Source organism: Hyperolius riggenbachi, chromosome 8 (assembly GCF_040937935.1).
Source record: "Hyperolius riggenbachi isolate aHypRig1 chromosome 8, aHypRig1.pri, whole genome shotgun sequence".
Classification (NCBI taxonomy): Eukaryota; Metazoa; Chordata; class Amphibia; order Anura; family Hyperoliidae; genus Hyperolius; species Hyperolius riggenbachi.
Window position 1 is genome coordinate 121,017,770 of NC_090653.1, and position 72,089 is coordinate 121,089,858.

The 72,089-nt window shown below is 41.2% G+C and overlaps 1 long non-coding RNA gene across 1 annotated transcript; it reads right to left on the reverse strand.

Moving 5' to 3' along the window:
* Nucleotides 1-5,501: 5,501 nt before the first annotated feature.
* LOC137528303 (uncharacterized) lies at nt 5,502-48,411 on the reverse strand. The gene is made up of 4 exons (XR_011023355.1): nt 48,298-48,411; nt 44,216-44,346; nt 8,498-8,726; nt 5,502-5,576 (listed from the first exon to the last, which is right to left on the reverse strand). It is a non-coding gene; the product is annotated as an uncharacterized lncRNA (long non-coding RNA).
* Between the last annotated feature and the right edge of the window lie 23,678 nt (nt 48,412-72,089).

The window sequence follows — 72,089 nt, forward strand, 5'->3', positions numbered from 1 at the left end:
ACTCACAAGTCAGGGTAATCCAAAAGTATAAGATTAGATTAAATGAGCTTAAAAACCAACTTAAATGGCAAAATTGAAGGAGGAAGTGGTGGTCTTACCTCCCTTAAGCAGACACGACAACGACTGCGATTTAGACAGTCAAACACATTTATTAGGAACTCCAAAAAGAAATGCAACGCGTTTCGCAGGTTCAACCCAGCTTCATCAGGCAATATAGGGAGGAGTATCAAACAATCTGCACAAGGATTCAAGTTCAAGACAGAGGCGCTTAACTTGAATTCTTGTGCAGATTGTTTGATACTCCTCCCTATATTGCCTGATGAAGCGGGATTGAACCTGTGAAACGCGTTGCATTTCTTTTTGGAGTTCCTAATAAATGTGTTTGACTGTCTGAATCACAGTCGTTGTCGTGTCTGCTTGAGGGAGGTAAGACCACCACTTCCTCCTTCAATTTTGCCATTTAAGCTGTTTTTTAAGCTCATTTAATCTAATCTTATACTTTTGGCGCCCCTGTTCATTATATACAACTCTACATACACCTGTTTATCTCATAATGTCACATTGTCTCAGGTACACTTAGTTGGTTGATGTCAAATAATTTATTTATAAAATACTTGGTCAGGAGCTCAGACCATAGCCAACATGTATGAAGGGAGAATTTACAAGTTGTGAAATATAACCATAATGCAGAGGGACATTTAAAAAAGCATAGAAGTTACATAGAAACAAATTATTTACAGTAATAAACTACAGACTGCCAAGTTCAAATATTCCATAAATTACCAGCTTGTTATCTGTAGTTAGGTGATATATTAGGAACTGTCCAGAGTGCTGAAATGTAACAATGTAATAAACATACTGCACATGTATTACTAACACGTATTTTAGGGGCATTCAGAGCAGAGTGCAATGGCAAAGTGAAATAATCCATAGCAGCTTATCACAAATCATATCAAAAATGTTTAAATGTATTAACCAGAAAACTGATTGTTGGTTTACTGCAATGAATATACTGTCTATAGTGTTATTGCTCTTTTGCCCTGTATAATTGAATAAGCCCAACAATCCCAAAAAAACATACAGATACGTTAATTGGCTTCCCCCTAGAATTGGCTCTAGACCATGATACTTACACTACATGATACAAACATAGACATATGACTCTGGTAAGGTTTAGACTGTGAGCTCTTCTAAGGGACAGTTAGTGACTATATGTACCGTGTAAAATGCTGCGGAAGATGTTGGCACTATATACAGTAAATACTAAATAATAATGATGATTTTACGTGTATACTAAACATGGGGGTATATTAACAAATATTCAAAGATTTTAGCTCTTGTTGCAACTTTTATAATTCTTTTTTCCTAAACTTACATAAGGTATGTTAACCGTTTGCTAAAATGGCCTGATAATGATGGTTTCAGCCAATTATCATTATGTGTGTACAGCTGCCACTGATCGATCCTGCTCTGGCATTGGGTGGGGTTACAGATCCTGAGGATAACCAATCACAATGCTATTTTCAACCTCCCTATCAGTTTGAAGCCACTTCAACGTCTGCTGATCGTTGTCTCTCCACCTTCCTCCATAGCAATAGCACACATCACTAGCCTCAAGGTTATGGATGAGTCTGTACAGCATCTTTCCCAGAATTATCGCCCGAGGGATCATTTCCCGATCCCTGATGGGGAACAATTATGAGGCGTTTGCACTTGAGCAATATTGATTGACTTATAAAATAATAATACATTTACTGACTAGCTCAATAGATTGAAAAAGCAAACATACCACATTTAACACACACACAGCGTCACATGATTAGCATGTGACGCTTAGTGTAATGGAGCGCACACACAGCTCAGGGGAGGCAGAAGAATCAGCGTGCTTCTGAGCCGATCGTTATGCTCCGGCCAGAAGTGAAGAGGGGATGACATACTGCGCGCACAGGGCGCAGTATGTCCGGGTGGGGGGTCAAAAGAGTTGGCAGACACCGTGAGAAATATTAGAGGAATGGCGGCACACGGAGGGGTGCAGGAGGAGCTGAAGGTAATTACTTGTACTCCCTCACACACTGCAGCAATCTTCGTTTCAGTTGTGGTATCCTTTAAAGAAAACCTGAACTGAAAATTAAAAGTCAAAATAAGCATACACAAGTCATACTTACCTTCCATGTAGTCTACTCCTCAGTGTCTTTCCCCTGTCCCACATCCTGTTTGTTCACTGTGATCAAGGGAATTTTCCGTCCTCCATTTTGAAAATGGCCATTACCCATAACAGCTTTCTGGTCAGCACACAGTTAAACTGTAACATCACCCACTTGAGCCATAGGGAAACATGGACATTACCTGGTACATCAGTTTTCCTCTCAGCTATAACTGACAGCAACTGATATTTTACTGACAGCAACTGATATATTTCAGATCTCACAAATTATTGTCAGAACTGGAAGGGATTATTGTCAGAGGAAAATGGTGAGCTCCTGAGAGGAACTGATGGCAAGGTAACTATTTAATGTTCATTTGAAGTTACCTCATGTGTTTATTTTAAATATTTTTACTCAGTACAGGTTCTCTTTAACCCCCTGTAATGATCGCTGCTGCAGCAGCTATTACTGGAAGTAGTAGTGCTGCAGCTCAGGCAGTTCTGATCTATTTCCATGCAAGCTGCATAGATTTGTCTGTCTTTCCCTGCTGTCAGCTTGTGACTGATTATCATTCACCTGTGTGGGAATCTGCATGTCTGCTCCCATTGGATGACCTCAGTATAAAGATCTGCTTCCTGCAGGGTTTCCTTGGGTTTTCATAGCTTCAGCTTAAGCCTGCATTGCTGTCGCTTTAGCCCCCGATCGTGTTTCTTGTTATAAAGATACTTTGCTGGTCTTTGCATCATATATTGGTTCATTGCCAATATATATGCATACCAGCACGTTTATTATTTTCCTTGTATTTGTGTTACGTTAATACATCAGTGTCGCTGATGTATACGTACACGAACTGTTTATATCCTGTGTGCAGTTAGTCAGCTTTCCAGCACGTTTTGGTAGGTTGCGCGTACCGTGACCACCCGTGCTGAGGTAGTTACCCTGCTCCTGGTTCTGTTTGTGGATTGCGTTCATCTCTGCGAAGAGATAACGAATCCTTCTGAATCCTGTTCTGTTACTGGTTGTGGATTGCGTTCATCTCTGCGAAGAGATAACGAATCCTTCTAAATCCTGTTCTGTTACCGTTTGTGGATTGCGTTCATCTCTGCGAAGAGATAGCGAATCCTTCTGAGTCCTGTCCCCTGTATTACTCCAGTCCTAGTCAGCGTTCCTGCTTATGTCATATATCGGTTCATTGCCGATATATACATATGTTAGTCAGAAGTTACAAATAGTTTCATTGATAGCTGTAATTGTAATACGCTAGGAAAACATACTTATTGTATATTTATCTGTGTTACGTTCATCTATCTTAATCCTGCTATTTTCTGACTATCCTGTCCTGTCTTTGTGAGGCACGCCATCGCCGCAGCGCATTGGCTGCCTCATTCCAGTCTGTCTGGTTTTGGACGCTTGCTGTCGCTAAGTGCCGCTAGCTAGCAAGCGTTCATTCTGTCTACCTGTCCTGATCTCCTCAGTTCTGGTTTATGCGCTCAGCGCTACTTTGCGCTGAGACGTTATAACGAAAGCATTGTTTGTGGCTGTCAGATCTGCACTGGCTCTGTGCGCCACAATCTCCTATTGGAGTCAGTCCTCCCCTCCACTATACTAGGGATAGCCTGTTTCCTGGTGCTAGTGTGTGTACCTCCTCCACGCCAGCTCATGCGTTGCATGCTGACTGTGGAGAATACACCACCAAGCCTTACACCCCCAGTGTATATTTCCCATCTTTTTAAGATAAGAAGCAGGGACACTTTAAGACATACCCCAATCACACCCCCACCACACCCATAGTCACTGACACTAGAATGAATTAAAAAGCAAAATATAAGGTTTTAAAATTCAGACCATACTGGTGGCCTCTATCATCATTAGTTTATCATTTTATCATTTAAAAATAAAGTACAATCAGAAAGCCGGCACCATCCAGGTAAGCTCTTTTATTGGTTTTGGTACAGCATAACCAGCGATGTTTCGGAGGACATCTCCTTTCTCAAGCCATGCTGCACTTCCTATCATTTAAAAATAAGACATGAATTTCAATTAATTTACATTATATTAAACAATTTTTTTTCAGTAGAAAAATACAGATATTCACATAGAACTGTACACAAGTCCTGAAAGAGGGGCAAATGGGGAAGAAAAAGGAACAGAGGGATTTTGTTCCCAAAGAGGACTGTCCTGCAGAAAAAGAGACAGTTGCCTGCTATGCCGGTGCCTAACCTTAAAGTCAATGGGAATCGCTGTATAAAAAAAATGAAGCAGACACTTACCTAAGGAGAGGGAAGGTTCTGGGTCCTATAGAGCCTTCCTTCTCCCGGGGGTCCTCGTTGCACCGGAAGCTCCCCAGTTTGAATCCCCCGCCGCAGGGGACTTCGGTAGTCTTTGGGAACCGAGTCCTCCCAAAGACAGGTGGCTCCATACTGTGAACACGCAAGTTTGCGAGAGAGGACGCTCTCGCAGTATGGATCAGCACATCTTGTGAAGTCCCCTGCGGTGGGAGATTCAAGCAGTATTTGACCAAATTGGTTGAATAGATACTGCTACCGGGGAGCCAGTGTTGGAATGGAGACCGAGAGAGGAGAGGGAAGGCTCTGTAGGACCCAGAGCCTTCCCTCTCCTTAGGTAAGTATCTGCTTCATTTTTTAAAAACAGTGCCTATTGACTTTAAACCTTAATTGGTAAGTAGCAGCAATAAGCAGCCAAATAGTGGCTATAACTCACTAAAATGGTATATAGCAGCTATAAACCTCAATTACTGTTTATAGCCGCTAATTTTACCGTTTATAGCTGCATATCGGTTTTATCAGGGCTCCTCTGGTGCCCTTTTTACCTGCTTGGTGCCGTGCTTTTCAGCAATCCATTACACCTAATGTTAGAAAGTGGTAAGTGCAAATTAATAGTAATTTCAGATCATCAAAAGTACCTATTTGTGGCTGATTTTCTTAAAAAATTGTTAAAAACCAGAAGAAGGAATACAGATGCGAGCGTAAGTGAATGAAATGTAATTCACAAGGGGGTTATAGCAGTGCAATGTGTCTCCGGCTCAGTCTGTCTCATGCAAAGCACAAATGGCTAGTTTTCCTAATACACTATTTTAAAATGAAGAAGGTCCTACTTCTCATTTGCAGCAGGCACTGTTACCATGGAGATCAACCAGACTACCCCTGACAGCTGAGCATAACAATGTGTTCTGACAGGTGGAAAACTCATTTAAAAGAAAGCAGCCTCTCTAAAATGTGAACATTATAATAAAAATTTACACTATCTTGCAACTTTATTTCAAGTGCATTACAAAAACTGTCAGTTTAGTGCTTTACAAAGCTTATTATGATCGAAAGAAGTAGAGATACATTTTGATAAAGCCAGGGTCCATTAGTAGTAAAATGATAATCCAGGGATTTTTTGTTTGTCTTATTAGATAGATCCATCCATCTGTAATTTAAAAAAAAAACTTCATATATTTTACAGCATATTTATTATATACTAAACTATGCTAAGGTCAAACAAATATTTGCGAGAATATGCTGTAAATGTTATGTGAATAATGCATTTGTTTTAATTCCACTCTTAGTAGAATGAAAAGACAACAATACAGTAATATAAAAATAGAAATGTAAATGTAAGAATTCACAGAACTGACTTAGCTATAATACACAGTAAAGCATATTTTTTCTAAGCTTCTGAGAGTGCATGATTGTGTGATAAAACAAAGAACACAGAGAAATTTAAACAACAAGAGCATTGGCTGTTTAACCTCTTGGGGACCGGCAGCCTAACCCCCCTTAAAGTGGAACTTCAGTCTAAACAAACTTACTGTCATTAAGTTACATTAGTTATGTTAATTAAAATAGATAGGTAATATAATCTCTTACCCACCCTGTTTTAAAAGAACAGACAAATGTTTGATTTCATGAGAGCAGCCATCTTTTTGGTTAAAAGGAGGTGACAGGGAGCATGAGTTACAGTTCCAACTGTCCTGTGTGCTGATCACCCCTCCCAGTTGCTAGGCAACATGAATAACAACATAGGAAATCCCATCATGCTTTGCACAGCATCAGGGAAAAAAAGCCCGGGCAGTTTTCTTTGATGGGTGGAGCTTAGCTAAAAATGCAGCTAAAAATGATGCTTTGGTAAGAAAAACAAAGCTCTGATGCTGTGAAACTGTTAAAGAAACACCAAGCCTTTTCAGTTCTGCTTAGTAGATTTTTAGTCCACTTTAAGGACCAGGGCATTTTACCTGCTGTGGAGGAGTCGCGTTTGGGGGGGTCAGGCAGCCGGATCCCCAGTTTAAATAGCTAGGCTTTTGTGCCCCTAGTGTAGCCATGTGTCCCCAGTACAGCCAGCAGCCTTTACTCACCTCCCTGGGTCCTGCGATGAGCAGCTCTAGTCCCCTCCACTCTGGCCGGCATCCCTGCTCGCATTGACTCTCTGTTCCAGGTCACGGCTTGATGACGTCATCAAGCCAGGACCCGACATTAGAGTCAGAGCGAGCAGAGATGCCAGCCAGAGCAGAGGGGAGCGACGATTGTCAGGGGTATGCCAGGAAGGTGAGTGGATCCTCTTCTTCCCCGGCTACTGCAGTTGCTCTGTAGTGATCATCACTACGATCCGCCAGCAACGTAGTGATCATGTGATCAGCAGCCAATCACAATGGCTCCTGATCACTGAGTGGCGATGCCAGCTGTCATATGACAGCTTAATGTCCCCTCTCGGGTGCTCACGATAGTGGCGGGATGAAGCGCTAATGAATTGTTTACCAGGACGTTTAATCTATGTCCAATCAGAGCGGCAGCACCACCTGCTGGACGTAGATTCATACTGCGTCGGTATGTATCTGTTTAATATTGCTCTACACACCCAGGTTCCTGAGGGAGGGATCACTACACACCCAGGTTCCTGAGGGAGGGATCACATCACACTTGTGTCTTCCGGAGCCAAAGACAATGCATGCATTTTTTTTTTATTTTTTTTTTACAGTAGTCAGTGAATCTCAATCAGGGGTCATTTGCGTTGTGTGGAAAAGTAGAGCAGGTGGTATTTAAAAAAAAATGCTATACGGAATTGCAGATGGCTCCTGAAAATGCAGCAGCTCCAAAGGAAAGCATTACTTGCATTTTTCGCAAATGAAAAAACAACTCCAATTCCAACAAGTGCGACCCCGCCTCAATGTAATGAGGAGGCCAGGTAGGTGATGTTTTCAGGCTTGAGATAGACAACTAAGTCAAATGAACTCCTGCACACTCATGCAAATCCTCATGTGAATCCATTCACAAAAATCATGCAGCAATCAATGCTGTCCCTACAGCTAAGTTAAAAGCTGGTATTTTTGTTACAAGAATAAAGTCTCTTGCGTAGTCACATATACTGCATAGAGGTATACCAGTGTCGTATGTGTCCTAACTCTGGCCCTGTAACATGCATAGCACGAACATGCACACATTCAGTGCATCAAAACCTATCTAAGGAATAGGAGCACATATCCTTACCATCATCCCTGGGAAAGATAGTGCATCTAACTAATCCTGCAAGGGAGCTGCTAGTACCTACATATGTACCATGCGAACACACCAGCAAGCTGTGTGTGCTAAGATCCCTAATAGGGGAAGAAGGAGAGCACTAGATGAAATCCTAGCCACAAGGATCAAAAAAACACAAAATCCAGGCTCCTCACGTCACACTAGGACATTTAAACACTTGCAGATGTAATAGGGAGGTGCTGGAAGGGGTGTGGCAAACAAAACAGCAAAGTCAAAATTAACTTCCGCACACTCATGCAAATCCTCATGCGAATCCATTTACAAAAATCATGCAGCAATCAATGCTGTCCCTACAGCTAAGTTAAAAGCTGGGATCTTCGTTACAAGAATAAAGTCCCTTGCATAGTCACATACACCACGTAGAGATAGCCCAGTGTCGTATGTGTCCTAACTCTGACCCTGTAACGTGCATAGCATGAACATGCATGCATTCAGCACATCAAAACCTATCTAAGGAATAGGAGCACATATCCTTACCGTCCTCCTTGCTACAGGAGCTGCTAGTACCTACATATGTACCATGCAAACACACCGGCAAGCTGTGTGTGCTAAGATCACTAATAGGGGAAGTGACCCAAAGAAGGTGTGGTGCCAAAACACATAGTGATGTCAGACGGCTCGCCGTGATGAGACTCAGCCGCCGCCGGGTATCCCATCAGATCGTTCCATGATCGCAGACGGCCCCTGTTAGCCCTGGCCAGGCTCAGGAGCTAGAGAGGACTCGCTTGCGGCCTCCTACACGTGCTTTACTTGCACGGACATTGTAAATGCAACTCTTATTGCGTGTTTTGAAAATTAAAAAGAAGTTTAACGCACCATTGGAGCACTCTCTTCTCCCTTTGTGTCCTCTACATACAGTAAACAGCTTGCAGACTCCTCCTGGATTCTGAAACACTGGTTCCTGGTAGTAAGACTATCCATGCCATGGGAAGGGAGTGGGCAGACCTGGCTGCAATCTCTGCTACATCTCCTCCTATTGACTGATAGTATTTCCATTGGTTGTTGGGAGGTGTTGCTTCACACTCAGCCCCTGAGTCACACCAACCTATCAAAAGGAAGAAAAGGGCACCTACATTTCTACAGTGAAAGCAGTGATATGTCAGATTCATCAAAGAGGAATTGCATTACCTTTGATTATCATGTTGCTAGAAAATAATTGAGAAATGCAGACAGTTACGTGCAACAAGGCAATTGATCCTATCAAAATGGTAATCTGACTATATACCTAACTTTATTCAACTGAAAAAAAAAACTGACCAAACATGACCAATTATAATTTGCAAATTGAATCATGCATTAAAAGAAGAATGACTCTCTTCTCTCAGGGTAATACTCAACTTAAAGATCACCCGAGGTGAAAATAAACTGATGAAATAAACAATTGTATCCATCTTCCTTGACCTAAAAATGACTTTTTAAGATATTCCATAATCTTATTTTATGTTTAAATCTACTTTTTTATGTTTTAATTTTTTTTGCTTAATGACACATTCAATGAAGTATGCCAGAGCTAAATCCTATGAACAATTGACCCTTTTTATCTTTTTCCTGCTCTTAGAAGCCATTTTCTGCTAGGAAAGTGTTTTATAGTTGGAATTTCTTATTAGTGAGGGTCGCTTCCTGTCAGGACTGAGTCAGCCACTTACATACCTGATATTTAACTCTTTCAGGCAGAGAAAGAAAAAAAGAAACACAGCATAGTTATTTGTGTGCTAAGCACTGTACGTACATGTCTATCTCATCATGTCACATGTCACCTCGGGTATCCTTTAAGATTGACTGGAATTACATTGATAAGTCACTCTCCAACATCCCTCCCTCCTCACTGATAACCACAAGCCCTACCTCCCCAATTTTTTTTCTCCCATTAATTTGGTAAACTTGTTAATTATTCCCAATGTAAGCCTCAAGGATCAGAGCAGGCTGAAAACAGTGGCTTATATAATTTATAATAAAGCTGTCTGTAGAGCTTGTTCACTAACTTTGAGCGGAATACAGAAACGCCAAAATAGAATGAAATAATTAATAACCGTTTAAAAATGGGGGTAATTACAGTTATTATTTTATTCTATTTTGTTACCTATGTATTCTTCTAAAAATTGTGATCCACCTTGGTGGATGGGTGGAAACTGCTCTTTTTCCCTATTCCTATGGAGAGTGACTTCTTAACCTGAACGGGGACAGGTTCATTTTCCCCATATGCATCTGCAGTGGTTGTTATTACTGGTTGGTAACACTTTTGATTTTTTTTCATGTTAAATTTTTTAATTTTAAGAAGAATTATTGAAACAAAAAAAAAACAATCTTCACCCAAACCATTTTTTATTTTCAATGCGTATATACAAAGAACATTGCCTGAACTGGGGCTTTAAGGTGGGGGCACACTTGTCTTTTAGTTTCCTGCACGTCTTTTTCTGGGTGTGTTTTCTGCACACCATGTGTATTTGTGGGAAGAAATACACGTGTGTTTTTTGAAAGCAGCTAATTTAACTGTTAGAGAAAACTGAAGAAATGTGCAGAATTATCTTGCAGTATGTCAGGTTTTTTTTTCTGCGAGTGAAAAATGCATTAAGTGTGAACTAGCCCATTGATTAACATGAGTTCTCAGTTTTTCTGTTCAGAAAATGCGCACAAAAACAGTCAAGTGTGTTCCCTGCCTAAATGATTATTTTACTTACAAAGATTGAGAGAGTGAGAGAGATATTCCCTAAACCTTCCCTTCTGGAATATTGACAGTCACCCAATCTACAACAAGTGATTGTCAGGACAGAAGTTCTTTGAATAGGCCAGAGCATAATGGAACATCTCCCTGCCAGCAGAGAAGGTGTGAACTACTCTACAAACAAAAGTGCAGTTATCCATCTACCCCTAGAGTCCTGTGTAAATGTCAGTAGCCTTTCTCACCAATGTGCTTCCAGAACCAAAGCAGTCTAGTCCCCCTAGTGTACAATGTCACTTGCTATCTCTGTGGCCACACACTATACAATAAAATGATCCGATTTTGCCTCAATTCGATAAAAATTATAATTTCTGCAGAAAAATCAAACCTTTTTTGAGTGTAAATTAATCACTTAAGCCCAACTGGATGAACATTCTCGTCCAGTTGTGCTGCGCGTGCTCCCGCCAGTGGGATTATAGACCCCATTCATTGATCGAAGGCCCCCCCCCCACCCCCTCCTCAGAAAAAACTACAGCCTCTTAACTGAGGCTTCTGTTTTTCTGATTCACAAAAAGTTTCCTGTCCTCCTAATGCATCCTGGAAAGCTGATTGTACGCTTCCAAGACTTTTTGACTGTGGCCATCTTGTGGCCAAATAGTAAAACTACACCCACATCTATTTTTTATTAAACAAATGCATTATTTTACATTTAAAATTAGCTGTTTACCGCCCATACCACAAATTACCCAAATCAAATTTTTAATAAAAAAACAAAAAACAAATTACAATTATAAAAACAAACAAATAAATAGTTACCTAAGGGTCTGAAGTTTTTAAATAAGCATGTCAAAGGAGTATATTAATATCATTTTTTAAATTATGGGCTTGTAAATAGTGAAAGACGCAAATTGAAAAAATGCACCTTTATTTCCAAATAAAATATTGGCATCGTACATTCTGATAGGGACATAATTTAAATGGTGTAGTAAGCGGGACAAATGGGCAAATAAAATACATGAGTTTTAATTACGGTAGCATGTATTAATTTCAAACTATAATGGACAAAAACTAAGAAATAATTATTTTTTTTTCCATTTATTTCTTAATATTCCTGTTAAAATTGATTTAGAATAAAATAATTCTTAGCAAAATGTATCACCCAAAGAAAGCCTAATTGGTGTCAGAAAAAACAAGATATAGACCAATTCATTGTGATGAGTAGTGATAAAGTTATTGGCAAATAAATGGGAGGTGAACGTTGCTCAGACGCAAAAAATAAACAACCCTTCGGTCTTAAGTGGTTAAAGGGACACTTAAGCCAGGAATAAAAAATCAGTTTAGCTTTACAGGGGCTTGTACCAGCCCCCTCCAGCTGTCCCGTGCCCTCGCAGTCACTCATGGAGCCTCCGGTTGCTTGCCACCAGCTAATTTTGTTTTCGCTGACAAGCCCGACAGGCCTGGTCACAAGTATTTTTCATCGCATTCCTGTCTGCAATAGCGTCCTGTGCAGGATGCTATTGAGGACGGGAACATGAAAAAGGATACACGTGGCCAGGCCTGTGCATGCACTGAAAGCCCACAGACTCCCTGTCAGGGCCTGTCAGCAAAAACAAAACTAGCTGGCGGCGGGGGACCGGAGGCTCCGTGAGTGTCTGTGAGGGCATGGGTCGGCTGAAGGGGGCTGGTAGAAGCCCCAGGCAAGTAAAACTGATTTTTTTATTCCTGACTTAAGTGTGCTTTTAAGATCGCAATTCCCATTTTTTTTTCTCCATCTTCTGATAATTTTTTTTGCAATATTGTATTGTGTGTGATAGATTGACAATTGCCTACTGTAGAGAATTAAGACTTTTTTTCAGAGTTTTCAATCATTTTTTTCTCATAATTGGGGTGGTACATTGGTAAGATTTTTCAAATGTTTCAATCAATCAGAAAAAAAATTGAAAATTGAAATTGTTAATCTTGAATTGGAAAGAAATGTAAAAAAAATTGTATGGCGTGTGGCCACCTTAAGCAAATCAAATACCGGTAATTAAGCTGGTAAGGGTTTCCTTATGTTCCAGTGTACGGTTGTCCTTTATTGTATAATATTTCATAATTGACTGATTAAATGCGGAATACACTATACATTCCATTTCAAGTTTTTATTTGTTTATCCGCCCCCAGGTTTTAACATTAGAGAGAAGGATCAGAGCTGACTCAGTGACAGTTCCCTAGCTATTACCATCTAAGGCAATTTCATTTATCATCTGTGTTTATCTTCAAGAAAAAGATTGTTTTAAAATAATCAACTTTGTTTTCAACTTTAGCATTTTGCAGCACATCATGCTCTATGAAAGCAAGCGTCCACTGAGTCTCATACGCAACCCGTGCTAAATATACATTCACATATTAAATATGGAAACTCTGTATATGGCCTAATGATGATGTATGTGTAAATGCGTGGCCCTGGTTATATGGCACAGGTTGCACTGATGATCCATTAATCATGAACTGATGCTCAGTGGGAACTACTGGAGTTTGTAATGGAATCCCTAGAATTCTATATTTACTGTAAAGTACTATTGGAATACATTAGAATTTTTTATGCGTGACGGCATGCAGGAGTCAAGAAGACTTTCAATAATTATCCAGACTGGAGCCCAGCAGCTGAGAAAAGCATCTTTCATGTTTCTTATGATTATCATAACATGAACCTGTAACAAATCTTGGCAGAAAAACTGAGCATATGATGAAAAAAAAATACACAATCAGATGCCACCATTAGTGAAAACTGCCAGTCAAACAATCTGTAGTTCTAGATATATACAGTAGGCTGTTGAATTAATATGCAGAATACAACCTTTTCCTGTAAAGATTAAACGTGACATCACCCCGTCCTCTTCTCTGGCCTCTTCATTGGTGTTATAATGTGATGGAAGACTTTATTAACCCTTAGGCAGGTTCAAGGGCTCAACTAACCTCACCTTGCCTACTTTACCTTAGGCCTTTTATTTTACTTAACGTGGGATAAAACTCTGACATAATATTCAAAAAAAGTGTTTTCTACTTGTTATCACCCATACAGTTATCAAACAGACTTTACTTTTGTGCACAAGTAATATTGTCTGTTTACAAATTACAAGTTCCCAAAGTACAGTTTATCTGCTCTGAAAGCTTCTATTGCATTTTATTTTATGTCTGCTGTATTTATGTATTAAAATATATCTAGTGATCACTTCTCAGCTGCACAAATACTAAAAGCAGAGGGAGCTCAGTTTTAGCACTTTTTTATGTTTACTAAATGTATCTGACAAAGAAATGTAAACAAAAAATAATATCATTTCTTCGGATGCGGCCAGAAGCTGCCCACTGAAGCAAGGAGCTTTCCACTGGAGCAAGGAGCTTTCCACTGAAGAACAGAGTGCTGTGTTTAACTGTTTGAATGCTGTTCTGCTACAATTTTTTTTGTGGTAGTAGATTTTATGCTGTAAATAATATTTTAGAACAATGAGGAAATGCTGAGTTTCATACCACTTTAAGTCCTGTACCGACACTAAATGAAAGTCGTCAGTGTACAAAGAACAAAATGTACAGAAAGTCCCAACCTCCTGATTGATCCATTAGGCCAAACAAGGGCATTGTTTTCTCCACTCATTTCTCAAGATGTCACTCCCACACCACTCCATTGGCCCTCCATCCCCCCTCACAGAGCAACAGAAAATGTTGCTAGCCTACAGGCTAATGAGGCATCTATACAACCTCAGCTCTTCAATGGGCCCCAGGTCCCGAACCCCAATGGGTGACATGCATCTACCATGTGTACCGACTTTTGGATTTCACCGCTGGTTATGTATTGTGTTATCTTATATTCACAGTCTACTGGCCATGAACTGGGATTACTACTCAGCACTGCTGTATCTAAGCTGACCACACATTGTAAATCTAGTGCATGAAAGAAAACCAAACATTTATAGAGTTCTCAGAGCCTCTAAGGGCAGGTTCACACTAGACAAGAAATCTGTCTGTTTCACAGAACAGATTACAATGGACCAATGGATATGCAAAAAAAGAAAAAGCCGTCCATATGGCAACCTCAAAGTCAAGTATCACAAATAATCTCTCTCAGAAATAACAATGTATAAATCTTTATTGAACAGGGCCATTTACCATAAAAACAATTAAAAATAACAGTCAGCAGGGCACAGAGGCACAAATAATGTAATAAATATAGTAGAATAATGTAATAAATATAGTATAAAAATAATATAGTATAATAATGCTGGGGCACGTAGGGTAGCGCAATACAAAATAAATCAAGAAGTCTATATATGCGGGAATAGGCAAAATAAGACAAAGCATGGGTATAAAGAGTATACAGATGTACACAAAGGCCTCAATTCACGGAGCTTTATCAAGCACTTTATCAAACGTTTGATAATTTACCTCAAGGGTAAAATCTAATTTTGAATTCACTAAGGTGTTATAGATTTATTGAACGTTTTATCGGTAAAACATTCGACAAATATATAACACCTTAGTGAATTCAAAATTAGATTTTACCCATGAGGTAAATTATCAAACGTTTGATAAAGTGTTTGATAAAGCTCCGTGAATTGAGGCCAATGACTGCAAGCAAACCCAACGGCTAACTTGGGACGTCTGTGGTAAACTACTGTTCACCTTCTACCTCGGGGGACTTTTGTGCTTTTTTTTGCGGTACGAAAGGGCTTGCTTACAGTCTTTGTATACATCTGTATACTCTTTATACCCATACTGGTGTTTGTCTTTTTTTGCCTATTCCCACATATATAGCCATCTTGATTTATATTGTATTGTGCTACCCTACGTGCCCTAGCATTATTATGTGATTTATACTATATTTATTACATTATTTGTGCCTCTTTGCCCTGCTAACTGTTATTTTTAATTGTTTTTTATGGGACACTTCCCTGTTCAATAAAGATTTATACATTGCTATTTTTGAGAGAGATTATTTGTGATACTTGACTTTGAGGTTGCCATATGGATGGCTTTTTCTTTTTTTGCATATCCATTGTGTGACATATCCTAGGCGATGATACTAATTTTGTGGCTCATTTGTTGTGTTCATACAATGGACCAGTGGACATTTAGATGGATCTAATGTTACATACATAATAAATTCAGAGACATGTTGACATGCCATTCCATCCGGTGTCTGTACTGTACGTTGCAGTAACAAAACACAAACTCACAGCCAATCATAAAGAAGTTGGACATCTCAAAATAACAATGCCGTTATGTCTTGTCCAATGCAAGGGACATGCCTATAAACGGATGCTCCATGTGATGTTCCAAGGATGGTGACAGCATAGGAGATGGCATTATCCTTGGTGCTGAACACACTTGTGTGAACTTAAAGATGGCCACAAACACTACTATTTTTTTCTATTTGATTCGACCATTCCAATCCAATTTTTCAGGTGATCTGAAGTTTTGAAGAAATTGTTCAATTCATCACACACATTTGTTCAAGTGTTTGAAATTCGAGCTATAACTAATAATTTACTATCCGTTCAGCAAACCTCACTATATTTCCGTTTAACCCATGCAAGGGTTGCACTTTTTGTACCACCTCGTGACAGCCAACTTTTAGAAGCCCCTGGCCAGATCTTCTAGATCTAGACCACATATGATATCTCCTTTGTCAAGCCATAAATTGTACTTTTTAGTTTGGCAATAGACGCACATTAGTCCATTGTAACTTTCGGCGGAATATGTTTTTATGCTAAACCACTAATGTTATGATTTCTGGCTTTGGCTATGGAAGAAGCTTTAATTACTGCCTGCAACTTGAGTGTTCTACTTTTTAACCTGGAAACTTTCTATGGAATAAGCCTAATTTAAAGATTCATTCCTTCTGTGCTTGTTGCATCTACAGATTGGAACGGATTGATCTCCCTCCAGGTGAGCAAGGAGTCTGCAACCTTTGCACGTTGTCTCACTGGGGGAGCGCCTCAAACCTGTATACAAATTACTCACAGTGCAACAACATGAAAGTGAATTGCTCTAATAAGTCATGAAATATATGAGGTTGCAGTAACACAGTTCTGCTACACAGGTTAGCTTTGGAAAGCCATGTGTTAGCAGTCTCACACTCTAGTAGAGCGATCACCCCAGGGCAAGAAGACAAGTGGGACTACAGCCTTATATCTGTTATGCTTATTACAATCTCCACAGGTAGCTCACAACACTTCATACACACACTGCACATTTCATTTCACTCCAAGCATAATGTCTGTTGCAGCAGAACTGCATCCTAAAGATAGAATTTATTTTTCATATTGGTTCCAAGCACCGTGAGAGTCATGTTTTTTAAGGGCACGTCATACTGTAATTAAGCACAAAGCTCATTATTACTCACAGATGTATAATTGAGACAGATGTTATTGTAAGTGGCCAAAGGTACACATCTACAACTTCATTATCGTGTTTTCACTCCAGCTGCTCATAGTCACCTATGCCAAAATGGCTAAATATCAGCTATAAAGAGAACACAGCACATTCCAACTGGGATCTTCCACTGACCTTACATTCTAAATGGCAAAGACATTTATGTTCCGTAATAATTACCACTATGCCTACTAGCTGTTTTTACTACACATATTTTGTAAATGAAAGAGTGTGTATTACGTTTTTAGCATGTGTGTTGTACTTATGTGTTTATTGTGTTTACCTGTATTTTTTTTGTTTTTTTTATTGAAGTAAACCTGAGACGGGGGGACAAGAGTTTTTTTTACTTACCTGGGGTTTCTTCCAGCCCCCTGTAGTTTGTCAGCTCTCTTAGCATCCCCCTGATCCAAATCAATGTGCTGCTTCAGCCAAATGAAAGTCTGCGACCCAGGGGCTACTACACATGCGCTATTCCGGGCCATGCTCCTTCTTGATTGCATTCCCAGTGCCGGGAGCATTCCGCACCTGCACAGTTAGTTAAAGCTTGTAACAGCACAGGCGCAGAATGCTTCCAGACACAGAAGCACAATCATGGAGGTACATGGCCAGGACCACGCATGTGCAATAGTCCATAACTGAGTCAAGTTTCAGACTGTACCAGGGCTGACAGCAGCAGGATGGAAGGGGCTGAATGAACACAGAGGGACCTGCCATACTACAAAGGGCTGGAAGAAGCCCCAGGTGGGTATAGCTAAAAAGACATGTAGGAGGCACCCAGAATTTATCTTAACTTAAAATCATATATTAAGGAAGTAATTATATCTTACCTCCATCAATGAACAAATCACACAGGTAGAAATATAGTTAATGATGCACAACAAAGACAACGGGTTTCACAGGTACTGGCCTGCTTCCTTAGTTCAATAAAAAGTCAGCAGCAGTTGCGAGTGGGGGCACCCACAAAAAAAAAAGAAAAAGGGTCAGTACCTTGTACACTACGTGTCCAAATACCTAAGGAGAGCTACCAACCAGCACCTGCCTAGCGGATCTGGGATACTGAACAGGAACATTTAATTTCCTGTAGGCTTTGTCGGTGGTTGCAGGAGTGCAAGTCACCCTTATGAGTATATTTTACTACTGTATTTATCATCTACTTCATCTAACCATACTGCTCCTGGTCTCTCTCATTCCAGAATCTCGGAGGTCATATTCACAACCATCAGGAACTATCCCATACTCCCAGGTGGTTATATTAAGAACAGTATAAACAAATGTTACTTTTAGTTTTTTTCAATTTTTACTGCTGAAGTTTTGCAAGTTGCCTCTTAAGGACCAGTGCCAACCTTTCCCTATTGTGTCCTGGGATTACTGTGATTGGTTCACAGTAATCACAAGGTCGGGAGCCAATGAAATTGATTCCTGACCTGGATGTCACTGTAACAGCAGAGCAGGCAGGTGCAGTGATGAAACAGCAGCCAAAATGGCGAGGAAGGAGTGAATGCGCGGCAGTGAATAATTAGAATCTATGTCCTGTCAGAGCCGCACAGCCATCAGCAGGACGTAGATTCCAGCTACGTCGGTCTGGAAAAGGTTAATGGTTCCTATAATTATGTATTTATATTTATTAAGTCAGAACTTGATGTGCATTGTAATGAGTGAAATTAGTATAAGGCCCCATTCACACTTGCGTTTTGGCATGCAAACAGACCGGATCCGGATCGGATCAGCACCTGATCCGGATCGGAACCGTACGGTTACGATCTGGATCCGATCCGGATCCGGTCCGTTTGCATCAGGAATGTATCAGGCTGCCATCCGGATCCGTGTGGTAAAAACAGCGAAATTACTAATAAAATTGTTGGGGTCAGCAGAAGGTGCACCTGGTGCACCTGTAGAATCAGGTCCTCCGCTGTTTAGGCCTCACCTCCTCCTCCAACATACTGCCAAACAGCTCCAGCACGTTAGTCACTGCTGCTTCACTGCTGCCCATGTGTCCCCATCCGTAATGGCCGCTAGAATACACATAGGAAGTGGGGTAGAACGTCAGGTGTTTGTATCCTGTGTGTTCTGCGCTTTCCGGTCCCCATAGGTTTCCATTTCCGGATGGTGCAGTCAAGCTCTGGTCCGGCTGCGTGGGCCGGATGATCCGGACCCGAAAAATAGCGCATGTTGGAAAAGTGTCCGGAGTCTGGATCCGATCCGGCTCCGTTCTGTACGGAACGTACGCTTGTGAACGTCCGCATAGACTCTGCATTGCTATGCGGAACGTACGTTCCGTTTGCACAGTATACGGTCCGGATCCGATCAGGCGGATACGGACAGGGAACGCTAATGTGAACCAGGCCCTAGGTATCTTGTAGTTGGCACTGAATTTTGCATAATTACCTGCCTATGACAAGATGTCTTTCTTAAAACAGAGGGCCATTGCAAGTCATCTCTTCTAGTGCACACACATAAAACAAGTCCTTTCTAACTGGCTGAGTAAAAATCCAAAAAGAGCCCTTTTCCACTGAGAGTGATTTGCTTCAAATCGCAAAACACTAGCTATTTTGTAATCGCTAGGGTTGCTACTTTAACATAGGAATCGTGAAAAGTATTTTCTACTACTGTGATTCAATTTTCTGTAAATTGCTAAATTTTTGGAGCGATTGTGCTTAATTTTAATAGATAAATGCTAAATCGCAATTGCACAATAAAATTGATAAAGAATAGCAATTTCTTGAGTTTGTGTTTTCCTTTTGCGATTGTTAGTGGAAATGGCCCAAATACTGTTTTATGGCTCACTTGCAGTTTGTAAATCATTAGTTCTGTATGCATGCCTGGAATACTGGTAATTATTTCCAACTGAAAGAGAACCACAATCAAAAACAAATGAGGTTTTAGGTAGGCAACAAAGTAAGTCATATTGTAAATATGAAGTGTTTTAACCATGCAAGACTGGGATACTTATGAAAATATCATGGCTTGATTGACAGATAAGGCAGCGTGATGCATGCTTCCCCATTCAAAGGACTGCTTTATTAGGCACAGTATATGCAATTATTACAACGGCTTGCCATGATCAATTTGGAAATGATTACGGATATTCATTTATAAATCAATATTGACAATTAGTATAACAATTTCAAAATCCATCATGTGTTAAAATACCAAACACAACACATACTGTATATATGATTATGGGAAAAATTACCCAAGATAGATGGCACTTTTGAATTGTTCAAACATATTTAATATCCACGTTAAAATATAAATATAACTGCTGACACATATAAAATAAGGCAGGTGGAGTACACAAGTGCAAGCCCAACTCAACTGTCATCTAAGTTTTCAAAATAAATATATACATTATATATATATATATATATATATATATACACACAAATATATATGTATATATATATATATACTGTATATATATATATATATATATATATATATATATATATATATATATATATATATATATATATATATATACTGTATTATAATACAGATATATTACATAAATATATATCACTTAAAGCTGATTTATTGCAAGTACCTTTTAGCCCCTTATACTTTCCTAGTGGTTTGGGTCACCCCGAGCTGCTTGGTAACTCTCAAATATATGTGAATAATACAAAACTCTTAGTATTTATATTGTGATTCACTTTAGGCTACTTTCCCACCAAGACGATGCGTTTTAGGGGACGTTATGGCCGCATAATGTGCCCCTAACGCAACGCATGGTGGTGTTGAAGTTGGATGTCAGATTGAGCTGCGTTATGCGCCTCTCAAAGCAGCCGCTTCAGGTTAGTGATAGGAAGACCGGATCTTTTTAAGGGTTCGGATCATTTGATTCGGATCATTGAAAAGATATGGATCTTTGAACCAAATCATTTGAATCATTTTACTAGGGAAGCAGACTGGGTGAAATGATTAGCAGGACAGGACTTTCCCTGCACTGTACATCCTGTATGTTCCTGTTTCTTCCAGACAGACATCCATTGTGAACCAAATCGTTCATTGTGATGATCCGGATGATTCGACTCACAAAAAAGATCCGGATCAAATGAACGATTCGTTCATGATCCGGACAACACTACAGTCCCACCACGATTCTCCACAGTGCAGTGAATACTATTTAGCCATGTGGCTGGCTGAGGAGGAGGAGGGGAGACCTCCTCCTTCAACATTACTGAGCATGTGCAAACAGTCTAACGTGGCTTAGCCCAGTATAACGTACAGCATGCAGCACTTTGTTTAAACGTGCTGCGTTACTATGTAATGCAACGTGTGCACTGTGAACAAGCACATTGATTTTACAGTGCTGTGAGTTTGGCTGCATTACTGGCTGCTGTAACGTGGGACTTTAACGTCCCACTGTGAAACCAGCCTTAGTGTCTCTTTAAAACCACATTTTGTTTTTTCATGTGATTCTCATATACATAATTCAATGGGGGATGAAGTCTGACTTATTTATTTTCAAAGAGCCTTTTTATGTATTTTGTACTACATCCTGATTTTTTTTTATTTAAAGAGACACTGAAGCGAAAAAAAATATGATATAATGAATTGGTTGTGTACTATGAATAATTACTAGAAGATTAGCAGCAAAGAAAATATTCTCATATTTTTATTTTCAGGTATATAGTGTGTTTTCTAACATTGCATCATTCTCTAATATGTGCAGATTACACAACACTCTGAATTCAAAATGATTCTTTCAGAGCAGTCTGTGAACTAATGACCTCTCCTCTGGCAGAGAAAAAGAAAACTGTTCACTTACAGTTGAGATAATAAAAGTCAGAAGACAGCCCTCTCCACGACTTACTTTGAAAGTCGTAGGGATTAATGGCTTTTTTGCATAGAGATAACAACTGGAGTTTCTTAACTCTTCCTGTACTGGAAACAATTACACTGATGTATCTGATCTTAATGTTTTATTTATTAGCTGTGCTACACATACAAATCATAATATCATAATTTTTTTTCGCTTCAGTGTCTCTTTAACTTAGCACTGTCCTGAAATAATACATTATACGCTTTCTTTGTGGACACAAATTAGAAGTGATTACCTGCCAATTCCTTTTGTTTAAAAAGGCAATGCTAAATTTGATAATTTGGCAGTATTTTCAATTCCACTTTGGCCATAACAGAAAATCTAAGTGCAGCTCCAAAACTGATCTGGGTACTTTGGGATTTTATATATCCCAAAAACTCACCTTATGACCTGTTAGCATTTTGATGTAAAAAGCATAAGGAAATTATAGTAAAAAATAGTCTAATACGTCCATTGGACACCTGATCATTTCATATTTCATTATAGCTCTTTGTGTGTGTATGTCTGTTTTTTCTTTTCTTTTTTTTTTTATTGCAGCGTTAGGTTGGATAATCACTTAAAGACAGATGGCATTTTGTCTTAGTTCCAGAACACAGAAGCGATTCTAGTAGATGTGCTGGTTTAATAAAAAACTGTGCGTTAAGGACAAGGTAAAGACAGAAGCATCTGTCAGTTTCTGCATGCCAGATTTCAGGCGCGGACAAACTAATGTTTCTACAAAAAAAAAAAAGTAAGTTAAGACTATTACCAATATGTGTCAAAAAGATTGTATGTGATAGCTTTGCCAGAGCAGATGTCCCATAGTTCCTGTTTGAATTTTGCAACTGGTGTGTGAGTTTTTGGATGAGAGACCTGTTTTGCACAGCTTGCAAGAAGTATGTTCATTACAGAATTGTTATTTTCCTGGAAACAATGAGATGGAAAATGTGGAGCTAATTTGATTTTCTGCCTCCCAGGCTGTCACTCTTATTTAGTTATATTGAGGAAAGTTTGCAATGTGGTTTGATACCATTTTATAGACCGTGATGCTAAAAGTGGCATCCGTGGTGCTTAAACTGCATTTCCATCTCGGCACATTATGGAGGGTTGGCTGTGTATACTGAGTATACTACTAACCAAAATAAAACCAAACAATAAATGTGCATGACTGTTTTGTGAATTGTCAAGCTTTATTTAAATTTAAATTTCAACTGGTGCTGCACAAGTTTTATGGAAATTTCATATGGTTAAAAATTAGATTACCATTTGAATCTGTTGCCAGATAAAAAATTACAAAATTCACAGTGAGCTCAAAATGCAATCTTGGCAATGGGAGTGGTCAATAAGATGCAAATAATTCAGAGTTGATGGAAAGGTTATGGTCATTTTATGCTAATTAAAGCAGCTTGAAAATGGAACAATCGGATGCATGATCTACTACTTTTAATTGGTCTATCTTTAAGTGCATACATTTACATTATCTAAGCATAAAGAATAGTGGATCTGTTATAAACTGCCCTAGTAGGTTGTAACAAGAGGAATAAAATAGTCATCCAGCAATTTCTGTTGGGTGCACACACCTGCACAAGAGGATTGCAAACTTTTAAACGGTTTACGGGATTGCTGAGGTTCTCAGCAACCCAGTCTACAATCCCAAATAACTGTGGTACTTTACACTAGTGATGGTCAATGAGATGCAAACAAATTTGAGGTGATGCAAATTGTTATTCAAATGTATCCAGCTTGAAAATGAACCAATCAAATTTCACCTCAGTAGGATTTGATTGGTTCATTTTCAAGCTGCATAAATTGACATACAAAAATTGCATAACTTTGCATCAACTCGAAATTATTTGCACCTCATTGACCATCCCAATTTTACACTAATATGAAGATGTGTAAAGGCCAAAGCCACCCTTTAGCCCATCCTCCACAATAATGTAGGCAAGGTACTTACAGTATATCGTTTCAAAAACTCATATACCTTGCTTGGCTCCCATTAATCTTTATGGCCACATAATTGGCTCTGGGCTGTATTGCCCTCCCCACTGGCAGGGACTGCAGCTCAAGCTGGTGAAACTACTCCGGGTACCCATTCATTCAATTACAGACTATGAAGGGGGTGTCATTTAAAATAACGCCAGCAAAGGTCATGTGACCTCAGATATCAAGATCCAGGAAAGGTATATGTGATTTATTTTCCTCTTAACATATACTTTTCCTATACTGTTGAAGGGATGCACTGTTTTTTTTTATCTTAACCAGTGGAATTGGTTTCTACAACCTAGCAGCAACACAAATGCTGTTCTAGTTTTGTACAAAAATATACAAAGCCAGGAAGTCCTACATGTGCATATGAAAAACTATATTGGTACAAAAGAGTTAATGTGTCAATCAGCTCGGTAAACTCCATTAAAACCACTTAAAAACACATAAGAAACAGGAGAGAGCGCTCCTCCATAAAGTATTTCCACCGGTCACCACGAGGAATAGCTCGCAACTTATATTCCATGTTCTAGTTTTGTGTAGTGACAAATTTGGTTTTTATCCCTAAAAAAATCTCCCTGATATGCTGATGTTATATAAATCATTTTCAAAACATCTGGTTAGGAGCCTGAGGCATAACTACAAATCATGGTGGCCCACAGAAAAGCTTTGATGCCCCCCCATCCATGTTTACACCCTTTCCCTTGCCTACTACTGGTGACCCTCCCAGCCTGGGGAGTCGGGACCATATTGCAAGGGTCACTAAAAAAGTGTGGAAATCATAAACTCCACACCCATAACAAGTGTAGTCACAAAAACTCCTGCTCTGAAGGATGGGACCCTATACTGGAGGGAGTGAAGTAGTAGTTGGGGCCCCAGGGCAGCTTTGGGTTCCCCTGCAGTTGCAAGGGCTGCTCCTCTGTTTTTATGCCCCTGTTAGGAGCAGCTTCATCAAATATTTCCAGAACTCTACACTGTGATTTCTCAGACATCTCTTTTTGTGTTTTGCCCATTCTGATGTAAGAAATGAATGTACAGCTCTGTGGAGGGGCAGTGGAGGAATGAGCAGGGTACCTTTCATGGCACCAAAGTCACAAAACACATACTATTCAATGACAGACTTCCAGCAATTTGCAGCTGCAACACTTTCTCTGTAGGGAGTGATAACTGCCAAGGGATCATCCAACTTCAAACTGGTATCAGTAGAAAGATTTCTAGCTGATCGTTACCCTCTAAAATCATTTATAGGAGAAAATCACTGAGAAAAAGCACTTTAGCAATGGCTTATTTCTTAAGTGACATTGGGCTAACGCAGGACACTAAAGTAGTGGTAGGTTGGTGAAATCCAACACAATCAGATTTTTTTCTGAAAAGTGTTAGCCTCATAACCTTTTCCACAGACTGGGAGTGATTACCAACGTCAGGGTCCAGTTGTAAATGGTTCTTTTATGTCTGTAGGTAGCATTAAGCTATATACACATGGGCAACAACTGTTGCCTATAGGTATTGGAACTCAATCATTTGGGTGGGAGTCTTAGCTGCAGCTGAGTGACACATTTTCTTGCTATGAGAAGGAGATGAGAGACAATGGTGTGGGCACAGTGGAGTGGCTTCCGGCAGGTGGAGTAAGGTGGGGAGCAATGTGCTTGGTCATTGCTATCACTTAAGGATCTGTTAAGCCGGATCTTTAAAGTGAACCTAAAGTCCCCCCAAAAAAACGAGATGAACTCACCTGGGGCTTCCCTCAGCCCCCAGCAGACGATCGGTGCCCTCGCAGCTCCGCTCCGATGCCTCTGGACCCGCCGGCGAGCACTTCCGGTTTGGCCGTCACCGGCCGACAGGCATGGGAACGCGAGTGATTGTTCGCGTTCCCAGCCTGTATATCGCCCCCTATGCTGCTATTGCGGCCAGGAGGTCGCAATAGCAGCATAGGGGGCGATATACAGGCTGGGAACGCGAACAATCACTCGCGTTCCCATGCCTGTCGGCCGGTGACGGCCAAACCGGAAGTGCTCGCCGGCGGGTCCAGAGGCATCGGAGCGGAGCTGCGAGGGCACCGATCGTCTGCTGGGGGCTGAGGGAAGCCCCAGGTGAGTTCATCTCGTTTTTTTGGGGGGACTTTAGGTTCACTTTAAGCAACCTTGGGCAACATCCATACACAGCCTTCTCAGGCACAATAATCCCAAATGACTGCCTTTGCCGAGTTCAGTCTAGCATATCGTGTCCTTACCTCTCCCCCTAGATTGTAAGCCTGTGGGCAGGGTCCTCCTCCTTTTGTGTCCTACCTGATCATGCACCTCCATTACTGTGAACCTATGCTATGCATCTGAGTGAACCTAACTTGCCTAATCTCCATGCTCCCCTCCAGTGACTGACTAAGCATTACCTTGTACTCCTACTGTGCTGCCTGATCTGGTCTTTCTTGTATTCATGCATTGTCATTTTGCTGTATGTCACCCCTAAATATTGACCGTAACCTAAACGAATGTTCAGCACTGCGTAATTTGTTGGTGCTTTATAAATACAATAAATAAATAAATAGCATATAAAAATAGCTTTAGAATCGCTATCAGATTTCTGTTGCTCTCCAAATGCCCATTGGAGAGATTTCCTCATTTTCTGTTGTGTTACTGGCAAACAAAAATTGGTGGGTATATATTCACAGTTGACACAGACAGCATTAAAAATCTGACCAACATTCCCACTATTCCCAACTGAAGCTCGCCATACACTCACAGATTTTCACCCAATGTTCCAAAATGATTCTTTTCTGAATAGAATCAATTCAGAAGGAATTGATGCCTACCACATGCTTTCAATCAATTTTCAATAGATTCCAGCAGCGCATCTATTGAAAATTGATTGAACTGCAGCAATGCACTGTACAATGCAGTGCAAAGTTATGGGCCATCGATCTGCCAATGTTCTCTCCTTGCTCCTGATCAATCAAAATTTTACATCCTGTCCGATTGATAATTTATATTGTTTTTTTGTTCAAAAACCAAAAAATTTATCAGTTGACATGTTGGGGAAACTATTCCCAGCAGATGAATTAAATCTGCAGGGAACCGAATGGGAAATTTGATGAGTGTATGGGCAGCTTTAAAGAGGAACTTAAAGAGACTCTGAAGTCTCTGAAAATTCAGCTTTTTATTGCAAAAACCTGTTCAACATTGTTGCCCTAACTAAAATGCTGCATCCCCGTGGCTGAAATCTAACTAAATCTCCCCAAACCCCCCTCGCAAAATCCATGACTTTCTTGGTCGTGGATTTTGCTGCCCCGGGAGGCAGAGCTTTCAGCTGCAGCTCTGCCTCCATGCGCGTGTATCAGCACGTATCTCCACCTCTCCCCGCCCCTCTCAGTGAAGGAAGATTGAGAGGGGAGGCGGAGGCGGTGATCCGCGCTGATAGACGCGTGTAGAGGCAGAGCTGCAGCTGAAAGCTCTGCCTCTCATGGAAGCGCTCCCCGCAGTGTGCCCCGGGGAGTTTGGGGGGATTTAGTTAGATTTCAGCCACGGGGATGTGGCGTTTTAGTTAGGGCATTAATGTTCAACAGGTTTTTGCAATAAAAAGCTGAATTTTCTGAGACTTCAGAGTCTCTTTAAGCGAAAAGGGGGAAATCAACAAATTGCAAAGTGAGAAGTTAAAAAAAAATAGAAGAGAGATCAAGAAATGATTGATATTCGCCATGTAATTTGTTCATATTGCTTGATCCACAATAAAGTCTGCATGCCATGCCATAATCTTTACTACTGGCAGACAAGAAAAAACTAGACAGCACCAACAGCCATTATTTATAATCACACCCACTAACTTTGCTAAAAGGTTGTTTTTTTTAATAGATATACATATGCAATGGTTGCCTGGCAGTTGGAAATAGCTGTCATTTCCTACAGGGCAACCAGGTTCACAGACAGGAAACTGTTAGAACCTAGGTCCTAACATCACACTATGGGAGATGTTTCACTACAATATCAGCCATACAAACCCCTCTGATGATCTATTCGTGAAAAGGAAAAGATTTCTCATGGGAAAGGGGGTATCAGCTACTGATAGGGATGACGTTCAATCCTTAATTACAGTTCTTCTTTAAAACAAAATGAAAAAAAAAATAGATTTGGGCATTTTTATGTATTTTCTGAGGTGTGGCTTTATAATTGTGCACATAAAGCCTGTTTGCTACTGCCTGCAGTACCACATGGTAATTATTTGTAATCTAGGCTGACCAACTCTAAAAAAATGATAATTTGGAGTGTTTAACTTTTTTTCTTTCCGGAAAGCCTGACTGTGGCAGTATGCATGATAACAAACAGCTGAATCCCACTTGGGAGAAGAGCTTGTTGTGTGATTGGAAAGAGCATTCTAATTTATTTCACTGGATTATAAAATGCAAGACAGGGAACGCTGCAACATTTGGCCAAGGAAAAAATTGCAGTCTCAACACAATAAAGAACAGCAGATAATAAGGGAACTTATCTTTGTCACCAGACAACAGCCACTGTGGCTGATTATCAAATAGGATTAATCTCTTCTTTAAAGGAGCAGTTCAACTGCACTTAGGAGCATTCCTATTTGGCCCATTTAAATGCAATTATTCCCAGTTAAGTGGTAATTCAAGGCAGTTCATTCAGCTAACAACTGAATGTTAGCATATGCAATGCTTTATGATTATTATGTTGCATTATGGAAATGGTAAGGTTTATTCAGCGCACCCTTTTCATCTGTTATTTAATAAAACAGGAAAGAGGTATAAATTTGTGCTTAACAATAATAGCTAGACTTTTACCATCATTATCATGCACAGCAGATCAAGGCTATTCACTGATTGGGTGCTGTGGTTCAAATGCTAAAAGGTATTTATAGAACATTCATTAGAACAATGTTTACTGAATGTTATCCTCAAATACCGCATGTATGTTTAAAGTTCTATTAGACAATTACAAATAAAATAACCAGCGAGTTAGTACGTTTGAAAGGATGGTAATTGAAGGTTTAACTCCACACTCAACCACAATAACAGTGATGTGTAGCTGCTGCCTCCTTCCTTTCAAAATAATTACACTTGTTTAATCTTACTGTGTCAGTGATTTATTTTTAATAATCAATAAAATATTTCCCCATAAACAGCCTTGCAAGTTAGGCCCATTTTTCATTGCTGAAGGCAGTGAATGCTTTGCCTGTCAGTTGGTCTGGTGCACCTGGCAGCGGAGCAGTTGAAAAGGGTGCATGACACATCCTGTTGAAAAGGGGGGGTCTGCTAAAATAGTGGGTGCCAGGGCCATCCATAGTTTGTATGGGGAGTGGCCTCATTGTCCGCTATTTCAGCAGGTACGCTTTTCATCAGTACCCTGGCGAGTCATGGTAGGGTAGGCATGGGAGGACTTAAGGTTAGTTGCCCACCAGGGGTTAAGTTTCGTTGCCCACCTGAGGAGGTTAAGGTTAGGCACCCATGGAGGGGTTAAGGTTAGGCACCACCAGTGAGACTAGGGAGAGGTTAGGTCATAGTTAAATATTGGCAAATATTACCAGTATTTAATATAGGAATAAAGTTATAGAATATCTGTAAATTCACCAATATTCCACTACCGGCCATTTCCTTCACCCTTTTCAACAACTATCTTTATCAAATGTATATACTGCTGGGCCCTGGGACTGGCTCGCTACAGGTAGATGGGGGGCAACCATCTCTTCAAGGCACCTGCAGCCACACTCAGAGGCAGCATGAGGCAGTTTCTTGGTGCCAGGTAAAGGCCAACAGCAGAAATTGGCTGACTAAATGCAAAAATATAGAAATGACACTCTTGTTTGAAGGCAGAGCTATATCTGAGATATTCAAAACTTAGCTTTCAATAAATATTGGTATACCTTGACATTACATATATATAAAATGACAATTAACACTACATATGCAAATTAGAGCGAAGAGGAGAACACCTGGATTATATCTGATATATAGAGATGACATTTCCGTAATCAGGTTGGTGCTCTCCTTTATCTAAACTTGATACATAAAATGCATCTTACATGTTTCAGTTTGAAAGTGCTGCTTCACCAGGGGTGTGAGATATAAAGTGCTACAGTGACAAGTGCAAGCATACAATCACAATAAATATAATGTAACGCTGAATGACTGAGACCTAGTTGTCTGGTCCAGCCAGGTAAATACACAAATGCTGACACATGTGGCGTTGCAAACCCTGTCATTCAGAGGGCACTTGGCTGCCAGTAAATAAGAGGTGGAACTGCCCAACATGTACGTAGTTCAGCCTTCCATGTCAAAGAGATCAAATACTAGGTTCACATTCCCTGTAAAAACAGGATTGTAATGGAGGGGAGATGTCGCATCATGCATAAAGCAGGCCATGCACCACATACAGTGAAACACACAGCCAATGAAAAGTATGCTTTACTACTACTGTTAATGCACACATTATGCAGTACCACACTGCATGCCTCACACTATGATGATGTATTCCACAACTAAGGCGCCGATGTGAGCATACCATTACAGTATAATTGCTTCACATTAGCAATGCAATTATATTGTCCGCCACAATCCAATACAATGCCCCAATGTAAATGTAGCCTTAGGCCCCATTTACACTTAATCAGTTGGTATACGTTAGTACGCGTTAGTGCACATTGGTATGCGTTTTTTCCATAGCAGTGCATTGGGAAGAATATTTCAGTTAAAACGCGTTAAGTGTGAAAGGTGCCATAGGAAAACATGGGCATTACTTTGAAAATCAGTTTTCTTTCTGTTTTAACTGAGAGAAACTGATTAAGTGTAAAAAGGCCTACCGTATATACTCGCATTTAAGCCGACCCGCATATAAGCCGACCCCCCAACTTTTCCCTGAAAAAACAGGGAAAAATGATTGACCCCCATATAAGCCGGGGGTAGGAAATGCTGGATTGGTGCAGCCCCCCAGTGTGTCCCAGTATAGCTAGTATAGTGCCCAGTATAGGTAGGTAGTGTCCAGTATAGCTAGTAAAGTGCCCAGTATTGCCAGTATAGTGCCCAGTATAGCCAGTATAGCGCCCAGTATGGGTAGGTAGTGCCTCAGTTTAGCTAGTATAGTGCCCAGTTTAGCTAGTATAGTGCCCCAGTATGGCTAGTAAAGTGCCCAGTTTAGTTAGTATAGTGCCAAGTTTAGCCAGTATAGTGCCCAGTTTAGCTAGTATAGTGCCCAGTTTAGCCAGTATAGTGCCCAGTTTAGCCAGTATAGTGCCCAGTTTAGCTAGTATAGTGCCCAGTTTAGCTAGTATAGTGCCCAGTTTAGCTAGTAAAGTGCCCAGTTTAGCTAGTAAAGTGCCCAGTTTAGCCAGTATAGTGCCCAGTTTAGCTAGTAAAGTGCCCAGTTTAGCCAGTATAGTGCCCAGTTTAGCTAGTATAGTGCCCAGTTTAGCCAGTATAGTGCCCAGTTTAGCCAGTATAGTGCCCAGTTTAGCCAGTATAGTGCCCAGTTTAGCTAGTATAGTGCCCAGTTTAGCTAGTATAGTGCCCAGTTTAGCCAGTATAGTGCCCAGTTTAGCCAGTATAGTGCCCAGTTTAGTGCCCAGCATAGGTAGGTAGTGCTCCGCCCCCCCGCTGCTGCTATTACCTGTTTAGGAAGCGGCCGCTTCCTAATCCGCGTTCCTCTTCTTAAGTTTCTTCTCAGAGTATCACAGCAGCGCGCCCGGCGCTGCTGCTGTGACGATGTAGAGTGCAGGAAAGAGCGCGGCTCCCTATAGCGGCGATCTGTATCGCCGTTGCCAAGGGAACCGCTCTTTCCTGCCCCCTGCATCGTCACAGCAGCAGCGCCGGGCGCGCTGCTGTGATACTCTGAGAAGACACTTAAGAAGAGGAACGCGGATTAGAAGCGGCCGCTGCCTAAACAGGTATTAGCAGCGGCAGCCGCGGGGGGAGCGGGGAGGGGGGAGCGGGGCGCGGACCACCCACCCACCCACCCACCCACCACTAGACCACCAGGGAAGACTCGCATACAAGCCGACCCCCCAACTTTTGACCCCCATTTTGGGGGTCAAAAATTCGGCTTGTATGCGAGTATATACGGTAAGTTTCCTCCCAGAAGAATGTACCCTGCCTACTTCTTTGCTCATTTGAGTCTGTATTCTGACAAGTCACAGTGTGCATCCAGTAGTGCCATGTGTTATAGCCATAATTTGAACTTGAGCTGAGATTATAGTGGACCTATTTCAATATGACTAGTAAAGTACAGGCATGTACAGATATGATAAGTGATAAAATTACTTTCTTGACCAACACCACTACAAATCAATGTCACAACTTGTATTTTCCACACACCAACCAACTAAACGAGCAACTCATTTAAAAACTGTGCACGAACAGGGCCGGTTTAAGACTTTTTGCTGCCTGAGGAAAACCTGTGAGGATGCACACAACCCCCCAATTTGGAATCATCACACAGCACCAGACAATCTACTCTGCTTCCTTTAATGTTCTCTGTCAGCAAGGGAGCATATGCAGCAACTTGAGACATGACATGTTGCAGATAGACACAATAACACACTGACTGGCTGGCTGGCAAGTCTGTGACAAAGAAACTGCTCACCCTCAGCCAGTCGGCCAGCCTCCATTCAGTCAGGACAGCAGTTCCCCCTCTCCCTTCTGCTGTGCAAGTCAAATGAAACACCGCTGCTCTCCTGCCTCCCCCCTCCTCACTTACTGTTAGACTCCTCATACAGCACATCAAGCTGCCTTTCCCCAATGATGACCTCTTCACTTCGCACCCTCTCCTCTCGCTTCTCCTCTTACTCTGACTGTATGCTGTAAGTGTAAACGCACAGTACAAACATGTTGCCCCTGTAATCCCTGTGCCTGATGCAAGCGTTTCACCTTGCTTCATGAGAGACCTGTTATAAACTGTTCTTATCACCTTGCTTCGACACCAGTAACTTCTTACAGTTACGTCTCACAGACTGTGAGATCACTTGACTCTCCACACAGCAAGCAGGAGATAGACTTTCTCAGGCTTCTTCAATGTTTACGTTATTTATTCAAGTAACAGAAATACAGATAGATACAGTTTATCATCTCCTGGCAAAGCAGACTTCCATGTTGCGTTACAGCTGCGTGAGTACCTTCCTGCTGAAGATACCCAGGTCTTCTTGTATCTACTCTATGTTACATCTAGACTACCTATGTACAGCATACATTATATCAGATTACAGAAAGGAAGAACATACTTAGAGGTCCCAGTCAGCCTTGCGAGCTATTGCGAAAGTAAAGAGCAGAATGCGCTCCCATAGCTCCCTCAGCCTTTAATACTGACTAGGAAAGAGTTAAATATGACATCATCTTCGCCACCCCCTAGATCAGACTATTGGTGGACCCACTCGTGGTGTCATCATACACACCTACTTGATTAATAATCAATGAGGCTTCTGACCTATATGCAGGAATGTGGATATTTACATAACACGGATGATGTTTATTGTTCTAGTGGCGGTACATGCGCAGGTCAGGGAGACCTGCGGCCTTGTACTAGAACAGCTTCTTGGTATGTTCGAGTTCTGCTGACAGAACTGCAGATTTTCTCTCTCAGAGAAAATCCCCTTAAAGGGCCGATCTGCACTCCAAGCCTTTTTGACTAACTCAGTCCAAATAACTGAGGCCTACTTAAATTATAACAATCCCCCCTAAAAAGGCTTGATCCGCAGATCCCCACTTCTGAACCTAGCCGTACCTGGTTTCTTTCCTTTATGTTTCACTTTTCGATGTTCGTGCTCACACAACTTCTCTGCTCTAGGCGGTTACCCCTGGAAGAGAGAGAGCAAGACCTCTTGGTCTTCCTGTAACCAGGCTCTCTGGGGAGGCCCTACTTCTAAGTCCCTCTATACCACATGCTCAGCATTTGCGTCACTTGCGTATCACTCACAAACTTGCATGACCACAGAAAAGTGAAACTCGTTTGTTTGTTACTCAATGGAGTAGTGCCAGGTGCCTTCTAAAAGAGCGCCTTTATACAATCAACTCCATCACCGGTACTACTAAACCTATACCCGTAACCCTGTATATCCCTTAATTTGAAAATATCGGTTCATGAGATTGTTTATGAGGCACCAATCTCTGGACCAGGTTAATTTGTTTTACGTAATTTTAACACGCAACCTCACCTGGATAATGATGCCTAACGTTGTCATCCCCATCCAGACGACCAGTGGGTGTAGAAAGAACTTTGGAACTGCAGAGGCCCAGTCCGAGTGTCCCTGGAACATCACCGGAACCTTTGTCCACCAAGTCAGACTGGCACTCACCTGCTCATTTTTGTGTTCTACCTCGTTAAGATCACCTGTATCATGGTGAAATCTTACCTCTAACTTAGTGTACTGTTTGTTTAACCTTTGTTAAACCTTTGTAACAAAATGTGGTCGTCTTGGATCAAACCCTGTTCCCCTTTGTCCCATGTCATGTTCTCTTTCAGGACGGGAACTACCCGTGAAACTTTGCACTTTAGAGTTCTCTTAACAATTTGAGAAACAATGTCATCCGACCTGGATGACTGGATCCATATGGGATCTCCGCTCCCACAATATGTTCCCCTTGGAAAATCCCCCTTATCGGAACAATTATGAGAATATACCTTGAATGTATCATTAGACCTTATGTTAAAAAACCAAACCTTTCCTTCAGCCACCGGAACTATCGGTTGGGCTTCAGGGTGGATCTTTTGAATGGTAGCCTCGCATTCTGAATTATTGAGCCTGCAGGCTTCTTCACTAAATTTGACTTGCCCCGGCCAACGCAGGTACTTCTGCAAGAATTGCCCGCATGAGGACAACTCTACTTGTTTCACCTCCCCGTCTAGCACCAAAAAAGGTTGACCTCTCAGGTCCTGGTGTAAGACATGGGTTGAGGTGGGAACTAAGGAAGTGGCGGTGCCTAAAGGAATGTTGCACCGTTTCCATTTGTTCACCCAAACATCTCGAAGCTGCCATGCAAAAGATCCTTCTCCAGAAAAATTAATATACCTCCCCTTGTTCAATCTCAGTTGCACAGGATCTTTTTGCCTCTCCCTGACAAAATATGCCTCCAACTGTCCTGATTGGACCTCTTTCCCCCTTATGTCCTGAGGCACAATATGTACCTGAGGTCGGGAAGACTGTACTCTCTGCAATCTTTCAATTAAGAGTACCTCTTCACTTACCCAACTAGCATGAGGATAAGTGGCTGCATATGGACTGTGTAATATCGTCCCCTGTGGTGACCCGTGTGGTGTGAATGGGGTTCCCTGTGTTGGCTTTCCCTCCCCCGGGACCGCTCTCCCCACCCTCTTTGTCACCTGGAAATGTGGCTTGATCTCGATTTTTACTTCTTATTTCGAGAACCACCCACCCTCGGCCTTCCAGCCTTTACGTGTGTATAGTTGGTTCAGAGGCGCTCTCTGTTGGTAGTTCCAGAGTGTGATGTTGTCCCCCGCGTCTCTCCGGCAGGAGAATTGACGCCTCCTGCTTGTTCCTCTCCAATCTGGAACCATCTCACTCTGCATAACCAAGACAAGGTACCCCTGAATCACACACTCCACCTTTTGCATGTACCCATTGTACTGCAATGTACCTTTTAACAAACCTTTGGATCGGTGCGTCGATTCTGGGAGTGTGGTACCCAATAGCAGATTTACACTGCCATTCAATTCCCACTGCCCGCACACCTGCCCCTTCAGACCTTTCACCCACATTGTGCCCTGAAATTTGTTTTCTCCTGGCACAAGTGCTCTTTTCCTCCGTCCCTGCATGGTCCATCTGTGAAAGGATTAGTACCTTTGTCACCCAACATTAACATGCTTGGGCCTTGCATTCTCATTAACCCCTTATTATACATGAGAATGTCCTCTCTTCGTTCTCCTAGGACGGAATGGCAACCTAGGATCACCATCAGCACGGTACTCTTCATTATAAAAGCACAACCTTGGGAAAGAAAAACCTTAGCAATTGGCACTATGCTTTGCTCAGTCAGTTTTTTTAGACGTTTTCCTATCTCAGGAACCTCGGTTTTTAGTCTCTTTCCAATTTCAGGAATCTCGTGTTTTAGTCTCTTTCCAATTTCAGGAATCTCATGTTTCTCCAAACTTAGATTGGCATCTGGAACCTTTCGCTTATCCGACTGACATCTCCATCTTTGCTGCCAGCACTGCAGCTGTCTCAATTCCATATTGCCCAACTCCTGAAATCAAAATACAAACAAATCAATTCTTATTAATGATTTGGGATTCGCCCTGCGGCTTGTACTCTGTACACTTTAAATTGATCAATATATATCGTAATTGATCTCGTTGCTTTATGTTTCTCATGAACTCTGTTTACTCTTTTTGGTAGATTGGAGTTAAACTTCACCCCCCTACCTAAGTACTATCCTCAGTACTTACCTGTTTAAAATATGCTCCCGCGGACTTCACCTTTGGAAGCTCTCACCTCATTGCTGCTCACTCCACATCCCCCCCTATCTGTCCATGCGCGGCCGTCGCATGCACAGATTACGGATGCCACACCTGTTGCTGCTTTGCAGGTGAGCCTGCAATGCTCTTACTCATTTTCGCATTAACTTATCTAGAACTTCATCGCGATACCAGCTCTGCTAGAAATTCTGTGTGTTGTACCCTCTGATCAATGTTTGCCGTGCCACTTACCTAAACTTACAAGAAAAATGGCTGCCTCCCTGTAGGAAGGAGCACTTAACACTTAAACTACACAGGGTGCAGGGCTAAGCATATCAGCGTCGGATGCCTGTATGCAGATCCCTGAATGCCCACGTGGTAGGTAGTCACATGGCAAACACCGTACTGATACACTGTCACTCTGTAAACGGCAATTCTATCATCTGTATAATTGCCCCATGAACTGCTGTCAGTTCTTGTTCTATGTGCTACAATTGATCGGAGCTGGAAAAAACATATTTGACCAATCAGTGGACGAAAAAAACGCACAAAAAAACAGCCCCAGCCCAGCATAGACCTCTTAGTCAAGCTCTGGCCCTGTCCACGACAAAAAAACGGAAAAAAACGTTACCGCTCTGCAGCAGCGGCGACGGAAACCCGGATTGGTCAACTCCCTTTTTTCCACCTCCGGCACCCCCCTGATGCACTGTCCCCCCCCCCATACTCTATTGGGAACTCATGCTGCACCACCCATTAAGGTGCCCCACTTACAGGAATAATCCCGTAAGCAACTCAGTACAGACACTTTCCTGACCTGCACTGCTACGTGTGTCCCTGCACCTAGCTGGGACACACTTCCTATCCATGCTCCTGCTAATCTTACAGTAGTAGCTTGGTGCACGTAACCTGGCATTCCTTTCCATGGACCCAGGGAAAACTTCTGGGGAAATACTTTGAAAACCGAGACACACAGTAGAATGTCTCTGTATTTCTACCCCCCTTCCTTTCAGCTGCTCTGCCCGGAGCCACGAGCACAGCCTGACGTGACGTGGATCCCCCAGCCCCTCCTCCCCCCCTGCCATGACGTGTGGGAGCCATGACTCTTGGGGGCGGGCCCTCTCCACTGCCGCCATTTTGAGTCCTGGACTGCCAGCTAAGATGGCTGCTCCCATAGCAGCCTCTCGATCCTATAAACTTTAGGAGAGAAAACAAACTCACACAGAACATACATTTTTTATGCATAGTTGCACACAGCATCGATACATTTTACCGAGAGTCAGCCTTCCGCTACCTATACTCTCTGGGATGCTTGCCAAACTTGAGACAAACTGCGTCACAGCTGCAATGCTAAATATTTTACATCTTAGCATCACCCAGGGACGTAGAAAACTCTCTCTCCTCACAAATCATCTGCAGCTTATCTCCGCCATAACTCAGAACTACTCAAGCGTGCAGTGTAACTCTAAACCATATTAACAGCTAGTACTTCTGAGACGCACATTTATCAGTCTGACATGACTACAACATTAAACCTATATATACATTTAGAACTTTTAGAGGCCCTGACTGGAACTAGATAAGCTTGCACCTCTCACTACGCTATCCACTACGGACAGAGAGGAAAAAAAACACACTGATCGGGCTCTGGAAAAACGCCAGCTCACCGAAGAAATACCTTACTTCTAAGTTTAACAACTGTCTCAACTTCCCTCTCCTGTCTACTACTAACAGAGTGACACACAGCTGGCTTCTCTCCTGCCGCGGGGGACCCCCCCCCTTACACACCTCTGGCCCATTTCCCAGAATCAGTACACTGGTCAGACCATAACATACTCTTGTTAACAAGCCAGAGAGAAGAGAGAGAGAAAAAAACATCTGCCACACAGGAACATTGACTCCTAAGAAAAATCAAAGCACCTAAACTCTGCTGCTGCTCTTATTCCCACCCCTCCCACCACGCACGGGAGAGATGAGAATCCCGCAGCCTCCATACTGCAATTAACACAGAATGTACATATTAACACATTATCCTCTCCTTGTTATAACACCAAATACAACACAGATAATGCCATATAACAACGTACATCTTACGTGCCTGAGCCGCAGATTCCTCGCAATTCATCAGCATTCTGCAACGGTTCTCCCACGAAACTGAATGGACACCGGAATTTTCTGTGGGGGCTCCCTTTCCCCCCACAGCGGATCCACCTCTCGCAGCACGTTGCCAGCTGGCCCCAGAGGATTCCGTCTGACCCATATTTAGGCTGGTGACTGCAGTGCACAATGCAGTCACAGTGTAACGTCCAAGAGTTTCGCCGCTGATTTTCTCGAATTGCAGCCCGTGTGCTTGGCTCCTGCACACTACCACACCACTTATCAGTATCAGCTTGATAAGCTTTACAGTCTGCGTCCGTCTATTCCGCTTGTTTTGCTGTGGAATATCTTGAAAACTTCTTCTTCGGCCCCTGGCCCCTGTCTGCCTGTTTTGCTAGGCAGGGAAGGGTTTCAGCGCCACTGTTATAAACTGTTCTTATCACCTTGCTTCGACACCAGTAACTTCTTACAGTTACGTCTCACAGACTGTGAGATCACTTGGCTCTCCACACAGCAAGCAGGAGATAGACTTTCTCAGGCTTCTTCAATGTTTACGTTATTTATTCAAGTAACAGAAATACAGATAGATACAGTTTATCATCTCCTGGCAAAGCAGACTTCCATGTTGCGTTACAGCTGCGTGAGTACCTTCCTGCTGAAGATACCCAGGTCTTCTTGTATCTACTCTATGTTACATCTAGACTACCTATGTACAGCATACATTATATCAGATTACAGAAAGGAAGAACATACTTTGAGGTCCCAGTCAGCCTTGCGAGCTATTGCGAAAGTAAAGAGCAGAATGCGCTCCCATAGCTCCCTCAGCCTTTAATACTGACTAGGAAAGAGTTAAATATGACATCATCTTCGCCACCCCCTAGATCAGACTATTGGTGGACCCACTCGTGGTGTCATCATACACACCTACTTGATTAATAATCAATGAGGCTTCTGACCTATATGCAGGAATGTGGATATTTACATAACACGGCTGATGTTTATTGTTCTAGTGGCGGTACATGCGCAGGTCAGGGAGACCTGCGGCCTTGTACTAGAACAGCTTCTTGGTATGTTCTAGTTCTGCTGACAGAACTGCAGATTTTCTCTCTCAGAGAAAATCCCCTTAAAGGGCCGATCTGCACTCCAAGCCTTTTTGACTAACTCAGTCCAAATAACTGGGGCCTACTTAAATTATAACAAGACCTAGCCCTGTGCATGAAAGGGAAAAAACAACACATTCAGAACAGCAAAATTGCTCAAACGACATTGTACACACATGGCCAACTACACAATATCAGCCCAAAGTCATGTGAGTTGATCTGCTGGATGGATCAGGCAAACCGCTTGTTATCAGTCGCTCGTCTAGTCGTTTGCCAAACGTACACATGACTGATTGTTGTCCAACACACAAAAATCAGACAACAATCAAGCAGCTTGGTTGAGCGTGTGTACGAACCCTAAGAATTTGTGTAAATGTTTGAAGACTGTAACTTCTGCATCCTGGACAGAGAAAGTGGAATTTTGTATTGAAACTGTATTAACTTGGAATATGTTAAGTTGCCTATTAACAGTACACTTTTTCCTTCAGATTCGATCTTTCAGTGCAATTTTTTGATTGAATTGTATTGAAATCTGCACCATCTGTGGCACAAATCCATGTGAAATGATTCTCTAGTCGATTGTCGAAGCAAAAAATATGAATGAATATGAATGGATTTTATGATTGAATCGGAATGTAAAACCTTAGTTCTGTTAATGGAAACAATTGATAATTGCTGATTAGTTTTGATCGTTCAAATCGTGTTGAAAGATCAAATCTGAAGGAAATATTGTACCTTTAATGGGCACCTTTAGACTTATTACAGGTTCCCCTGACTGTTAAGTCGGGACTTTTTTCCCTTCTGTACAATCCATTTTCAGCTGCAATGGTTTCAGATTCCTGCAGATGAGGCAAACAATTTCACATTTCACATCCTACAAGATTACATACTACATATAGGAAAAAGACAGGTTACTGCAAGTCTTCAATGCAACCCTTTTTAGGAGAGGGAGATAAAACTGATCATTAACTTTAAGGGAGAGCATCACGAGTAGAATGTATTTCTTCGTGTTGCCCGTAGGAACCAATCATATTCCTTGCTTCACTTTTTAAAATAACATTTTAAGAATGACAGTTAGAAGCAGCATTAACATTTCAGGAGAACCAACAGTCATTGTTACATACATACAGGAAGGCAAAGGCAATCACACTTCCAAGTGACTGGCAGCCTATTGGGCCAATCAAAGTACGGGGATCACGTCCTATAAAGCCACTGGACCCGCTGGGGCTCAGGGCTGGTGCAATGGACCAGCCATTACTTAGAAGGAGCGTGAGTAAGTTAGCAGTGCATGCTAAGCTGCACTACCGCATATAGTGTCTGCATAAATTGCATCCCTCTAATTAGGCTCCACTGCTTTAGCAGCGCAGCTTAATGAATCAACCCCATGGTAAGTATCAAGGAGTACAAAGCTTACATCTGCTAAATATCATGTGATGTACAGCAGTTCCCAGGCAATTGTTCAATTAGTCAAATACTGATCATTTACCTGATCTAAATCACATCTGATGGTGTGTGGTGAGCTTAAAGCAGAAATTAAGCATGGTATAATTACCTGCTGTGTCTTTGTCTCCCAAATCCTTCCCATAGCCTGAGCTTCCTACCACCCTGCTAAAAAAAAACGCTATTGGGTTCTCTGTATCTCGAGTATTTTCACTTTTTTTTTCAACAATTGTTTAGTATTTGTGAAGCAGGTAGATTCAGCATCAGCACCGATGACACCACTCTACTTAATTATTATCAGCTTTTTTGATTAGTGTTTGTGAGAGAACGCGGAAAAGCCGCCGCGTCTGCTATTGAGGAGGCGGCTGTTTCCGCGTCCAATGCGGCGGTTTGCACGCGGAAGCGTGCGTCTGGTGGCAGGGCAGAACGCGGAAAAGCCGCCGCATGTGACAACAGCAAGGCGGCTGGTTCCGCGTCCGGCGCGGCGGTTTGCACGCGGCGGCGTGGGTCTGGTGTGGCTGGGTCTGTTAGTGCACACTGGCTTAGAAATACACGCGCGCGCGCTGAGAGGCAGAACTCTTTTACTGAACAGGAGAAGTCAGCTGATCACACCGATCAGCTGACGCCAGAGCAAGATTCTATTGGTTGATCATTTAGGGGTGGTGCTGGAGAGCACTACTCCATATATACTTGCTGCTGGCCAGTCTCAAGTTGTCTGCCATTGCGATCACTACGTGGAAGCACTCAGACCTTAGTCAGATCCCACAGTGTGTTTGAACCAGGAGGACCTGGGAATTCACACTGAGCCAGAAATATTTGTATTATTGTTCTGTTTATGCTTAGACGAGTTCCAGGGTGTAGAGACCACGGACCTCACACCCAGATTAGGGAACTGTATTGTCATCTGTGTTATACTCCAGACTAGTTCCAGGGTGCTGAGACCACGGACCTCGCACCCAAGATTAGGGAACTGTACTGTCATCTGTGTTATATTCCAGACTAGTTCCAGGGTGCTGAGACCACGGACCTCGCACCCAAGACAAGGGAACTTGTGTAATCATTCTGTTATACTTCAGACTAGTTCCAGGGTGTAGAGACCAAGGACCTCACACCCAGACTAGGCATTGTTTGATATCTGTTATGACTTATTGCTTTTCTGACTACTCCTCTGTCCTCTGATTCGGTACCTCGCATATCTGATACTCTGTTGCCAAAGCCTGCTAGCCTTGGATACCGAATCAGCCTTCTGTCTATGTACTTTATCTGACCGTGTGTTGCCGACCTGGCTTGCCCGACCTCAAGAGCGATCTCCCTCATTAAGAGATAGTCTCCAGCTTAGATAGTGGCATCCACCTTCAGGTGTCACTCACCTTCTGGTCCTTCCTACCTCCAGCCTGACTCCACCCCTTGGAGAAAAGGTAGGCATGGGGAATATATTTAGATTTTATGAAAGGGTAGTTAGAATTAGAGGGAGGCTAGGACCAGTTTAGGATTAAGTAATATTTATTGGTCAGGATTAGGGGAAAGTATCAGGTGAGTGTAGTAATAATGATACTACATGTAAGGGTTAGGCAATAGGCATTGTGTTAAGAGAGAGAGATTGGGGTTAGGCATTATTTTAAAGCTAGACACGGGGTTGGGGGTTTGGCTACAATTAAGAATCAAGTAGTGAAGTGGCAAAGATTAGGCAATTGTATAAGAGGAGAGCAGAAGCAGACGGATTTTGTTTAGTGTTAGACATGTCAGGGTGAGGTAGAATGAGTGGACCTTAAGGTGACATGGGAAGGTATTTAGAAAAAAAGATGTTAAATCAAAATGTCCACTCAAAATACAATGTGTTCATTGCATAACCAATATCTGTTGCCAAGCAAGTCATAGCTGCTAACTTGTACCATAGTATTTCCCCCTTTCCTAAACTCAAGTGGTAGAACTGGGTCAGGGTAGGTCCATGTTGCTTTGCAGACTCCGTAAAGAAACTCTCATTGAGCTTTATAGTTGAACTTGATGGACATGCCTTTGTTCAACCCAACTAAGTAACTATGTTTCTAATCTTTTCCAACCTGAACCAAAGAGAGAAAAAGTGGAAACACTGTAAATAAGACTTTCACTTTCTACAAGATTCCATGAGACATATTTTGAGTACCATGAAAAGGAACACATAGCTATACAAAATAATTAAGGGCCCGTTCACACTGCACGCGTTTCCAGCCGCGTTTTGGAAACTCGTGCAGGAGGCCGACACGCACGACATCAGACAATGCATAGAGTGCACTGTCTGATGTTCACACTGCATGCATTCCGGACCTGTGCGGTCCGGGAATGCATGCTGCACGCAGATTTTGCAAAAACGCGCGGCTGTCCCATTCACTTTTCAGTGATGGGATCAGCCACGCAACGCATACAAACGCGGATGGCATGCGTTGCATTCCGCATGCGTGGCCGTCCGCGTTTGTGATGTGAACGGCTCCTTACTATATTGTCTATGTGCTTCCTAGTCCATTAGGTGAATAGGGAGGTTTTGCTGCAGCCAGTTCAATCCAACAAGTCAGAAACTGGAGTGAACCTTAACTGACCTTCTAAATGTTAGAATTGCCATACAATTTAATCACCACTACGCATGTATCGAAATTATGTGGTGGGGGCTTAATATGTTGTGGTTGCCTTTTATCTCATAAAATATATATTTCTTGTATGAATGAGATTTTTTAATTTGCAAAGAGATGCAAGTGTGGAACTTCTCTGAAATTTTAATGCAATGTAAATGGCATATTAATATTTACTAAGCAAAACTTATACAGATTTCTTAATGTTGCCATCTGCCAGACTGTGTGTCAGTGATAGATTATCTCTAATAAATCATAATTATCCCAAATTATAAATACTATTTATTTAATAATGGTGGGGAAAACACATCAATTAGAGCAATATCCTGAATTTAATATGCTTCCCAAGACACTACCGTGTAAAATTATACTTTCAAAATGGAGGAATTTGTTTACATAAAACCACAGGAATTAAATATGTTTTTTTCACTCACTGACAGACTCATCCAACCCACTTAAAGTGTGATAAAACTCTGACATATCATTCAATATAAATGTGTTTTTATTATTTTATATTAACCATACAATTATCATATTTGCTTTTGTGCACAAGTAATATTGTCTGTTTATAAATCCCCAAAGTACAGTTTATCTGCTCTGAAAGCTGCTATTGCATTTTATTGAATAGCTGCTGTATTTATATATTAAAATCTATCTTGTGATCTCTTTTGAGCTCTTTCAGCTTTTCAGATCAGTACTGTTCAGTTTCGACAGTTTGCTACTGTTTTCTAAATGTATCTGACTAAGAAATGTAAACAAAAGATAATGTTATCACCTCTTTGGATGCAGCCTATCACCTCTTTGGATGCAGCCAGAAGCTGTCCACTGAAGCAAGGAGCTTTCCATTGACGAACAAAGTGCTGTGTTTAACTGTTTGAATGTTGTTTTGTTACATTTTTTGTGGTACTTAAGTAGATTTTATGCTGTAAATAATCTTTTAGAACAAAGAGATAATGATGAGTTTCATAAAACTTTAATCTTTTGCCAGTTAATGTAAAAGTGTCAGTTTCTCCATTAAAGTTTTCATGTTATTACTCACCGTGCTAAAGCCAACTTCCCTTTTCATAATTTGCATGGTGAACTTTGTATAGTAAAAGACAGGAAAGATGACTTTGGCAGCTCAAAGATTATAAACCCTCTGAGGTCTATCACTCTTTGCTTCTCAAAAATCTAAAAAAAGAGTAAATCAAAATATTCAATAATAGTAATATACTTTCTCCTTATTTGTTTAATGTGTTTATAAATTGTCATATTATATCTGAGCATGCACTAAGCTGAATATTACAGATTAATATGATTATCTCTATTTATTGTGCATCTTAGATTTTTTTTTTCCATGACAGAAAAGTGAAGTCCTTTGTAGAGTAAAGCAAGCCATACAGTACTTGATATTCCATCAAGTGGTTAAGTGATCGACTTTATTGCGTGATCAACCACAATGTGGTTGAGCGAAAGCCCACACACTACAAGAAGGAAATCCTATGCGATTCTCATTCACTATCGGTCTGTGTTGGGCCTTCATGCACTGAAACCAAAAATTGATTCTGTGTCTACTGAAATCATGTGAATGAACATTAGCTGATTCCTTTACCTTCAACCAATATCTTCCATCCTGTCTGATCAAATTAATTGGTCGAATTTGACCAGATATCAGCCAGTTTTTATAAGTCAAGTGAAACATATTCAATTCTCCCTCGATCCGATAAAATGATCAAATTGATTGGCTGATTGTACAGGAAAATCAAGTTATGACCACTCTAAGTTCATTTAACAGATTATTTTTTTCCCCTCTTTAATATACCATTTAGTTCACTTTTACTGTATATAACCTGCATATCTGTTAAAAAAAATATTATATTATTGTATGTATAATTGTGACACTGTCTATCTGTTACACTTTAAGTGTTCTGATAGGTTATACTATATAATTCATTTTAAAATGTCATCAATGTATTAAATATCGCATAGGTTTGTCTTATTAATTTTCCTGTTTAATTTTTTTGTTTAAATGGACTTGTCTAAAACACAAAAATGACATGGAATTCTGTTTTTATCATAACTTAATAGCTTCTTTGTTGTTAATCACTTGCCCTACTTAATTCATTCATTATAGTGGAAAGCTTTGAGATTAAGCCCTCAGGCTGGATAGCCTCACATGAAGCCTTCCTTTTTTTTATCTCTTCCAAGTTAGATTAAGTCTAGGTCTTGTTTAATGAGGTGCCACTTGCTGGCTTTTCATGCAGAAAGAATTCCTCGCACTCAGCGGTATGTATCTACCATATGAATTATAAAATATTTTGGATTTTTCAGAATTTCTGACTAATGTTTCCTGCAGGAAGCTCCATTTGATGCTCTCTGGGATGTGGGCAGCGGGGATTTCTTTGATTTGGTTTGTTCAAAGATTCATCTTGTTATTCATTATTTCTCCAGCGATGACTCTCAGATCGCTTTTCACAAAGAATTACCTTTTTTTTTTTTTTTTTAAAGATGACACTTCTGCCTTTTGTTATTACACTGTTAACTCCTTGATGTCTGCAGGACTTCAAATGCATTGTGACCCACAATTCCTTCCAGATTCAAAGGCATACCCTGTATTAAATGACTTAATTCTTTAATTATTCAAATGCTTTCAATAGATTTTCAACCATATTCAGTTCTTACATGAAACTACATTTTGTTCAATTATCTGTAAATCAGATGTTAATGGAGTTATAGGAGAAATGAATTATCTGTGTCATTTGAAAATCATCAGTGTGCCTAATGGAAAATCATTCAAAAGCTGCACATGACTGATGTTTGATTTTTCCTTTTTTTTTTGTTTCATATTTTATTCCTCATGTTTTTCACTCTTGAATAGAGAAGGACCACATCTACAGTTTTTACAAACCATTGAACACTATGGTTCTCTAAATCTGCACACTCCGGAGTGACATAGGCCTATGATTAAGGGCCCACAGTCTGAAACATTTTAGCCATTTTATGCTGTACCAGTTGCCTAAATAAAGCTTTTTTGAGGAATTTTCATACACATCGGAGTGAGTGGACTTTCGTTTTGGAAAATCTTGACCACCGCCTGAACCTCCAATTTGAGTGAGTAAAGTTGGGCGTTGTCCCTGCATACAAATCATTGAACACTATGTGCTTGATCCTATTCACTTTTTCTCCTAAGTTCACTCCTAACTAAATTTTCACATCTCATCAATAAAATGCTCTTTAACCATTTTTGCCTTTTGGACGTGACTGTCACGTCCAAAAGGCTGCAGCCGAGCTGCCACGCATGTCTGCGCACTCCCACGCACTAAAGCGTGCATGCCCGCGCGCTCCCATGCTGCCCCCCCAGTAGCCCGGACATGAATGGATGGGAACATAGTTCCCATTCATTGATCTAAGTCCCTGGTAGAAAAACTGACGGCTTCTTTTCAGAGGGTGCGGTCTTTCTGACCCCCCAAAAAAATCATGTCCTCCTTGTGCTTCCTGTAAGCGAGCACTCTAGCTTACAGGATGGGAATTAAACAAAATCACTGTGTAAATAGTGATGAACTGAAAAAATGCACCTTTATTTCCGCAAAAAATATTGGCACCATACATTGTGATAGGGACATTATTTGTTTATTTAAATGGTGTAATAACCGGGAAAAATGAGCAAATAAAATGTGTTGGTTTTAATCATGGTAGCATGTACTATTTTAAAGGTATAATGGCCGAAAACTGAGAAATAATGAATTTTTTCAATTTTTTTCTTACTTGTCCTGTTAAAATACATTTAGAAAAAAAATAATTCTTAGCAAAATGTACCATCCAAAGAAAGCCTAATTGGTGATGGAAAAAACAAGATATAGATCAATTAATTGTGATAAGTAGTGATAAAGTTATTGGGGAATGAATGGGAGGTGAAAATTGCTTGGATGAATAAGGTGAAAAACGACTGAAGGCTGAAGTGGTTAAAGGAGTTGTCAGGCATAATATGCTGCCTCATGATATACTTACCTGGGGCTTCCTCCAGCCCCTTGCAGCCGACATGTCCCACGCAGCATCTCTGCTCACAGCGCACGGTCCCCACCGATGCAGAGGCGTTCTTTACTGCGCCTGCTTGAGCGCCACTGTCAATCAAGTTCACATTGTCCGCAGTATACGGCACAGGCAGTACACTGCGGACAACGTGGACTTGATTGACAGCGGCACTCGTGTAGGTACAGTAGAGGAGGTCGGCCTCTGCACCAGTGGGGAACCTGGGCTAGCAGCTGCAAGTGGAGAAGCTACGTGGTACATCTCGGCTGCAAGGGGCTGGAGGAAGCCCTGGGTATGTATATAATGGGGCAGCATATAATGCCTGACCACTCCTTCAAGCCACCAGCAAACTAGAAAATACTAATTTCAACAGTACTTTTCACCTACTTGGTACTTTTTCAGTTGCAGAGAGCTGAAAAGTTATTTAAACAGAAGGTAAAAAAAAATTATCTCCTAGAAGAAAACTTGGGAGAAAAAGTTAAGGATTTTGCCCTATATATTTAGGAGGTTGTTGGTAATTTAAAGGAAATCTACAACGTGGGGAGGGGGGATTCATACATACCTGAGGCTTCCTTCAGCCTCCTTCAAATCTTTGGCTCCCTCGCCGTCCTCCTGGGCTGCTTGGATCCGTTGCTAGGGTCCTCTGAAATTTCTTCTGTTGGAACACACTGGGGCATGTGCAGCTCATCCACGCATGCCCTCATTGATGGGAGCACTACTGCGCATGCACCAACTGGAGACATTTCAGAGGACCCTGGCAGTGAATCGAGGCGGCCCAAGAAGACAGCAAGGGATCCAAAGATCTGAAGGGGGCTGGAGGAAGCACTAGGTATGTATGAATTTTCCCCCTACCACCATCTCAAGTACACTTTAAAGATACCAATATTACTGACCAGTACTTTTTTTTCTGAGGAGAGAAGGTGATTTCTTACTGCACAAGTAGAAGAAATATTATTTCAACACAATCCAGAATTGTGTGGCCTCAATACAGGGTACAATCAGGGACCGTCTGGGGTTTACCTGTAATGTATAATTGTGGGCCTTCACTTACATGTTTGGCGCTGGAATACAACTATAACGTGAGATAGCATCCCTGTTTTATTTGTTACTTACTTCTGCTGTTTTCCACACTGATGCTGTTCTATGCTTCAAAACCTGTCAATGAATTGCTATTGTAAAAAAGAGATCCATGCTGAGTAGGCTTGAGTAACTGTTTCCTCCATTTATTGTAGCCTGGTGACATGGGGTATCAAGTGATGCATTTAAGAAATGTCTTCTTGTTATTCAAGCTATGTATAATATATTAACAAGGTACTCCTAACCACATTGCATTCAAGGTTCTATCAGACAATTCTTAATATGCCATGCCGAAGTGACTAACATACTACACCAACAATTACATTATTTAAGAGCCAGTCAGTTTTTGCATTGTAACCTATTAAAGAACAAGTGACACACATGCTATCCTAGAAATAAAAAAACACACATATAAGTAGATAAATACTAGTTCTACTTACATAACAAATGTGTTGCACTGTCTACGTTATGATTCCTGTGAATTTTATAAAGGAAAAGCAGAGATTCCTATTCTAGACAATTTCCATCTTGGTTACCTTTGAATGGAGCAAATCCTGACATAATTTCCTCCCTCACTCTTTTTTCTCCTCTTGCTAATTGTGTATCCGTTAACCTGCCCTCCTCCCAGAGTCTTCAGACACTCCCACTGAGGTCTATACTAGGAAGTGCACTGGCTTATGTCATTAGAAGGAGGGGGATATACAGGGAAGAGGAGGAATATATTATAGATAAAAAGACTCCCCAGCATGCAACTGTTTTGCCAGCCAATGGCAATGGCAATTAAAGGGCCAGTGCGCCTAAGATATGTGATAACTCCGAACCATAAGAGCAGGAAAAGTTTTGACAGTTTTGCATGCAGGAGTAGCATCTTTATCACTTAATACACTAAGACCAGTTAGTGTTGAAATTTGATTTTTATGGTGACAATCCCGCTTTAAAGCATCAGCTGGTACGGACTTGCTAGACAGTTTTTTGTTTCCAGGATTTGCAGTACAGCAGTGAAGAGCACTGCAGTAAGACTTTGTCCTACAAGGACTAGATCAAACTATTGTACTGTCTGCATCAGGCCTTGAAAACAGTTCAAAGGTGACATCTGTGGACTTTCAAGCCTATGTATAATGGGAACCTCCATAGATCAGCGGAGGTAACCAGTGATGGTTAAAGACGCAGTTTTGGTATAGTATCTGTTATGAGCAATTGTTTGAACTCCCAGTTCCAACCGATGATAGAAGTGCCTTTTAACCCCTTCATTTAAGCCCTTCATTCAGATGATCTTTTTTTTTTACCCTAGTCTTCGTTTAACTACCTAGACAAAGTTTAAGTAACTAATTACAATACTAACTCTTTGAGATGCAGGCAGCCTGCAGTTTTGGTGTCCAAATACTTTAAATGTCCCAGTTCCTAACATTTTTCATCATGTGACCCCTCTTAAAGAGAACCCGAGGTGTATTTAAAGAATGTTATCTGCATACAGAGGCTGGATCTACCTATACAGCCCAGCCTCTGTTGCTATCCCAAACCCCACTAAGGTCCCCCTGCACTCTGCAATCCCTCATAAATCACAGCCGTGCTGTGAGGCTGTATTTACATCTGTAGTGTCAGTCTCAGCTGCTCCCCCGCCTCCTGCATAGCTCCGGTCCCTGCCCCCATCCCTTTCCTCCAATCAGCAGGGAGGGAAGGGATGCAGGCGGGGACCGGAGTTCTGCAGGAGGCGGGGAGAGCAGCAGACTGACACTATAGAGATAAACACAGCCAGCTCTGACAAGCTGTTTGTCAGCAGCGTGGCTGTGATTTATGAGGGATTGCAGAGTGCAGGGGAACCTTAGGGGGGTTTGGGATAGCAACAGAGGCTGGGCTGTATAGGCAGATCCAGCCGCTGTATGCAGATAATATTCTTCAAACCCACCTCGGGTTCTCTTTAAAGCTAAGCTCAAAATAGAAATCATAGGGGCAGGAGCACATATTTAATCATGGGAGGGAGGAAATAAATATATTTTATTTAAAGTGGACCTGAACTCAGAACTTCCTCTCTGCTCTAAAATATAAGCAACTGCATAATAACCTTTAAAGAAAAACATTTATTTGTTACAGCTCCAATTCATCTGCAGTGTGTCTTATTCCTGCTTTCGAGGAAGCAGACATATTGTTAACATCCTGTGTTTACCAATTAGCTGTTCTGCCATGGCAGAGGAGATACCTAAGCTGACACAGCTGAGAGATCAAATTACAGTAGTGATTAGGCACAGATGAGGTAGAATTAGACATACTACTCTCTAAATACATACAGGGTGCATTTTCCTATGCTTTCCTTCTATCTCGTGCAAGAGTTCAGGTCCACTGTAAAATACGTGTGTTACATACAAACTGTCATTTCTGTAGGAATCACAATTCATATATTTCCCCAAAATAAATAGTGTGACTTGGCAGGAAAGCATCAGCACCAGTTTGATGTGAGCATGCGGTATCTGGGCTTAGCAGGAAAGAAATTGGCCTTAACAAGGGTGTGACAATGACATTTAACTTGTTTTTGAGAACCTATCACTATTCTAGCACTAAAATGTGCCACCAACGCCATCAAGATGTCTGTGTCTCTGTCAGGTGCTGTGAACATCTGGGGCAGAGGGTTAGCACTTTCACACATGGAGCCAAATCTGATTTGATAATGCTGACATATGCCTTGCTGATTTATGTAATGTACAAATTCATGTTAAGCAAAGTGCACTTCCAATCAGAGCATAGGAAAATGCACATTCTCATGAATATACTCTGCTCAGTCACTCTTTCTATGTGGCTAAAGCAGTTGGAATGAGAGCTGCATGATCTGACCAAAGGTAAGAAGTATGGATGCAGCAGATGGCTATCATTAGACGACCTGTCCTGATCTCCTTTTCGCCCTTAAGATAAGCAGTGCTAGAAACATCTGTTGGTTGATTGTTTGGGATGACAAAAATTTACTGTGGTTAACATGAATACTAAAGAGGGAGTTAATATACGGTTCTGAGTTAGAATCAGTCCAGGGTAGTGATGTTTGAAGTTTGAGTTATGTTATTTGGTGTTTAATTGCCCTCAGATTTTTACACAGTGTTATGTGAAACCTGAGGATTTCTATAGTTCCCGCAAGTAAGGGTATGCCAACATATTGACCTCAATTCTGGTAGGGTTTTCAAACAAATTACCTCATGTACGGTAATTTACCTCATGAGGTAATTACATTTATCAATTCTTGTAGGTTTTAGTCATGTTTTACCTCATGCAGTAAATTATGAAGTAATTTGTGAGGTAATTTGCATTAATTTTTACTGAAAATAGCTATTCTCATGGAATTTAGCGGGCATGCTAGCACATAATTTACCTATCAGTTTAAGACCTGCCTGTACCTGGTAGTAAGTCAATTTGTATGCATGTTTCAGTTTTTAGTGGAGTTCCCATTGCTGTTTAAGTAGAGTTTTTATTCAGGCTGTGAAATAGAAAAGAATAGTAGAAATAAAACTCCAAATATTTACTGGAATTTTTTTTGAGGTTGCATTCTCAGTGCCATGTTGCGGAGCTGCGTTATAAAGTCTTATTACGCAGCTTGCCGCACTGCAATGACAACCCTTGTTGTTGTTGTTTGTTTTGCTAGATGCTGTAACTCCTTTTTCTATTGCCTGAGGAAGCGGGCACTGACCCGTGAAACGCGTTGCTTTGTTTTATCTGAAGTTCGTTAATAAATAGACTGAATGTACAGTCGTGTTGCATCTGCTTGGAGGAGGTAAGTCCACCACTGCCTCCTCTAATTACCACATTTTTGGCTTTTAAGCTAATTTAAAACCACTTTTATCCTTTTGGCGCCTCTGTTCTCTCCTATATAATATTGTATCCACCCTGGGTGGAGGGTTGCGACCCTTTTCTACTATCTACAGAGAGCGACTTCTTATTCCTGAGTGGGGTCAGGATAATCTCCCCACCTGCCTTTACAGTGGTTGCCTATTGGTGACCCATGCTTGTGAGTATAACAACTATTACTCTTTGTCATTATCCCCTTTGTCAATACAAACTACACTATTGGGGCTCTTGGTGTCCCTCTGTTTATCTCGTTTTCTGAGCCTGGAAGCCTTTCCCCAGATTCCTCTTAACCATTCCCCAAATCTCCCTCGATGCCCTTTGCCAATCCTCCAGGGCCGGAAATGGGGTAGATGACACAGGTAATGGGGCAAACTTGGGAGATCTTCCTGAGACTACCTGAAACGGGGAGAATCCTGAAGAGGAACTCTTCAGGTTGTTATGTGCAAATTCTGCAAACGGCAAAAACTTTACCCAGTCAGACTGTGCATCTGCCACATAACATCTGAGAAACTGCTCAAGGGACTGGTTTATTCTCTTGGTCTGGCCATTGGTCTGTGGGTGGTAGCCTGATGAGAATGAAAGGTCCATCTCCAGCTGATGGCAAAAGGCCCTCCAAAATTTTGACACGAACTGGACTCCCCGATCTGACACTACATTCTCCGGAATGCCATGCAGCCGGAAAATGTGCTGGATGAAGAGATCAGCCAACTCCTGGGCCGAGGGGAGTCCTTTCAGAGGGACAAAATGAGCCATCTTACTGAATCTATCTACTACCACCCAAATGACCGTCTTGCCCTCAGACTTGGGGAGTTCTCCCACAAAGTCCATCGACAGATGGGTCCAAGGTTCACTGGGCACTGGTAGGGGTTGTAGTGTACCCACAGGTGCCTGACGAGAGGGCTTATTCCTGGCACAAACTGAGCACTCTCTTACAAACTCCTTACAATCAGTTGCTAGCGTAGGCCACCAAGCGCATCTGGCCAGCAAATCCTGAGTTCTGGCAGCCCCAGGATGCCTCGCATTTTTATGGGAATGGAACAAATGCAGGAGTTGTAGGCGGAAGGGTAGTGGTACAAACATGCCTCCCTCAGGCTTCCCTTCTGGAACATCCTGCTGATAGGGGCCCAGCGTAGCCGTCCAATCCTTCCAGGTCTCAGTAGCTGCCAAGACTACTTTCTGCGGTAGGATGGTTTCTGGGGTTGAGGGCTGCACTGTCTTAGGCTCGAAACACCTAGATAGGGTGTCAGCTTTGACGTTCTTACTCCCTGGGGTGTACGTTATGACAAATCTGAATCTTGAAAAGAACAAAGACCAACAGGCCTGTCGAGGACTGAGTCTTTTGGCCCCTTCTATGTACTCCAAGTTTTTATGATCCATATAGACTGTGATAGTAAGCTCTGCCCCTTCTAGCCAATGTCGCCATTCTTCGAAGGCTAATTTAATGGCCAAAAGTTCTCGATTGCCATTATCGTAGTTCTTCTCAGCAGGAGAGAACCTACGGGAAAAGTAAGCACAGGGGTGAAGTTTGCCCTGCAGACCAGAGCGTTGAGACAGTACAGCCCCAACCCCGACCTCTGAGGCATCGACCTCTACAATGAAGGGAAAGGTGACATCCACATGTCTCAAAATGGGAGCAGAACGAAACAGTTTTTTCAATGTGGAGAAGGCAGAATGGGCCTCTGCTGACCAGTGGTATGTGTCAGCCCCTTTCTTGGTAAGACTGGTGAGGGGTGACACTACCGAAGAGAAACCCTTGATTAATCTCCTGTAGTAATTGGCAAAGCCCAAAAATCTTTGGAGTGCCTTCAAACCCACAATTTGTGGCCACTCCAAAACAGCCGAGACTTTTTCTGGATCCATGGAGAGACCAGATGTGGAGATAATATAACCCAGAAAAGGAACAGAAGTGACCTCGAAGAGGCACTTCTCTAACTTGGCATACAGTGAATTCTGTCTTAATTTCCTCAAAACGTACTTGACATGTTTACGATGTTCTGTCAGATTAGGAGAAAAAATCAGTATGTCGTCTAGATACACTAGCACGAATTTCCCCAGTACCTCCCTGAAAACCTCATTGATCAACTTCTGGAAGACGGCAGGGGCGTTACACAACCCGAAGGGCATCACCAGATACTCGTAGTGCCTGTCGGGTGTGTTGAACGCCGTCTTCCATTCGTCACCATCTCTAATCCGTACCAGGTTGTATGCACCTCGTAAATCCAGTTTGGAAAAAATACTGGCATTGGTCACCTGAGCGAATAAATCGTCAATCAAAGGCAAAGGGTAACAATTTTTTACTGTAATCTTATTTAAACCTCGGTAGTCAATGCAGAGTCGGAGGCCTCCATCCTTTTTCTGTACGAAAAAGAATCCTGCCCCAGCTGGTGAGCGAGAAGGGCGGATGAAGCCTTTAGCCAAATTCTCTTTGATGTAATCCTGCATTGCCACCTTCTCAGGTCCTGATAGATTATAAAGGTGAACCCTAGGAGGCGTACAACCAGATCTTAAATCGATGGGACAATCGAAGCTACGGTGAGGCGGGAGTTTGTCTGCAGACTTGGGACAGAACACATCAGCGAATTCCGCATACTGTACTGGCACACCTTTAACCTGAATCTTGGTAGCGCAAACAGCAACTTTGTCTAAACAATGATGACGACAATGGGCCGACCAGCTCTTTAGCTGACCTGAAGCCCAGTCAATCTGAGGAGAGTGAAGTTGTAACCAAGGCATACCAAGAATAATGGTAGAGGTTGCCATCTGCAGGACCAAGAACTGTAAACTCTCTTTATGTAACACCCCTACATTACACACCAACAATGGAGTCTTAGAAAGAGGTTGTCTACTCTGTAATGGAGAGTAGTCAACTGCAGTAACCAGAATCTAATGGAAGTAAAGGAATTCCCAATTTCTTAGCAAAGTCATAATCTATGAAATTAGCTGCAGAGCCGGAGTCTACAAAGGCTTCTGTGGGGACAGTCTGACCCTCCCACGTGATGGAACAGGGAAGGAGCAGACGATTATTTTTTAGAGGTAGAGACTGCTCGCCTAGGGTATTACCTCTGACTACACCTAGGCGGCAGCGTTTCCCAACTTCTTAGGACAATTCTGAACCCTGTGACCCTCCTCAGCACAGTATAAACAGAGTTTTTCTGATTTCCTGCGATTCTTTTCCACCTGCGTCAATCTAGAGTGTCCGATTTGCATCGGCTTTGGGGGGGTTTACGAGGGTGGAGAAGAGGCGTAGGAGGCATATCTTACAGCATTTCTACCCTGGGACTGTCTTTGATAGCGTAAGCGGCGATCTACCCGTACAGCTAAAGCGATTGCCTCGTCAATGGATTTAGGCTCAGGATGTCCCAACATCAATTCGGAAACTGCATCAGATAAACCTGACAAAAAACAGTCTAATAGTGCATATGTTCCCCACCTAGCTGATACAGCCCACTTCCTGAACTCTGCCGCATAAACCTCTACCGGATCTCGACCCTGGCGCAGGGTCTTTAGCTTCCGTTCAGCGGTGGAAGCAATATCCGGATCATCATATATAATGGCCATGGCTTTGAAAAATTCCTGAACCGATGTCAGAGCCTTGTGCTCTGCATGAAGACTATATGCCCATGTCTGAGAATCCCATGACAAAAGGGTCTGTATAAACGTAACTCTCTGAGACTCAGTTCCCAAAAGGGTAGGCCTAAACTCAAAATATGATAGCACTCGATTTCTGAAATTCTGAAAGTCAGATCTATGTCCAGAAAACTTTTCAGGTACAGACATGCAAAGGTCTGTAACTGGAGGGGATCGCACTGTATTCACAGCCGTTTGGAGAACCTATATTGACCCAGACAAAGCTGTGATTTGAGTCTGCTGGCCATCAAGCACCCTGATGAGATTATCCACCGAAGTGGCTAAACTGTCAACTCGGCTGTGTAGTGCGTCCATATTGTTTTGGTCTGCTGCTCTGTAACGATTGGTGTTAGCAACACAGATTTTTCTGATTATTGGTGATCTGCAGTATCACCAATAATACAGATGCTATACCTGATTATGTGGTGATCTGCAGAATCACCAATAATACTAGTATAGCTAGACACAGGACACCCAATGTGATATAGTGTTTTGTGCAAAAGTAATTGGAGAGATTATCTCCCGAGAAGCGGGAGATACAAACACTTCTGCAGCCTGGGATTCCCTGAGGGAGAGTAGTCAAGAAAGCCAAAGGTCATAACAGGTAACAGAAATCTCTCTCAATCCTAGTCTTAGGTGTAAGGTCCTTGGTCTCAACACCTGGGATCTAGTCTAACAGATGATAGTAACAATATAGCAATCTCCTAGTCTTAGGTGTGAGGTCCTTGGTCTCAACACCTGGGAACTAGTCTAACACATAAACAGTAGCAAGCAATAGTACTTTAAAGCTATCAATGGAATCTGACTCAGTGTGAATTCCCAGCTCCGGCTGGTTCTAACACACTGTGGGATCTGACTCAGGTCTGAGCGCTCACACGTAGATGTTTACAACAGCAGACAACTTGCAAGTGACAAGCGAGACCTATATATACTAAAAGCGCTCCACAGCGCCGCCCCAGTCACTCAGCCAATCCAGAGCATAGCTGGAGTCAGCTGATTGGCATGATCAGCTGACTCCCCTTCTAGCAGCATAAAGGTCCTGTCGTCTGGCGCGCGCGTGCGTAGTTCTCCATCTGTGTGCACTAGAAGGACCAGGCAAGGCAGCATCAAGCTGCTGCGCGGCAGCAGCCGCCGGCTTGGACGTGGAGATAGCCGCCATGCAGCTCTCCCAAGCGGCGGCATCTCCGCTATTCATTACACCATCTTTTTCTCCTGAGTTTTCTCCTAGTAGATCATTTTATATCTTATGTTCAAAAAAATTACTTTTTAGCCCCTTGCAATACAAAAAGTACCAAAAGTAGGTGGAAAAGAACAGTAAGGGCCTGATTCACAAAGCGGTGCTAACAGTTAGCACCGTGGTGAAAAGCCCTTTATCACGCCTAAACTCAGTTTAGGCATGATAAGTTTAGGTGTGATAAGTTTAGGTGTGATAAGTTTAGGCATGATAAGTTTAGGTGTGATAAGTTTTTAGGCGTGATAAGTTTAAGCACCAACTGGGTTAGCACCGCAGTGCACAGCTGATCAAAAGTTTTGCGCTGGCAAAGTCTGGTGCACTTTGCATAGAGTTTAATGGTGCTGCTTTGCGTGCTGGACTTTGCGCGCGTAATAAACTTATCTAAACTTAGCATGCCTAAACTTATCACACCTAAACTTATCATGCCTAAACTTATCATGCCTAAACTGAGTTTAGGCATGATAAAAATGGTTATCACGCCTAAAGTCTTTAACTGGGTTATCACCGCTTTGTGAATCGAGCCCTAAGTGTATTCTTTACATGGTATTTTCTTGCTTGCTGGTGGTTTAAAAGGCATGTTATTGACAAATTGCAAAAAAAAAAAAAAGATATCACCTAGTAGAAAACTTAGGAGAAAAAGTGAATTGCATATGGGCCTAGGAGGGAAAACAAAAGTATAAATGTGGCCTAGCAGGCACTCATGCAAAGCAGGTAATTTGAGCACCCGCGGTGCCTCTGTAAAATGGGCACCGTATATGCTGCTATGTTAATTGAAGCTAAACAGCACCCAGGGACTAATTTGGGCACCTGTTGCACCCATTATTTATATAAATATAATTTGTAGGTGGTGAAGCTAATGTTGGAGGTTTTTTTTTTTTTTTTTTAGCAGAGAAGACGCCGCAGACATCAGCAGAGGTTTAGCCATTGATAGAGAGAGGGTTCAAGTGAGAATATAATTAACTAAGGTCTTAGGGATAGTAAAATGTTGGTAAATATTATTGCTATTGTACTATCATATAACCTATTGCCCAATAGTATAATATAGGTAATTTTACCAATATTCTACTAATGGCTATCCCCGGTGCTCAGATTACTGTGGCGCTCTTTTTACATGTATACATACCCACGGTTCTATTACAGTGGGAAAAAAGCAATCAGATAATCAGCTTTTTTTCCTCCAGTTCAGTCAGGCCAAGGGGTGTCACAGTGAATCAATATGTTCATATAAATTAATTGTAAGATCCAGAAAAAATTAATCAAATCATGTTAATGGGTAGACAAATTATCCATATCTACACTGAACATTATGTATATAATATATACAAAAAAACGTACTTAAAAATGTAACTATTAGAGTAGAGGATATTTATAGTGGTCTAAACTCTGAAGCAACATTTAATAAAAATGTGTTTTCCTCCTTTTTATTACCCATACATTTACCATATTTGCTTTTGTGCACAAGTAATATTGTCCATTTACAAATTACACGTTCCCAAAGTACAGTTTATCTGCTCAGAAATCCGTCATTGTATTTAATTCAAGCTGCTTTATATTATATATTAAAATCTTCTAGTGAGCGCTAAACTGTGTGCATGTTAGAAGCGGAGAGAGCTCCTTCTCAGCACATCTCAGAATGTAACAACAGGGCAATGTAATAAAAAATAATGTTATCGCCTCTTCGGATGTGGATCACAAGCTGAAGGAGCTTTCCACTGCAGGACAAAGTGCTGTGTTTATCTGTTTGAATGCTGTTCTGCTACAATTTTTTTGTGCTAGTAGGTTTAAGGCTGTAAGGAATCTTTTAGAGCAAAGAAGAAATGCTAAGTTTCAGACCACTTTAATGTAGATAGATTGCCATGCAATTATGGATAATTAATCACTATTACTTGGGCAAACAAATCAGGAAAAGATTTTAATGCATGTATAGAACTACAGTACTATGTGCAGTGAGCTTCGCAGATTCCCACAGAAAGAGGTACAAAGATGCAGGCATGTCAGCTCTGTATTATGGCATGATTGTATCAAATATTTCCAATAGTAATTGCACAATACCTATGAATGTTGCCAAAGAAAAATAAGGCTAATGAAAGATCTCCAGCAGAGGAAACATACTAACAAAGAAGAGTGCAGTCAGCCTCCCACATACCTGGGAATATCCCCAACTGTTAGCAAAAAGGAGACCTTGCTTGTTCTATTTACTAACTGCAAGAGAAAAGCTGTTCTCATTGTTATAAATATAAATATATGGAAAGCATCATAAATTACAAATACATCTTAAAGCAATGCTTCATTTTCCGTGAGAAAATTCCAGCTACAGTGGTGCTTAAAGTGTACCCGAGGCGACATGCGATATGATGAGATAAACATGTGTATGCATAGTATAAAACATAATAATAACCAGGCTGTTTTACTTGCTTCATTTTGCTGCCCGAAGTCGTTATTTTTTAGGCGTGGAAGTGACAACTTCTGTCTTTTAGGTACCTTGTCCAGATTATAGTAAACATCACTGATAAGCTAATTACAACCATAAAAGTTTTCCTGGCAGAATACAACTGAGAGCAGAGGGAGATAAAATACATAAACTATTGACCTTTTTCTAACTCTGGGACACTTATTAGGCTGGCAATGAGCAGAGGCAACAAAACATTCAATCTACTTTGTAAATGTTTAAACTTAACATAAAACTATGGGATATCTATAAAAACTATTTTAAAGAGTAAGAGGATAAATACAATTGTTTATCTCATCAGTTTATTTTCACCTCGGGTTCACGTTAAAAGTGTGCAAACCCTTTAAAATGTGCTATATTTTTATATAAGCGTGACCTAAACCATTATCTGATTTTTCAAACAGGTCCTAAAAGTGGATGAAGAAAATCATAACTACAACTATACGTGTGGTAACTGTTTATCAGGCTTGCACATTCAGACATTTTAGCCTATTCCCTAATACAGAATAACTTTTCTTCTTTCCACAACATATAAATTGGAATAAGGTTAGGACTTTAATTTGGCTATATGAATCCAAAATAATAATAATTACAGAACATTGATTTTTTTCTTCTGTATCTATTCTTTGGTAGAACCATTTGTGTGTTTTCTCCTATGTGATATTTTCACATTATAAATAAAATGCCTTCTAAGCCACTAGCAAGCACAACAATACCTGACAGTACTTTTCCACCTAATTTTTGCTACTTTTTCAATTGCAGCGTGCAAAAGTTATTTAGTTAAACAGTAGATGAAAAATTATCCCCAAGGAGAAAAATTAAGAGAAAAAGTGAATTGGATCAAGCCCATTGTCTCTTGAGATTCATTTCAGAAATGGATGCTTTAACAGTTTCCTTTAAAATGTTCTGGTATAGTTCAGAATTCCTTGTTCCATCAATAAGGATGAAAAACCATCCTGGCGCAGGTACAGCAAAACGGTTCAAACTGGACCACTCACACCACCATGTTTCATAGATGGGATAAGGTTCTTATGCTATAATACATTGTTCCAGTATCCTTCAAGTTTGTCCACAGGACCTTTAGCGTCAATAGTGAATGACAAACTTGTTCCCCAGCAAACAGTTCCCAGTAGACAATGAGTGTTCACCTATTCGCGTTAACTGTGAATTTTTGTGTTCAAAATTTATGTCAGCATCTAAAATTGAAGTCAATGGCTGCCAGCTTTAGCAGTTAATAGTAAAGACGGCATACATGCTTGAACCACCAAATTTGCAGTGTTAAGGACATGGTCCATGGAATGGAGGGGGTGGCTCAGGAAGAGAGGGGGGCCAAGCCTCTCCCTCTCCCCCAGAGTCCTTGTTCAATCCATGGACAAGGGGCTCTTCCCCACAATGGAACCCTCCTATTAACTGCTAAATTTGGCAGCCATTGACTCACTTAAAATAAACCATTAAAGTTAAGTAAAATACATATTTTTGTGCAACTATTTTCTCATTGATTCCTCTCTGCCATGCCACTGTCCATTTTATGGACACTTCGTACACCTTTTTTAAAGAAATTGTGGCTGCAGAGATGCCCCAAAGGTTTTAAACGTTTACCTGCCATTAAAGTCAATGGGGCTCACCGCGAACAGTTGGTATGTACATTTTCACTGTAAAATTTGTGAACAGGCCTGCGAGTTCTTTCATGATGTTCATTCTTCACTAATGGTTAACAATATTTTTGGGGTAAAGCAGTGACTTTCTTCTTGCTACCCTGCTATACACACCTGCTGTTAAGCACTCTCCTAATGGTGAGCTTATAAATATTAACATTCACCAATGTGAGACAGGTCTTCAGTTACTTATGAGTTAGAAGTACCCTGGGTTCCTTTGTAACTTCTGAGACTCTTAAGGGTTTGTGGTTGGAGTTTTCTTTGATAGTTGACCATTTTTGGGTAGGGTAACAATGGTCTTGATTTTCCTCAATTTGTACTCACTCTGTATGACTATTGGTTGGTGGCATCAATAATAATAATAATAATAATAATAGCAGTATTTGTATAGCGCCTTTCTCCTGTCAGACTCAAAGCGCTTGCGAGGCAGCCACTAGAGCGCACTCAGTAGGCAGTAGCAGTGTTAAGGAGACTTGCCCAAGAAACTCCTTACTGAAATAGGTGCAGGTTTACTGAATAGGCAGAGACGAGATTTGAACCCAGGTCTCCTGTGTCAGAGGCAGAGCCCTTAACCATTACACTATCCAGCCAAAACTCTTTGACCTTTGGAACCTTTTGCAGCTTAATGGGCATCAACTGCTCTTTTTGTGTGGTCATTAGAGATGGCCCAAACCTCCAATTTTCGGTTCGCGAACTTTTGCGAACCACAATAGACTTCAATGGGGAGGCGAACTTTGAAAACTAGAAACATTTATGCTGGCCACAAAAGTGATGGAAAAGATGTTTCAAGGGGTCTAACATATAACATTTCTCTACCATTGTTAAAGAAAGCGTATGTCCGGCAAGTCAGGGTTCGATTCCGGTCCGGAGTTGGAGCCTGAGAAACGGCTACCACCACACATCCAAGGAAGGCAGCAGGCATGGCATGCAAGTCCCGAGGTAGTGACAAAAAATAACAATACAGGAGGACTTTGGAGGTCCGGTTGTATATGACACTGATCAAGTTTGCAGTGAAAGGTATGCAGTGACTGGTATTACAATACAATGTGCAGCTGTCACACAGGTGCAGTTAACAGGTATGCACGGATTGGTATATTACACAGTGTGCGGTCACACAGGTACTGTGAACAATTATGCAATGACTGGTATTACAAATGTGCACCTGTCACACACACACAGGTAGCAAGCAGGTACAGTGACACTACGTGCGCTCACGTAGGTAGGTGGGTGCACTGAAGTGAACAACAGGTAGTAGGTATATGAAGTGATAGGTATTACAATGTGCACCTGTCACACACAGACAGGTACCGGACAGGCACAGTGACACTGCGTGCGCTCACGTGGGTAGGTGGGTGCACTGACTGAAGTGAACAACAGGTAGGTATATGCAATGATGGGTATTACAATGTGCACCTGTCACACACACAGGTAGTCACTGAATGTGCTGGGCCTGGCAGTGGCACACACAGTAAGAATTACCAAGGCTGTCTATGCAGCACAAGTGTCAGTGGGACACACACACACAAAAAAATAGATCACAAGAACAAGATTAGCTCTCAGAAGAGCAGTTGAGGGGTGCTTTTTTAGCAATAAGAATCAGCAAGGAGCAAGCTAACAAGCCTACCAGAGCCTAACTAAGCTTTCCCTATTAGAGTCTGCAGCAGCTTTCCCTTCTCTAATTACTGCAGGCACGCGAGTGAGTCCAATGCCTGATGCTGCCTGCCTGCCTGCCTTTTATAAAGGGGATGGGGCTCCAGGAGGGAGTGTAGCCTAATTGGCTACAATGTGCCTGCTGACTGTGATGTAGAGGGTCAAAGTTGACCCTCATGATGCACTATGGGGACGAACCGAACTTCTGGAAAAGTTTGCGGTTCTCCAGGATCGCGAACCCTGGAAGTTCACTGGGAACCGTTCGCTGGCGAACCGTTCGGGCCATTTCCAATCTGTACCTGTATCGCAAATATCACATGCAATATAAACTTTATTTATACTGTTGTTGATGTGTATTTCTTTGCCAAGCGACCACCTAGAACTTACGAGAAATCGGTATTGTTGCCTTTTTTAATATCCCATTGTTGATACAATATTTTTAGCAATATCGAATTTCTTACAGAAATGACGAGCGGCAGGTAGGAGGTGTGTTATGATTTGGCAGGGAAGTATATTAATAACTGTATAAAGTTGCATGTTGGATTTGTGTTTTAGGTCTGATATTGATGTTATACTGCAGATATATTGAGAGGAATTTGAGCAAGCAGCCATGTGGTGAGGTAGCCTGGGAGTTTTAGTGTAAACTTTGCCTATTGTTTGGTACAGAGACCAAAGTCCTTGAATTGAATAGACTGGGCATTTTCTTGTTTAGGGGTAAACAAAATGGAGACCTCTGTGCAACTGTTGCTTGTGGAAAAGACTAAAGTGAAAGATCAAGAAGGCATTGTGAATATATTGCAAAGCTCTGTAGATCCATGGAAGTGTGTCCAGATGTATGTGTATGATATGATAAATAATAAGAAGTTGAAAAAAAAGGAGGGCAAAGCTACTGTATGCTTATTTTTGCAGCGCAGTGGATAGCAGAGCGATACAGGGGTGTTGTTGAACAAAAATCAAACCTAGAAAAGGAAGTTCAGAGGTTAAAGGACAATGTAAAAGACTTACAACGTGCAGTCTCCAGTTTAACTGTTGCTGCTGAAGAGGCCAATGTTGTTGCCATTATCCAGCAACAAATTATTGAAGAAAATAAAAGATTGCTTTGCCAGAATGCAGGTCTGACTGAGCAGTTGAAGGATGCACGATGCAAGTTGGAAGCATTGTCTGTGTCCTCCAGTAGTGAAGCAGTTAAACAGTGTCCAAGGGAAAGTGATGCTGGTTATAGTAGTTCTTCTGAATGCAGTGGTTCTTCAGTTTTTGAGGTGCCAGAGAGTAAGCAGGATAAGCCTGCCCTAGCAAGGCCCATTCAGGGGAACAGGACTTTAGAGAGTCCAAGAGATGATTTGAAAAGGAACCCTTTCAAATCATCAGTGCAGCACAAGAGACATTTCAATAGAGTTTTTGCTGTGCAGCCTGTAAGGGACAGAGCTGTACATATAGTGAATAAGCCCCAGAGAAGGCATGAGTCCCGGCGGTGCTTCCAATGTGGGGAGCATGGCCACATAAAACAGTTTTGCCTGTCACTTGGGAGAGACAGACAGAATTATTTCAGAGATAATAAATTCCTTACCAGGAGGAGAGAAACTGAGGTGTACTCTCCTAGGTGGGGGAACAGGCAGAAGAGCCAGTATAGGGCCTGGGTTCCTTACAGAGTTTTTATAGCACAGAAGGAGCACTTACAAGCTGAGCTAAGTTGGCTTTGAGTGAAATTTGCTCAGGAGGTCCGTGAAATAAAGGAGATACTGGAATGTAGAACAATGAGGAACATTCCCGAACACAGTTTTCCCAGAGGGAACTTTGTCAAATGTTAATAATGGTTTTTCAGTTTCTGTTTCATAGGAAACTGAGGAACAAAAGAAGATCCCAGCTGTGTTTTGTTGTTTGTCTGTCTATGTAGGTGTTTATGTATAAAGAGGACCCTAACATATTTTTAGAGTTAGGAATAAGCCTCTAATTAAATTGATAGTTTTATCTACAGTCAGAAAAGTTAAATTCTAAATTACTTTTTGTGGATTTCAGGTATTCTGACTGTAGCTATGTAAATTTGAATGGGCTGCCTTCATTACTTTACTATAGTAGAGGTTGCTGGCCATTGAAATGTTTTTGAATTTCGCTTTTTGCAAAGGCAACAATTTATTTCGGGTGAACCAGATTTAGCATGTCTTAAAATTTGTAATTTAAGGTTGGTTATAAAAATTAACATACGGAAAGGCATGTTCAATATGAAGTTTTTGTTTTTCATGTGGGCTTTGTCAGGTATTTTGCATTAACCTGAAACTGCAAAGCACACAACAGTTTTTCTTTTATTCCTTTTACTGGGTTGATGGCGGTTTGCATATAGTCAAGTGGGGGATGTTTGCACTAGTACAGATGTTTTGCTACAGAAAGCACAATTGAGACTGTAAAATAATTAAATGTACAGTTACCATATGCAGACCATACCTTAACTAAGATTTCACTAAAATTGTTAATCAGATTCAGCAAAAGTTGAAAGCCCCATGCGCACTCATTATGAGTATCTTCACCCTGGAGATGTTTTTTTGTAAATGCAGTCAAAGGTCCACAAGATTATGTAACTGTGTATAAGATTGCTAAATATGGACATTGGAATTCAAATTAATCCCATTTGTGGATCTACGGACTGTTACATTTTGGTGAAGGTTCCCTCATAAATTTCGATCACCTTCAAGTGGGGGATTGTAAGGATTGGGCTGTTTGAAAGAGCACATGAGCACATGTTACTCAGACAAAATACTTCACTTCCTTCTAACTGACTTAAGGCGGAGATAAAGTTTAAATCTGCTGAAAAGCATCCTTTCAGCCAATGACATTAAGCCTCCTCAAAGGGAAGTGATGTGTGGTAAGGGGGTGGAGTCAAGAAGGATATAGTCTTTGAGCATGCGGCTTCTAGGGGCTGTCTTCTTTGATCTGCTGCTGGAGCTTCTGGTTCTCCTGGCTGGGTAAGATGTAATAGTTTTGTGTATTGTGGGTTGTATTTTAGGATATATTGGGAAGCTGCACTAATGTTATATATTAATGTATACATTGTGGGCATTGTTTCCTAAGCTTTATGTGTTTATACAGTCCAATTGCTCTGTAAATCTTGTTTTCTGTAACTCAGCAATATCTGTACCTGTATCGCAAATATCACATGCAATATAAACTTTATTTAAACTGTTGTTGATGTGTATTTCTTTGCCAAGTGACCACCTAGAACTTACGAGAAGTCACTATTGTTGTCTTTATTAATATCCCATTGTTGATACAATATTTTCAGCAATATCATATTTCTTACATGCTGAAAGCTGGTTGAATGTGTACTAGTGCAAGGTGGTAAAGCAGGTAAATGATCAATATGAGAAGGATCACAATTTACATGATATTCCATAAATCTATCAGTGATAGCCTAGCACTATGAATAAGATGATAAGGTATAAAACAATACATATACAGTATATGCAATATAACCATGTTTTTCAATTTGAACAATTATTCAATAAAATAATTGAAAGAATTGATGACAAATCTCAATCAATTTTGAATGAATGTATGACAAATCTCAATCAAAGTAAAACATAAAATAAAATATCTGTTTGTGCATAATGGGAAATTCTATTAAATTGATCTAAAAATCAATTGTTTTAAATCCCAAAGTAATCAAATCAAGCATTTTCCAAACAGAGACAATGTAATGGAAATGATTTAAATGACATCCGAGGTGAAAATAAACTGATGAGAAAAACAATTGTAGCTATCTTCCTCCTCCTAAAATAAACTTTTTTAGGTATCCCACAATTTTATTTTATATTTTATATTTAAATCTAGTTTTTTAGTTTTTAAGTTTTGACACCTTCATTGAAGTATGCTAGAGCTCAAATCTATGAATTATTGACCCTTTTTATCTCGTTCCTGCTCCAGAAAGCCATTTACAGACAGAAAAGTATTTTATGGCTGTAATTACTTATCACTGAGGGTTATGCTATAGTCTGACCCGGTCCTGACCCAGATAGAAACTGCCACTTGCATACCTGATGTTTAACTCTTCCAGGCAGAGAAAGAAAAAAAGGAACACAGCCTAGTTATTTGTGAGTTTGGCACTATATATACACATGTCTATCTTATCATGTCACATGTCACCTCGGGTATCCTTTAAGGCAAATGTGAGAAGGATGGGGTTGCAGGTCTTGGCTTTTTACATTCCCACACTAAAATCCCATACACAAGCTGAATGAAACTCATCGGAGGCGCCCAACAGTGATGGCCTCTGCCACTTGGGGTCACCCGAAAGATCAAATGGTGAACCTCGCTGCCCCCCCCCCCCCTTCCATTTTTAATTTATATCCTAAAGGTTCCTTTTCACTTTAATGTCAAGATAACAATTTAAAAGAAAAAGTTATTAAGTACAGATAGAATAAGACACAACTCGTCCCCTGGATGTAGAATAATGAACAATGTGGTTTCATACATCGCTCTAAAAGGATTAAAATTGAAATACACATTATCTTAGAACATATGTCTACAGAGACTATGCTTTTAGATATCAGTTTTCTGTCCTCTGTTTTATCTACTGTACATTTAACCAACTTGGAATAGATTTTTTTTTCTTTTTTTTACCAGAATGAACTTAGGAAGTTAATAATATTCAGTGAAAATCCAATGTTCCATTAATTTAATTTCTTGCAAAGGAAAATACAGCTTTCCAATACAGTAATTGCATAACATGGTAAAGAAATGCAATTGTCTATGCTAATATTATCATGTAGTTTCAGATCAATGTAATGTTGCTCCAGAGGTTTGTCAGTCAATATAAGCAATTATGAATGAACAATCTCCGATGTTCCTCCCTATATTGTGTGTCTCTACTCATATGATTATGCAGTTTTGGGTCTCCCAACAGTCTCTGAGTGAAATTTATTAAGGTCCATACACACTTGCATGGCTCATGATCACCTCAGGTAGTTTTTCAATGTGTGGGCAGGAAACCCGCATTGCCCAATGACTGCTCATTAGTGATTGGGCATATTAGAAGAGCATGCCTAATTTCTATTGTTATATCCCTCCACACAGATCACTCACCCATGCCCGAACCCCTTCCCCTTCCCTCCATACAGTAGAACACATAATAGGTAGCCAAGCAGCTTGTTTCTATTGGAAAACCTGCAGGAAGCATTCAAGAACTAATATTTTAGACAATTAAAATTGCCTTTGAGCATTATTGTACTATGACCAACCTACTGTTTACTAAGCAAAAAGATCTGTATCACAGCATTGCCTATAAGGAAAATGATGGTTATATGTGACATATACTCTATGCAGAGCAGGGACAAGGTCCTCCAGCACCCAAGGCTGAGACACCAAAATGCGCCCCTCCATCCCTCCCATCCCAGCCGTCACACACTGATTGCTATTAGACTAAGAGGGCCACAGGGCCCACAACCTCCCCAACACCTTAATATCTATTTATCTGGCTTGCAGTCACTGCTATGTATCCTATTTTCTTATTTCTTTCTGCTTCATACACAATTAGCAATGACAGCTGAATGAATTGTGTGCCCCCTCCCACACTGCGCCCTGAGGCTGGAGCCTCTCCAGCCTATGCCTCGGCTCGGCCCTGACTCTATGCTAAAAAAACCAAACAAACAATCCGATCTAACAAATGTAGACATTGTTTGTTGTTGCATCCACACATGAAAGTTAAAATCACATCATGCAGGCAAGAAGTCATACATGTAAACATTAACCTAAACCCCAGCCACCTTCTCAGAGCCCAAACTAATTTAGGTTGGAGTTAAACTGTCATATGATCTGACAAAGCAGAAAATGAAACAGTTTTTGGAAACCATAGATGTCATATCCTCCAGGCTAAAGGGGAGGAGTGTCTAGTGATAGCCCCTGAGGAAGTGCATTACTGAAACTTGAAGGTCAGGGTGGACACTGGCAAAGCAGCAACAGTGTTTGACATATGTTTATATGTTCATTGGACTCAGATCCTTATGTGAGTATGCGTTTGTTAACTGGTTTGATGTTTTAAAGATTTAAACCTTTAATGTTTTGCACATAAAAGCAGATTTTTATTTCTGTTCCCATGATGTGACAACACTGAATATGGAAGATGGAGCTATAAATTAATGGTTAGTGGATGACTGCACTAAGATTTGCCAGATATCTGATGAGCTGGGGTTGGATGATCTAAACACTTATAGATATCATTACTTGAGTCTGGAGGACTCTGGTATGCCTCTTTTTGTGTTATGGTGATCGGTGATGGTAGATAACTGAAAGCAGGTACACTGACATGTATGAAAATCTCTTGCGGTCATTTCTAAGGTCTGAACTTTGACAGCAGGACTTGCTTTCATGCTAGAACTCTATTGCAAATCTCTATATTCATCAAATATGGTATATCACAATTAATAATTTGAGCTGAATCTCTCATCTAGTTGTGTAACTGTAAGGAGTAAGGGTTTTCACATACTTGCCCAATACTACACAAATACATAAGCGAGTGTGTATGTGAATGCAACAGGGTGTGGAATAATGTAAGAGAACTGTGTAGGACACTTGAAGCAATTCTAAAGGTGGCCCCACAGGATACATTTTTTTTATATTTCTTTTCAATTCAAATGTTACAATCAATTTTCCTGACTGATTGTAACATTTGAAAAATCGAACCAATGTATCACATGTAGGGATGGTCATTGAGATGCAGATATTTTTGAGTTGATGCAGCATTATGCAAATTTTGTATGCAAATTTCTGCAGCTTGAAAATGAGGCAATCAAGTCCTGCTAGGGTAAAATTTGGTTGGTCCATTTTCAAGCTGCATACATTTTTATACAGCATTTGCATAATCCTGCATCAACTCAAAATTATTTGCATGTCATTGACCATTCCTAATCACATGTATTACTTTTATCCCTAATTATGAAAATATATGATAAAAAAACCTCTTTAAAAAATGCTTGAGTCTATAAATCAAGAAACAGCTTCTGGGTCAGCACTCCATTAACCAGTAATATCGCCTGAGCCATAGAGAAACATGGACATTACCTTGCACATCAGGCGTCCTTTTAGTTATAATTGACATTAACTAATATAGTTGCTGTCAGTTAAGGCCATTTAAGGCTTTCAGCTTTCTTAGAGACAAATCTGACAAGATCTTGTCAGAATTGGAAGGAATCATTGTAAAGGCCATACATTAGAACAATTATGGGCAGATTCGACCAAGAGACAAATCTATCTCTAATTGATTCTGATTAGAGATAAATTTGTCTCTAGTCGAATCTGCCCATACACTACAGGCCGATTCCCGTCCGATTTCAGCATGAAATCATCAGGGAATTGACTGAGCCGCCGTGTCCACCCGGCCGCTGCCCCCAAAATGTATAAATGCATGTAGTGTGGGTTCCGGGTTCCGCATACACGCTAGCGGTGCATAGCGTCTGACGTCAGACGCTATGCGCCACTAGCGTGTATGCGGAACTTGACGAGACAGACGGAGCCCGCGTGGAGGCTGACACCGGACAGGTAATGCATAAATGCACACACACTACATGCATTTATACATTGCAGCGTCAGCGGCGGGGGTTTTGACATCTCATCGCTCGTTCGCAGTTCGGCTGCCGTACTACCGAGCACCGGACCAACCAACTTAAGCCCGACATTTTCCAGCATGTGCGATCGATCACGTGGCCAATTTCTGTCCCGAAATTGGTCACTTTGTCGGTCGGGCATGCACTTGGCAGCACCAATTTTCATCCAATTCGATTATAATAATCGAATTGGATGGTCGATTGGTTGGTTGGTCGGCTAATGTATGGCTCCCTTTAGAAGAAAATGGTGAGCTTCTGGTTAATATTCATTTGCCGTTACATCATGTGTTTTTTTTTTATAATTTGACTCGGTTCAGGTTCACTTTCACATGTATAGGAAACAATTTTGTGGCCTAATTAGACAGCAAATGGTAACATATTACAGGTATACAGTAGAGTGAGACTATGGTCTTCAAAGCATCTAATATGGAGTCTAACAGTAGTCACACTTTCCAATTGGCCTGGCAAGTCTGTGTGTCAGTAGTCCATGTCACTTGATTATGTAGTTTCAGTTTGTGTATCTTAGCACCTTACATTTGCACCAAACATTAAAACTGGTGTAACAAAGGTCATCCTCCTCCTGTGTAATGACTGTTGTGAGAGTCTGCAAAGCTCCTGTTAGAGACTATGCTGCACAGACCCTTATCCCAACATCACAATGGTTTGTTCATGGCAAAGACTGCTTTCTGGTTGCTTGAGAGCCAGAATACCTCTGGACTCCTCTTCCCAACTATTCCTTAGCAAGGAATACTTACTGTATAATAATGTAACAGCTGGGAATTCAAATACAGAGGCCCCAAAGCCAAATCAGTTCTAGTACAGGATCTGCTTAGCATACTTACCTAAAACAGAAGTAGACAACAGATCCGTTATTTGCAACAACAAAAAGAAGGTACCTTTAGGGAGATTAGCCCAGTAAATCTTTCTTCCCATATCTTTGTTTGCTACATTTGTTTTCACTTGTCTCCAAAGCTGGATTTCCGGAAACACCACAAAGACTTGGGTTCACATGTAATTTCCAAACATCAGCACAAGTACATAGACACGCGCAACTGTGCATAGGCACTTAAAGAGGAACTCCAGTGAAAATAGTATAATAAAAAAAGTGCTTAATTTTTACAATTATTATGTATAAATGATTTAGTCAGTGTTTGCTCATTGTAAAATCTTTCCTCTCCCCGATTTACATTCTGACATTTATTACATGGTGACATTTTTACTGTGGGCAGGTTATGTAGCTGCTCCTAGCTGTTTTGGCTGTTGGAGACAGCTGTAAACAGCTATTTCCTGTCTGTGAACCTTGTTACATTGTGGCAAACTGTCAAAAGTACCGCGGGCCTCAGAGCTTCTTGTGGGAGGGGTTTCACCACAATATCAGTCATACAGCGCCCCCTGATGGTCTGTTTGTGAAAAGCAATAGATTTCTCATGTAAAAGGGGGTATCAGCTACTGATAGGGATAAAGTTAAATTCTTGGTTGGAGTTTCTCTTTAAACTTGCTTCTGTGTGCCCATCCCAGCCCAGCTGGCCTTGACTAAAGGTCCTCCTGAGCATTATAAGTAATACAGTAGGTTCACCACTGGTGAAGGACAACAAAAGGCTGTGTTCATCAGTGCAGGCAAACATACAATTTCTGATCCAAAAGTGCATTCACAAAAGCATTCATGTACACAAACCATCAAACACTGGCACTCCATTTTGCCAGTTTCAGTTAAACATACTGTGAAAAGACAGTGATTTATATGCCCATAAAAACAAAATAGGCCAGCTGAAATGGGGTTTGCCACTAATCCTTCCAAT